The sequence below is a fragment of the Eleginops maclovinus genome, chromosome 18 (genome assembly GCF_036324505.1).
Source record: "Eleginops maclovinus isolate JMC-PN-2008 ecotype Puerto Natales chromosome 18, JC_Emac_rtc_rv5, whole genome shotgun sequence".
Lineage (NCBI taxonomy): Eukaryota > Metazoa > Chordata > Actinopteri > Perciformes > Eleginopidae > Eleginops > Eleginops maclovinus.
This window is the reverse complement of record NC_086366.1, coordinates 25,214,659-25,286,747: the sequence shown is the minus strand read 5'-3', so window position 1 is coordinate 25,286,747 and position 72,089 is coordinate 25,214,659. Positions and strand designations below refer to the sequence as shown.

General features: G+C 40.9%; 3 protein-coding genes across 4 annotated transcripts in view; 1 reads left to right on the top strand and 2 right to left on the bottom strand.

Annotated features, from left to right (window-relative positions):
• Window positions 1-19,652: 19,652 nt before the first annotated feature.
• Window positions 19,653-28,579, top strand: exosc5 (exosome component 5). The gene is made up of 6 exons (XM_063907869.1): window positions 19,653-19,848; window positions 21,504-21,617; window positions 22,841-22,962; window positions 23,055-23,195; window positions 28,144-28,233; window positions 28,383-28,579. Exons 1-6 carry the CDS (start codon window positions 19,722-19,724, stop codon window positions 28,476-28,478), a joined length of 690 nt encoding a protein of 229 aa, XP_063763939.1. The 5' UTR covers window positions 19,653-19,721; the 3' UTR covers window positions 28,479-28,579.
• A 62-nt stretch (window positions 28,580-28,641) lies between these two features.
• Window positions 28,642-46,765, bottom strand: tmem91 (transmembrane protein 91). The gene is made up of 4 exons (XM_063907868.1): window positions 46,388-46,765; window positions 37,449-39,041; window positions 33,253-33,399; window positions 28,642-31,413 (listed from the first exon to the last, which is right to left on the bottom strand). The coding sequence occupies exons 2-4, from the start codon at window positions 37,881-37,883 to the stop codon at window positions 31,258-31,260; spliced, it is 738 nt and encodes a 245-aa protein (XP_063763938.1). The 5' UTR covers window positions 37,884-39,041; window positions 46,388-46,765; the 3' UTR covers window positions 28,642-31,257.
• Window positions 46,766-66,300: 19,535 nt separating this feature from the next.
• ppp1r13l (protein phosphatase 1, regulatory subunit 13 like) overlaps window positions 66,301-72,089 on the bottom strand; it is a 19,697-nt gene continuing 13,908 nt past the window's right edge. For both annotated transcript variants that reach the window (XM_063907300.1, XM_063907301.1), the window contains exons 8-12: window positions 70,628-71,079; window positions 69,333-69,464; window positions 68,655-68,787; window positions 67,509-67,675; window positions 66,301-66,494 (exon numbers count right to left, since the gene is read on the bottom strand). In XM_063907300.1, coding sequence (XP_063763370.1) covers window positions 67,617-67,675; window positions 68,655-68,787; window positions 69,333-69,464; window positions 70,628-71,079 — 776 coding nt within the window. In that variant the 3' untranslated portion in view covers window positions 66,301-66,494; window positions 67,509-67,616. The remainder of the gene's footprint in view (window positions 66,495-67,508; window positions 67,676-68,654; window positions 68,788-69,332; window positions 69,465-70,627; window positions 71,080-72,089) is intronic.

Here is a 72,089-nt window from a genome sequence, read left to right as displayed (position 1 = left end):
GCTTGGAGCTAACATTCATGAGGAATAACCTGGTGCATGTTATGTGACTGATCTGATGTGTTTTTGTGCCTTTTTCAGGTCAGCAGATTTCTCTGCCTACACCACCGTCATGTAAGGTGGTTTTTTTTAATTGTCTGATGTGTTAGCATAGGTTCATGTTTCACAAATACCATGTATAAGAAGCCCAACTTAAATGAACTGACATTCATATCCACTTTATGTTCAGATGGGTCAACACCACTCTCACATGTCACTCGACCAGACATGTAGCCAGTCATCAGATGGATACATCTCTGAACCCAGTTCGAGGTACAGTTGCTTTGAATTTTGCATTTACAGTCTGAATACAAATTCCTGACTAAGAAGGCAAAAACTAACATTTTCTTTTCAAAAACTTGAGCAATGACTCAAGATGGAGAGAAGTAAGTACTTTATACACACTTAAGATGTTCACATAGGAAAATATATTATGTATAAAAACTAAAATGAATTCCATCACAAATGTCCCCGTAGTCAAGGAGGCACACATGGGCTGCCTGATGAGGAGGATCGATAGGAGGATCGATGCTTTGGAGGCTATGGTCGAAGCCCTCATCTCTAGAACACACTCGCCTCAGCCTCTGCTTCAGGCAGAAGATCTCTTGTTGGCACCCTGCAGAACAGTAGATGAGCTAGAGGAGTTGGACAGGAGTCTGACTCAAGAAGACAGGAGGAACCAAATGGTAATTAATTGGCCATAATCCTGTATAAAATAAATTCTCATTATAACCGTACTGATTTGGCTTATAACATTAGATTGTATAAGCTCTCCACATTCATTTTCATTGTATAATTATGTTTTTTACAGCAACATTTCCTTGGAACCATTGGAGGGGCAAGTGCAGGGGCAGCCATTCGACGTATTCTACGGCGAGTGGCAACCAACGATGTCCTGGCCCAGTACAGCCTGGGGGAGAAGGGCCAAAAAGTCCTTCCAAGACTTAGCGCTGCGCAAGATAATAAGAGGTAAGTGTTTATATTGTGTTCACATCAGTTTCATGCCAAGCTTGGCTGATGAGATGTAGATGTGTAACTTTTTGACTTCTACCTGTAGCGGCCTGTGTGAAGAACTTCCCAGGCCAGACCGAAGCCGAGGTCGAGGAGTGCATTGGGCACATGCTCAAGTTTGCTCCACACAGACGGTAAATTAAACTTCTGTCTCTATTTTCTCAGTTGGTGAATGTTCAAAATAATTAAATAAACTGGAAATCTTTGAATCACTTGTGGTTATCAGAAATGTCTGGGTTGGTAGCAGGGTGTTTTTTCTGAACTTATGTCCATTCTTCTTGTGTTTCAACTTTTGTATCTTATTCTTTTTTAGGCCAGCAAGACTGAAGATGCCGGACTGGCAGTCAACAAGATCTGCACCTTTTTTTTTAGATATTACTTTTGTTGTTTTTTATATTTATATTTATTTTATTATTGGCTTATATTGTTATATTTTTTCTATTTTGTTATCTTTATTTTATTTTGCATTTAAATGTTGTATTAAACTTGTATTTTATTATATTTTCTATTAAACTTTCAAGTCCTGCCAAATTTGCCTGTTCATTCATCACTGACAATATTCTCAGGTAAATAGTTGTCATATGCAACCAAATCCTAACCAAAAAATAACATGCTACAGACATTACAACGTTAGGGGAACGCTGAGGGAACAAACATGTATCCGACAAGGTTAAGGGAACGTTAGGGGAACGCTGAGGGAACCAACATGTACCCAACACAGCTAACGTTTAGAAAACGTAAAAAAAAGTTTGCCGCTGCAACCAAGTGGCAACCAAAACCTAAACCAAAAGTAACGTACAGGGAACCAAACTGGAACCAAAGGCTTACGTAACTAGAACGTTCTGGGAACGAAAAATGGCTAGTAGGGTACCCGGAAGTAAGATGGCGCATCGGCACGGTTGGTTGCGCTCATTGACTGTAAAAATAATGGACAAACCCTCAGTGACGTCACCCATAGGTTTCTGAAGAGCTCAAATGAAGCTCAAATGGCCGCCATCTTGTCAGCGCCATCTTGTCAGTGCCTGACTCCGCCTGCTCATGCCCGCTGTAACACTTACCAAATCAATTAATTTTCTACTCTCCGCTATTTATCTGTAAGTCAACTTTTTAATGACAAACCAGCAATGGCTTTATGCCAAGGAGCAAAACAGTAATATGCATGGGGGCCAGAAACGGCGCTCTTCAAACAATCAATGCCTGCGTTTTTACCTGCTTCTTACCTGTTTTGCAATGCTCCTCGTCCCTATCATGGTTCTCTGGCACTCAGGATCTCTTCAGCAAGGACTCAGCTGGATAGACAAATGAACTGTCTTGTCCCTTACAACCTCCATCTGAATTACTTTGGATGTGGCCACCTGACTATTTGTTCAAGTATGACATTTAAATCCGCGCGTACTGCGCACACAAAAGCAAGTGACTCAAACTGCACTAAAATGGACAATTCTCATGTGACAATTTTTTTCTCTTTTAGTCCTGCTAGCGGGTGAAATACAGCTTAATCCAGGTCCACATGCCCTTAGCCTTTAGCACAGCCAAAACGGCGCTTGCACAACACACACAGAATGCGGGCTGGAGCTTGGTGCCGGTAGGCTGACAGGTATGCTCGCTGCTAAACTGACGAGCCATCTTGAGCCAGAGTTTGCCGATCTGACTGCACTAAACTTCAGTGTGGAGATGGTCGATTCGCGTTCAAGCACTGCCGCCGGTGAGCTGATGGATCGTCTGCTGCTAAACAAACAGGCCGGGCGGACAACGGCAAATGTCAGCGAGGTTGAAGCTGCAGTTGCTGACGGAGCAACACTACAACAATATTGAACTCCATACGTGGGGACAGTAAAACATCTATACATAGGCATTCAATTGATAGATCACATAGTGAGACCTCTTTGGTTTTAAACAAATCTTTGATATATATCGCCACGCCCCCTCCTCTACCCACAGCTCTATCGTTTCTTAAACATTTATATCCAGAGACGTCAATCATACTGGTTAAAATGTTATCATGCAACCATGTTTCATTAAAACACAGAAAGTCGAGATTGGAGCCGGTTAGTAGAGTTCTTGGGCTGTTCTTACATTAGTGGTGGATTTCTTTGGTAGCGTTCGGTAAGTTCTGGAGGTTGGTTTATAGTTACGCACCAGCCCGGCCTCCGCTACTTCCTCCACACTAACATGCGGTGTAAACAAATCAGCAAACTGGTCCCAGTCGTCTTGGGGCCTGCAGGCGATCCAGTCAACACATCGGCTACCTGGATCATGCCGACGTCCGACAGTGTCTCCTCGGCAAGCTTCGGTCCTTCTCGTGGATTTCGGGGATGATCTGATAACCCCCCTTCAGGCTGTGCTGTTACGTTCTATGATAATCTAGAAGAGTTGTTTAAAAGCTTCAAATGCAATTGTGAGGTGCTAGTCTTTGGAGACTTTAATATAAATTGGCTGGACAAACACTGTAGAAAAAAACTTAAAGATCTCACATCAAAATTAGATTTCCATCAGATGATTGACAGGTCCACATGTCTATCCAGGTATACTGAAACACTAATAGTTCATTTTTGTAAGTAAACCTGATCGTGTCACAAAAACATATAATTTAGTTAGTGGCTTTTCTGATCATAATATGATACTAATAGCAAGAAAACTTACAAAGAAGCGTCTAGCTGTGTATTTCACCAACCATCACAAAGCAGTAAAACTTGAGATTCCTCGTAAGGATCTCACCGAGTTTGAGAATGAATTAATAACAGTCAGCTGGGATGAGGTTCTACAACATGGCCAAGTAAATGAATGCTTTAATGAATTGATGTCCATTATCGGTCGCATTGTTGACAAGTTCATTAAACAACGTAAAAAGCCACAGAGAAAAATACAGCTCCCGTGGCTAAGTGACACTGTACGGCAGTTAATGAAGCGAAGAGATTATGCATTTAAGACCTTTCTCAAAACTCAAAAAGACACTGACTTAAAATTATTCAAAGGGCTGAGAAATCAGGTTTTTAAGGAACTGCGTATTTCCAAGGCAAATGATTACATTAAGGTTCTATCCGAGGCTAAATGGAATGGTAATATAATCTGTAACCAACTAAATAGTCTAATAAAACTAAAGGTCAGTGTCTCCTACAATCATGAACTCAGAGCTGTACAAGTTGCTAATACATTTAATGATTTCTTCATTCAATCTGTTAAAGATCTTGCCATGAACTTCCCTCCTACTAATGCTAATAGGAATGTTGAAGCTTCTGATGAAGATCTGCTATCAGGAAAGTTAACCAATCAGTGGTCCTGAAAGCTATTAACGACTTAAACACCACTTTCTCTAAGGATATATATAACGTAGATACTGTATTCCTAAAATAAATACAGTAGCATTGTGGTTCCGCCCCTTACACATCTTATTAATCTTTCCATCAAGACTGGTCAATTCCCAGATGGATGGAAAAATGCCTTGGTAATGCCTATTTTAAAATCTGGGGATGCTGAAGAGATTAGCAACTACAGACCAATAAGTCTTCTTCCAGTCCTGTCTAAAGTGTTGGAGAAGGTTGTCTCAGAACAACTGTTACATTACTTGGAGACAAACCATTATTTGCACCCTCTACAGTTCGGTTTCAGACACAACCATTCCACAGAGTGAGCGACTTGTCTATACTATTAGAAAACATTAAACAGTCACTTGATAAAGGAAATGTAGTGGGCGCAGTGTTCCTGGATTTAAAAAAGGCATTTGACACCGTAAATCACAACATCTTAATTTCAAAACTGTCAATGTACAATTTCTCTAAACTCTCACTGGCATGGTTTGATTCTTATTTAAAGGGTCATGAACAGTGTGTTGTGATTGTGGTGTATTAAATCTGGTGATATACAAAGGTAGATACTACCTTTTGTTGGGTGGTAGGAGAGTGAAAAACAACATCTGGAATATGTTAGGGGGCCCTTATGAACTGACCTAGGTCACCTTAGTGGGGCACACATTGTTGTTGACTACCTCGTGTTAGCACACACACACTTTGGTTGCGCACACTCATTTTCTTCTATAAATGGTATGCACAAAGAAAGTTCGGGGGACTTCCACAATTGGCTCTGGGAACCTCGTATTGCCCGTGTTGGTGTATGATACTATGCTGTTGTAATAAACCTTATTATATACAAGCTGGTGTCTCCGGAGACTTCTTCATCATCTTCACAAACATCGCTGCAAGATATACAGTGGGGCAAAAAAGTATTTAGTCAGCCACCAATTGTGCAAGTTCTCCCATTTAAAAAGATGAGAGAGGCCTGTAATTTTTATCATAGGTATACCTCAACTATGAGAGACAAAATGAGAAAAAAAAATCCAGGAAATCACATTGTAGGATTTTTAATGAATTTATTTTTCCAATGATTGTGGAAAATAAGTATTTGGTCAATAACAAAAGTTCATCTCAATACTTTGTTATATACCCTTTGTTGGCAATGACAGAGGTCAAACGTTTTCTGCAAGTCTTCACAAGGTTTCCACACACTGTTGCTGGTATTTTGGCCCATTCCTCCATGCAGATCTCCTCTAAAGCAGTGATGTTTTGGGGCTGTCGCTGGGCAACACAGACTTTCAACTCCCTCCAAAGATTTTCTATGGGGTTGAGATCTGGAGACTGGCTAGGCCACTCCAGGACCTTGAAATGCTTCTTACGAAGCCACTCCTTCGTTGCCCTGGCGGTGTGTTTGGGATCATTGTCATGCTGAAAGACCCAGCCACGCTTCATCTTCAGTGCCCTTGCTGATGGAAGGAGGTTTTCACTCAAAATCTCACGATACATGGCCCCATTCATTCTTTCCTTTACACGGATCAGTCGTCCTGGTCCCTTTGCAGAAAAACAGCCCCAAAGCATGATGTTTCCACCCCCATGCTTCACAGTAGGTATGGTGTTCTTTGGATGCAACTCTGCATTCTTTCTCCTCCAAACACGACGAGTTGAGTTTTTACCAAAAAGTTATATTTTGGTTTCATCTGACCATATGACATTCTCCCAATCCTCTTCTGGATCATCCAAATGCCCTCTAGCAAAGTTCAGACGGGCCTGGACATGTACTGGCTTAAGCAGGGGGACACGTCTGGAACTGCAGGATTTAAGTCCCTGGCGGCGTAGTGTGTTACTGATGGTAGCCTCTGCTACTTTGGTCCCAGCTCTCTGCAGGTCATTCACTAGGTCCCCCCGTGTGGTTCTGGGATTTTTGCTCACCGTTCTTGTGATCCTTTTGACCCCACGGGGTGAGATCTTGCGTGGAGCCCCAGATGGAGGGAGATTAGCAGTGGTCTTGTATGTCTTCCATTTTCTAATAATTGCTCCCACAGTTGATTTCTTCACACCAAGCTGCTTACCTATTGCAGATTCAGTTTTCCCAGCCTGGTGCAGGTCTACAATTTTGTCTCTGGTCTCCTTTGACAGCTCTTTGGTCTTGGCCATAGAGGAGTTTGGAGTATGACTGTTTGAGGTTGTGGACAGGTGTCTTTTATACTGATAACGAGTTCAAAAAGGTGCCATTAATACAGGTAACGAGTGGAGGACAGAGGAGCCTCTTAAAGAAGAAGTTACAGGTCTGTGAGAGCCAGACATCTTGCTTGTTTGTAGGTGACCAAATACTTATTTTACCGAGGAATTTACCAATTAATTCTTTAAAAATCCTACAATGTGATTTCCTGGATTGTTTCCCCCATTCTGTCTCTCATAGTTGAGGTATACCTATGATAAAAATGACAGGCTCTCTCATCTTTTTAAATGGGAGAACTTGCACAATTGGTGGCTGACTACATACTTTTTTGCCCCACTGTACTTCATGATCAACAACATCAAGTCGGTTTTTAACAAAATTGTAACTGGAATCCCCCAAGGAACTATTTTGGGTCCTATCCTTTTCAGTTTGTATATTAACGACCTTCCAGTAGTATGCCCTGGTATAGGTCTTCAGATGGATGCTGACGACACAGTCGTCCATGTATCTGGCAAAACTTGTGATGCTGTTGCAGATAAGCTAACCAAAAAACTTAGAAAAGGTTTCAGCTTGGCTTGATGCCTCCTGCTTGACACTAAACACTAAGAAAACAAAGTCCATCTGTTTTTCAATCAAAAAGGTACCTGCAACAGAATCCCTGAACATCAGAATAAAAGGTGAGCCCATTGAACAAGTATCATATATGAAGTATTTAGGGATCATTTTAGATTCTCAGTTAAATTTTAAAAGTCATGCGAAAAAGATTTGCAAAATGATTAAGGCTAACCTTAGCTGTTTTAAGATAATAAGACATTGCTTGACATCTGACTGTGCCTTCTTTCTTAATTCAATGACATTTTTCACATCTGTCTTATGGTTTGGCGGCTTGGTCCAAGGCCAACCAGTTTGTAATTAAATCCATACAGAGTCTTTACAATCGGGCCTTGAAAATCTTGGACAAAAAGCAAATAAGGTATCATCATTGCCGCATTTTAAGGAAATACAAGATTTTAAGTTTTGCTAATTTTTTTGGCTTTCATTATGTAAAGCTTGTGTTTACATGTGTAAATGGACTTGCTCCTCAGTCTCTCTGCAAATAAATCCAGAGATTACAGAACTGTGGCAGATCCACCAGAGCAGCTTCTAGTGGCAACTGTAAGGTCCCATTCTCAGACAGCTTTTTCTGTGAAAGGAACAAAGTCCTGGAACTTGCTACCTGATCACTTGAAATCTGCTGCTAACTTCACCTCTTTTAAGCGAGCTACCAAATCCTGGTTAATCCAACAACAAACATGAACCCATGTCTAGTTTTTTTTTTTTTACAGGTCTTTATTATTATTATTTTTTTTTTAAAATTTAAAGCACTTTATTTATAGAACTTTTTCAATTTACAGAACACAAAACAATACACCATCCCGCCCACCCACTCCCACAAGGCTACAAAATAAAATAAAAATAACAAAAATAAATAAAATAACAAAATAAATAAATAAAGATGTGCACATGTTCTCACACCTGCACAGTCCTAGTTACATGGACGCACTTGTACTCACGCACATATAACCATACATGTGACTTATACACACAAAAGCATACACACATATACACATGTACCCATATACAAGTGCATACTTGCAAGTACATATGCATCTGATCCACCCAAAAGGAGAAAATAGATAAATAAATAAATACCTAGCATATGTAGGCTCCCATAAAGTACACTCCTGCACAGAAGACATGATGGGGAAAATCTCATCTGTTACATAAATCCAGCTGGTCACTCTACATCTGCAAAGGCTGGCATGCTAAAGGGATGTCAGGTGAAAGATATGTTCTCAATAAACTCTATAAAGGGAGTCCAGGTTTGAATAAATCTGTCTTTGTTACTGTTACGGCTATATTTTAGTTTCTCTAGTGGAATCATAGAGAGCACCTCTTTAACCCAGTGTTTGAATGAGGGAGGGCTTACCGACTTCCACTGTATGAGAATTGATCTCCTCGCCATCAGGGTTAAAAACGCTACGGCATTCATCTGTAAGTTAGTAAAATGTTTTTCTGGAAGTATTGTCCCAAAGATGGCGATTACTGGGTCAGGGTCTACATTAACACCACGTATATAAGATATAGTGTAGTGAATGTAATATACATAATTCACCTCCTTCTTAAGTGTGGTTCTACACACTGTTGTTTCATGCCTGTAAGTATGACCGTTGGTTTATGCTTGAAAGTACGACTGTAAAAAGGGATCGTGGTCCCTTTAATTAATCTGTGTTTACGATGACGTGGAGCCCCATGCTTGTCGGTTTACAGGACAGCGCCATCTTGTTTGGTTATAACTTTTACTGTGTGATTAAACGAGACACGCATTCGTGTGCTCAACTGTAATGAACGTCTCCTGCGTTTCAATACGATCTCCACAATAGCTTCAAAAATGTTGGTCCAGAAGCTGTTTAGAGACCTGCATGACCAAAACATGTGACCCACTTGTAACCCAGGTGAAAATAGACATGGTTATTAAATAGTTAATAAATAAGAATAAATATCAAACAGAATTTCATCATTTCAAATAATTTACTTTATTGATATTAAAAACATCTTAAACAGATAAATAGGATTAAAACCATTATTTCCTGGTTTTGGTAATTTATTTTATCATTGGTTGAAGTTGAAAGGTCATATCTATCAGCTAATCACAGTGCTGATAGTCATTCTCTTCCAGAAGATTCTCGGGAGAATCGAGGAAGCAAGAACAGGTGAAGTCACGCTTGAGAGTAGCTCCAGTAAGAAGATATTAGAGCTAAGAAATCTAAGTGTATTTGACGATTTATTTTCTTGCTGTGAGTGTTTTGTTTACCCTTCTGTCTATGTCGATAGACTGTGGTTTTGTTTAGCGTTTTAGTTTTTGAGTTACTGAGGAGATTCGCGGAGATACAGTTTGCTTTTGAAGATTACGCATCCAGCGCGTGGTCAACGACATTGGATGGCGAGCCACCCGAGGAAGGAGCAACGTTGAACTGTGTTTGTACGTCGAAAGAAACATCTTTTCTCCTATTCGAGGAGAGCGGACATCGTAGTGAGGGGCCGGGTGCTTCAGCCTTTCCCTTCCTTTCCCTGCCGAGAATCAATCACCAACTGCGGTAAGACTGTGCCAGTAGTAGCCGCCATACTTCTCCCCTCTGGATCACGTGAGCAGTGCGTGGACTGCTCCGCGCTGCTGTGTGAAAGGGAACTTTCTCCCTTTCTCTCGCTAAAGGACTGTTTAGCACTAAGGAATTGATTTAATGGACATTGATACAGTTAACCATTTTGTGTTGATATTTATGTGCATACTGTGAATGTGTTTAACTGTAAGGTTGATTGATACTGCATTTACTGGTGTTAACTTTCTCTTGTGGGCTTAGTAAGATGCCCTATGTTCTTGGTTGTAATAACCTACTGATAGAGGGTAATACCAAATGCTTCTGATTTAATTAACTAAAATAGGCCTAAGTTGATTAATAATTAAGATGGAAAATTAAAGAACTAGTTATACCAAATAACTGCAAACTAACTGGATAACAAACTAATACTAGAACACTTATAAGAGCTCAACTGAGATACTAACTAAATTACTGAAACTGACTGAGTTTAAGTTAACTAGATATTAAGAATTCAAAATAGTTTTCTTTACTTAAAGGGTAACTGAGTAAAACTCAGATTCTTCTTTGAATCACTTTGCATTTATGCAAATGGTTTTTCCTGTGTTGTATGTTTTGTATGTGTAATGTCTTAAAGGTACCATTTTCTAAATAATACTTCTACTACTTCTATTTTCCTTTTTTGATAAAGCCGGCAATTCTAAACTTATCTTTTGGTCTGTGGTGTTTTCTCTGTTCTCTTGCTAATTATTATTTTAACCAATTACTGCTCTTCCTACGAACCTAGTTTCTGGTAACAACAACAACTCTCTTTTAATATTTGTAGTAAGTGCTACACACTGTAGCTGGATTGTGGCTGCATCTTGGACATTCAGGATTGACGTTAGGGTATATTCTGGCCAGTTTCTCATTTGAATAGTGCAGTCTATGTACAACTTTAAATTGGATAAGACCATGCCGTATGCAAAGAGATGTGGTGTGTATACGCTTCAAACTTTTTTGCCATGTCTCCTCGGATAGTGCAATGTCTAAGTCCTTTTCCCATGCCAACCGAGTACTTTCCCATGACGGTGGGTCGATATCTTGTAACATTTGATAAATCTTGGCTACCCTCCTCCTTCCACTAGGGTCTAGCTCCAATATGGAGTCCAAGACATCCTTAGCCGGTAAGTGAGGAAATGAGAAGTGCTTCTTGGCAAAGCTGCGCACTTGCAGGTATCTGAAGAAGTGGTTTTTAGGAATATTATTGTCTTTCTGCAATAGGTCGAAGGAAGCGAAAAACACCAACCCATTTCGATGCCATGTTTCAAAAGCAGTGTCAGCTTGGGATGGGGGAAACAGGTGATTTCGTACCAGGGGAAGGAGAGTTATCGATTGACTGAGGTGGAAATGTTTTCTAAATTGCAGCCATATCTTTAGGGAATTTCGAATAACCGGCCCCAGGCGTTGAAGACTTAAATTACTGGGCAGGGGGCTGCTTACGATGGAGATCGGTGAAAGCGGCGAATTAGATTTGAGTTCCATTGTGGCCCACATTGGCCCTGCTTTGTTTTTGTGTAAAGAGATCCAGTAATTCAACTTGGAGATGTTAGCTGCCCAGTAATAAAACAGTAAGTTAGGCAGGCCCAGTCCCCCTGTGCTCTTGGGCATCTCTAGTGAAGTTCTCTTAATTCGCAGGTGGGAGGTGCCCCAAATAAAACTAGTGATGTGGCTATTCAGTTGTTTAAACCATGACTTGGTTAGCAGAATCGGGATCATCTGAAACAAATATAGGAACCATGGTAGCACTGTCATCTTGATTGTGTTAACTCGGCCCGCTAGTGTGATAGGGAGAGCTGACCATTTAAGAAAGTCCTGTTTAGTACGTTCTAACAAAACTTTAAAGTTATGGTCAAATAGGTCCTTATATGACCGTGTAACGTTTATGCCCAAATAGGTGAAAGCTTGTTGTTCTAATTTGAATGGGAAACCGCCCCATGTCTAGTTTTAACATTTTTAATGTATGCATTATTGTATCTTGCTGTATTCTGTTTAACTCTATTTAACCTCACTGTCGTAGTTCCATAAAAGCCCTTCTAGGGACGAGTGTTGCAAACTAGCATTCGCTATAAACACAACGATACTTGCATCGGATAGCTGTTTTCAGTCTGTCCATGTATATTGTATCCGTCCCTACCAATGAAACGATAAATAAAAATAAAAATATTGAGGATACAAAAACAGTTAAGTTTGCTTCCGTTGCAATTTGTCCTAGGTTTACCCCTTTTTTGGCTTACTTTTACTGGACTATTAGGCACAGCTAGCTCCAGTTTATCTGGACCCAGATTCCCCGGTAAACACCTTATCTTTACCTAGATGACAGTTTAAGTTAGACGTATTGTCCGAGCTTGTTTAGTCTGGTGCTTGAAGAATGTTGATTACCCATTTGGAACTAGTAAAAACCTCTTTTATCCCTGAGATTTTCAGAATTGGTTTGGCAAGCACTGTGGCAACTTGTGTCTGCAGTAAATGTCTTGTCAATTCTCCGGCCGTAACTCTGAATAAATCCAACAGTGTTTTGCCATCAAGTTCCTGCTCTTCAGTGTCTCTGAGTTTCGTCTCCATTGCTTCAGAAGTTTCCACCACACATATCATACATTATTGAGGTTGCAATTTAGCAAAATACTATGTTTTGAACTATGTAGGGTGTAAGTGTTTTTTAATGTAACGTATTGAAACTCCCAGATATATTACTGGCACAAACAGTAAACAGTAAGAACCCTTTCAGTGTGTTGTTTTGTTTAAAACAATTTTTAAAAGAATCACTTAATTAGGATGGCAGTGTTACGCACTCCCCCTTTTTGTTCTCCTTCTCCTCACTGCAAAGGCGCACCTGATCTGCTCCTGGCTCCGCCTCTGCTCAGGTGTTCTAGATCCCCACCAATGAAGAGTATAAAAGGAAGACTGAAGGACATGGAGCTCTCTGACACGCTGACACGCTGGCACTCTGCTGCCTGACGCTAGCTTAAGCTAGGATTTAGCTTGCTATTTTTTATATGTTTTTTTTTATTATTCTTTTTTGCCTGGAGGACATGATAGTCCAGTTTTTGCGGCTTTATTTGTTAGTTTAGCTTATTTATCTGCCTTTTAGTTTAGGGGGAGTTCTGGGTCCTACGGCCCATGGTGTGGCTGTCCCACGCTTCCTCCATCTTCTTGTTGTTTTTGCTATCATCTAAGTTAGTGTGATTTGAGAAGAACATTCAATAAAATCATGTTGTTGGTGTAAACTCCATCGGCGTATTTTTTATTTATGTTGCCGGTCATAACGTGAGTCACAAATGTTTTAATGCTGTGGCCGTAACAACCTGCCTCAATCGAAGCCCAATCTCAAACATATTTGGTCAACACTACAGCACACCAGAATGTTTCCCAAGCTAAATCGTTGTCCTGTTCATAGAGATAAAATAGCCCTATCCCTCTCTTTAAAAAAATATATATCTTCTTTAATAAGAATACTTTATACAGTATATATTCCTGTAGCCTTAATTTTTGCAAAATACCATGGTTTAAAGGTGTGTGTGTGTGTGGAATATCCACCTATAAGCTCATTGGTGAAGCACATATTTTTGTTCAAGCAAATAGAGTTCCCAGTTAGATGAAAAGAACAGATCCTCCCTTACATTCCAGGGTGCGTCTTGCTGAGCAGAGATAAGAAAACTTTCACTTTCATCACTTTTCCATTTTGTGATCCAATTAAATAAGGTTTGGGGTGACAGCAGCCTCATGAGAGAGAAGGTTTATCAGAGGCTTGTGGTTCTAAATCACCACCACATGACATATGGTGAAATGTCGTGGGGGGTCAGACTTCACAACCACCATGGCCCCTAGATCCCCACACATAACAACAAAGACTAAAACATTATTTTGTGCAATACTACTTATGTGCAAATATATATACACTATATGGACAAAGGTTTTGTGACACCTACACATTACACCTCCAGGAGCTTCTATGACATCCCATTCCAAATTCTTAGCCATTAATATGAAGTTGGTCCCCCCTATGCAGCTGTAATAGCTTCCACTCTTCTGGGAAGGCTTTCTTCAAGATTTTGGAGTCTGTGGAATTTTGCCAATTCATCCAGAAGAGCATTGTGAGGTCAGACACGGATTTTGGACGAGAGGGCCTGGCTCGCAATCTCCATTTCTAGTTCATCCCAAAGGTGTTCAGTGGGGTTGAGGTCAGGCTCTGTGCCTGCCAGTCCAGTTCTTCCACACCAAATTCATCCAGCCATACCTTTATGGACCTTGCTTTGTGCACTGGGGCACAGTCTTGCTTGAACAGAAAAGGGTCTTCCCCAAACTGTTTCCACAAAGTTGGAAGCATAGAAAAGTCCAGAATGACTTGGTAATATGAAGCATCAGTGAGCTCTTTAGAACGACCCATTCTTTCACAAATGTTTGAAAAGACAGACTGCGTGGCTGGGTGCTTGATTTTATTCACCTGTGGCAATAGGACTAAATGAAACACCTGAATTCAATGATTAAGAGCAGTGTCACAATACTTTTGTCTAATAAGTGTATATAATTCAGAAGAAAATAACAATATTGTTTCAACACCGCTGGGAGGCAGTAATGTACTACTAAACTATAGTCTTCTGGGAAATAAGAAGGAATAGGAGCAAGGAAACGTCATCAGGAGAACACACGGCAGGAGGGAAGAAATTCGGTTGTAGGAGAAGAGACTAGTAAACGCGGTAGTATTGAATGCTTTTCGGGCGGATCAGCATAAACTGTACTCTGAGTGTAACATCATGTCAACTAGTTCAGATGGATATAATGGGAATGAAATGGAGTGGATGCTATCTAGGGCTGCGAGGTGGAAAAGGGCTTTGAAAGAAAGACAGGCTAGAAAGAGCGGGAAGCTGATCAGATTATAGTGAGGCCAGGGGTAGTACCAAAAAGTCAAGAACCAGTCAGGGTGAAAGACAGACAACTAACGATCAAACACAAGAGAATGAGTGGAAAGTAATAATCGAATTCAATCAGGATGGTGGACACTATCACCCGATTAAACTTACCAGAGCGATCGAGGATGAGATCGGCAAAATCAAATAGGCTAGATTTATGAACAATAAGCGAGTGTTGATACACGCAAACAACAAACGTCAGCAAGAACAGATAATCAAAATGTCGACACTCAATGGTGAAGGGATGAAAGCGCATATCCCTGGAGCAATGGCAAAGGTGAGAGGAGTAATTTCAGGGGTACCATTGGGTATGTCTATGGAAGACGTTAAAAATGAGATTAAAGGAGGTAAAGTAATTAACGCCACAAGGCTGAAGAGTAATAGGGATGGCTCACTGAAAGAAACCCCATCAGTGGTGGTGCAGTTTGAGAAAACACTCCCTAAATCTGTGCAAATGGGCTACATGAATTACAGTGCAAGAGAACATATACCCAAACCACTTAGGTGTTATGCATGTGAAAGAATAGGGCACACAGCACAGCAGTGTAAAGGAAAATTGAGGTGTGCGAGATGTGGAGGTGAACATGAATATGGAAAATGTGAAAAGGATGCCAAGGTTAAATGTTGTTGTTCAGTGACTATCAAGCGCTAAAGTAGTCACAGAGAGGGGAACACAGAGCTCTGCCTGACACGCTGAATCCAAGGAGGAAACTTGAAGCCGTACTGCAGTTGAAGATGTTTGTATTTCCCTTGCAATAAAACATACATGCTAACATACATTTTATTGTTGAGTGACTTGCTGTACTGGACTATATGGTGGAAAGAGTTTAGCGGTTTTAGCGGTCAACAGAAATGTCAGCACCCTGCCTCCTCTCTCCCTGTCTCAAACAAAACAGATTCCCCGGTAGATGCAGGTGGTATTCATTAGGCAATCACTCAGCCCCAGTGACACACACCCACAGCCACACACACATACATAGCTCCGCCCACACACACACACCTATTACCCCAAGTGACAAGTGAGAAAACACATCCCTGCCTCTAACTGTGGAGGTGAGCACAGTGCGGCATTTGGAGGCTGCGTAGTGCAGAGAGAAGCCAGAGAGGTCCAGAGAATTAAGATAATGAACAAAGTTTCATATGCAGAGGCAATGAAGAAAGTAAGGGGGGCAGGAACAAACAGGGATTCTAGTGGAATGGCCCAAAGAAATACAGAACAAAGAGACAGTAACACACCGGAAAAGCAGGCCCAAACCCAAGCCCGTGTACCAACTTGTACTCATAAATGTAAAGTAGATAATGACACACTAGTGGTGAACAAAGTGAAATTTGTGGTCTTCATCTGCCACACCATTAATGTTGCATCACAGCAGAAAAAGAAAAGTGATAGAATCAAGACCATAGTGGAGGCAGCAGGAAGATTCCTTGACATGAGAGAATTAAAAGCAGGCCAGATACATGCATTACTAACAGCAACTGAAGTAGGAGAAAATGGACAGATGGAGGGTTAACACTTTAATAATGGTACCACACATTCTTCAGTGGAATGTGAGATGCCTTATAGCCAATGGACAGGAATTTTAAAAATACATATGAATTAGAAGTAGTTCCAGATATAGTATGTGTGCAAGAAACTTGGTTACGTCCGCATCTAGATTTTGTAATGCCAGGATTTAGTGCTATAAGACACGACAGAGCAAACAACCAAAATGGTGAAAGATGTGCTACTTTTCTCAAAGATGGGTTGGCTTATAGGAAGGTTCCCTCCCCTGATGACATGGAATGTGTAATATTGGAAATTTGCAGCCCAAAGAGAGAAGGAAATGTTAAGGTAATCAATTTTTATAACCCATGTAGAAATGTATCCACTGACGTGTTCAAGGAAATGGCAGGGACAGTGTGTAGAAAGGAAATATGGTGTGGAGATTTTAATGCACACAACAGCTTATGGGGGAGCAATCACACAGACAGTAATGGGAATATAGTAGAAGAAATGCTGGAGGAAACATCATTGGTCTGTCTTAACGATGGACAAGGTACAAGAGTGGATATAAATAGGGGCACAGTTTCTTGCTTGGATCTTACAATGGTGTCAGGTAGCTTAGTAAATGCCTGCGAATGGCATGTCAAGAGTAACTCTACTGTAGGAAGTGACCATTTCCCAGTAATCACTATAGTGAATACAAACGTAAGTATACAAGAAGAAAGAACATTTACATGATGGTGCTTTGTTAAGGCTGACTGGGAGAAATTTAGAATATGTTGTGAGGAGTCAACACACTTGGTAACACTGGAAGGGAGCATAGAAGAATGCACAAATCAAGTCACGGAACATATTCTAAATGCTGCAACTTTGAGTATACCAAAAAGAACAACACAGGGTAGGAAGAAAGTGGTACCTTGGTGGAACGAGGAATGCAGTAGAGCTGTAAAAGAACGAAACACAGCATTTAGAACCTTGAGGAAAAACATGTCACAAGAAAATCTTATAGATTTCCAAAGGAAAAGGGCAGTGGCTCGGAGGATAGTTAAATATACAAAAAAGAGGACTTGGAGAGAATTCTGCTCCACCATTGGCAGAGGAGTAAAGTTAGGGGATGTCTGGTCCATGCTTTAAAAAATGAGTGGGAAGAAGAGGTCGGTTAAAATCCCAGCTTTGGTTGATGGGGAGAGGATGGCAGTAACAGACAAGGAGAAGGCGGATGTGTTAGGTAAGGCCTTTGCTGCAGTACATAGTGGTGAGCACCTCGATGATAAACATAGGCAGCAGAAAGATCGTGCACAGAGAGAATGTGAGAGTAAAGAGAGAGAATGAAATGTCAACTATGGATATGGATTTTACAATATGGGAACTCAAAATAGCCTTGCAAGGTACTGGCTATACTGCCCCAGGACAGGACCAGTTATGCTATGCAATGTTCCGACAGTTACCAGTGGAAACAGTGAAGCTAGTGCGGAGACTTTTGTAACAACATTTGGAGGGATGGAGTTATGCCGAGTTGCTGGAAAAGGGCAGTAGTTCTACCATTTAACAAGCCAGGGAAGGATCCTGCTAATCCTAGCAACTATAGGCCCATAGCGCTGACATCCCACTTATGGAAATGGATGGAGAAGATTATAGTTTGTAGGCTTTCGCATGTAATGGAACAGAGAGGGTTAATGAGTCATTTCCAGAATGGATTTAGAAAAGGAAGATCCACAATAGATGCTCTAGTTAGAGTAAGTAACGAGGTGGAGAAGACGCTGAAAATGAAAGAGTTGATGGCAATAGTATATTTTGACATTGAAAAGGCATATGATTCTATGTGGAGGGAAGGGCTGCTAATTAAATTAAGTAAAATGGGTATTGGAGGGAGGATGTATAATTGGATAATGGAATTTTTAACAAGTAGGAAATTTAGAGTCAAGGTTGGAGCAGAAGTATCCAAGGATTTGGAAATTAAAAATGGTATCCCACAGGGGAGTGCAATTAGCCCTATATTGTTTAACATCATGATAAATGACATATTTACAAATTTAGATGGATGCATCAAATCAGCACTTTATGCAGACGACGGGGCCATATGGACGAGGGGAAGAAATGTGCCATATGTGGTAGATAGTATAAGAAAAGCAATAGAGAAAGTGGAGAAGTGGTCATATGAGTGGGGGTTCAAGCTGTCAACAAGCAAGTCATGTTACATGATGTTTTCAAATAAGAGAAAGGTTGGAGCTATTAAATCAACGCCCATTAACGCAGTACTTATAGAAGCAGGAGAAACACCGCTTGAGTTAAGAAGGGAGAAACTGGCACTCGCATATTGGGTCAGGCTAAAAGGAAGTGGAGAAGAAAACCCTGCAAAAAAGACTATACAGGAATGCTGGGAATATTCAAAGTTCCAGGGGTTAGGGTTTGGGTGGACAAGGGATGAACAAATGAAGAAATATGGAATGGAGGCGTTAGGGTTCACCAGGACCACCCCAGTGAGTAGCGTTCCACCTTGGCTATTCCCAGAAGTAAAGATCGATATGAGTATTCTGGAAAAGAAAACACAATGGCAAATGAATGAAGTAGGAGTTAAAACAAGTATTTACCTGAGGAGCAACTACTACAGTTATCTCAAAATATATACAGATGGTTCTAAGAACAAACAGGAGTGTGTGGGAATTGGTGTGTATGTCCCTGAGTTCCAAATATCTATTTCCAAAATATTATCTGATCAGTTATCGGTGTATACAGCCGAAATAGTGGCAGTCATTATTGGGTTACAGTGGGTTGAAGAGGTCAGACCAGATAGGGTGGTGGTATGCACAGATTCAATGGCTGTGTTGGAAAGCATACAGTCAACAACATCTGTCAGAGAAGATTTAATCATTGAACTGTACCATAGTTTGCTAAGACTTCACAGAGGTGGCATGGATGTACAGTTCTGTTGGGTACCAGCGCATGAGGGGCTGAAAGGGAATGAGTGTGCTGATAAACTAGCAAAAGGGGCACTACAAAAGGAAATAACAGTACCAGTTCCTCTTGGAAAAGGAGAAGGAAAAGCAGTGATTAAGAAGAAAGGAATGGAGATATGGCAGAAAAGGTGGGAGGAAGACCATAAAGGAAAGGGGTACAATAAAATACAAAAGTCAGTGATAACAAAGAACTACAAAGAAAGCAACAGAAGGGAGGAAATCATCATAACAAGACTCAGATTGGATGAAACAGGTTTAAATGGCACCATGTTTGTACTGGAGAAAAGGAATAGTGACAAATGTGGGACCTGTGGAGTGAAAGAAAACGTTGAACATATCATATTTCACTGTGCCATGTATGCAGTAGAAAGAGAAAGGTTACATGATAAAGTCCAAGAGGCGGGGAGGGACTGGGATTTAATGGGGATACTGGGGACAGAGGGAGAGGGGTAAGAGTCACCAGGAAGGCTCTCTTTACTTTTTTAAATAACACAAGGCTGGTGAGTAGAATTTAAGAAAGGCTAAATGACATAATGTTACACACTCGTGTACAGTAGGTAGCGGTATGCACCTTAAAGCTGGTTGCGATCCGCCATTAAACCCAAAGAAGAAGAACAAGAAAACGTCATCAGTAAGGGCCGCAAATGGCAAAACAGATTGCGTCACTAGCCCGCAACAAATGAGTCCTCCATCGCCGCGTAGTAGAAGCATGGAAGTGTGCGCCCGTACAAACGTTACTCTGAGAGAGTTTGGGTGTGAACAGACCTTACTGTCTCGACCTGATGGTTCAGCGTCCTTCGTACAAGGTAACGTTAAAAGTAACTGAAATATCACCCACAGGCGGCTGGCGTCGCTCTGTGTTAGCCTAATTTAGCACATGTGCACACAAGACAGTCAAGTCCCCAGTTGGTATCCGCACTGAACTCGAACCTAGATTTTCTAATTTGGTTTAAGTGGGTTTTAACCACAGCCAGATACATTAGCCTTAGATTTATTTTACCCGCCATCACTGTTAGGAGCAGTATTCAGGTATGTTCCATACTAAACATAATAGTACACCACACATGAATAAATACACACAAGTTACAGTAACATAACATGGAAATACCCAAATAAAGTACCTCGAAATTGTACATGTACTTTCCACCACTGCTTATCATACATGTTACTAAGTTATTCACAAAGTATTAAACTTATGTTTAACCTATGTCTTTAATGTATTGCCTGAATGCTGTGTTAAATTAGGACAAACAGTGAGGGCATCTCTTTTAGAGAGGTACAGTATATGGGACGATGTGTCAGTAGGTTGTACTCCACAATATTCATCAAAATAATGATCATTGTCCTAAACAGTAGTTTCCGAGCTATCAATTAAATATATTGAGAAACTTTTGCCTGCAACTAAACTCTGGGTTACCCAACAACAACCAACATTTTAGCCTTTAGAGCAGGGGAGTCCCAACTATTTTCACTGAGGGCCACATACGAAAAGCATACGAAGGCCTCGGCCCCTCACTAGGGCTGATGTATATTGCCTCATTGTAAATTATAAGTTAGCTTAATCAATGAAATATATATTATATTAAATGCTTTAAGAAACAAAAAGCCTACATCACAGCTCTCCATGGGGTATCCTTTATTTAGCTTGCAGGGCTTTCCTTAAAACAGAAGCTTCAGATTGCTTATAATAAGGGGAAATATGAATGGTATATTTCTTCTCAACTTAGATTTGATAGAACATTTTCTAAACTTTTTCTAAATTTTCTAAAATTTGCCAAGGGCCAATTAAAAATGGACCACGGGCCACAGTTGGACCTTGGGCCATAGTTTGACACCCCTGCTTTAAAGTATTTGTCACAGCTTGGCGTTTGTTAGCGTGAGAAAACTCAAACGTGAACCAAGCCATTGTTTATGTACAATTTACACTTTATTTTTTACAGTGTTTGTACAATTTTACCGGCTATTGCAATACCTTTCTATATGCTGAATCACTTGTTTTAAATACTGCTTCCTATTTTTAACCTCAGTGTACTTATTTTTCTTTACGCCTGCTTGCCTTTTTATTTAACGGTTTTCTACTTTGTTTTCTTTACCTTTTTCCCTGTAAATGTCTGTAAATTGCAACTTTCCGGATCTCTGTTATCGATGTTTACTTATAAGAGTGAGTTTCCTCAGCAAAACAGCCATTTCACCTGATGATATTGTAAAAAATGTGGTATTTCTTGCTAGTCTCGGGTCTGTTTTTCTCCCAAATGATTTAGTGTTACTCTTCTTATTTTTTCTACTTACCAACAGCTGATCTGCATTCAATACTCACACTTCAATGTTTATGTCCCTTATAGACTTTCTAATTGTAATTATCTGTCTTATTTTGTTTTTTATGATGCGTCTATTTCCTATTCTTTCTGCCATAATAATTAGTTTTCAGTTGAATAACACTGTTTTTCTTCCTCATGTGAAGGGGACACGAGTGTGATGGCCGCAGTGTACGGGCCAGCTGAGGTCAAAGTCAGTAAGGAGATCTATGACCGGGCAACCCTGGAGGTATTGATCCAGCCCAAAGTGGGATTGCCCAGTAAGTGAGGATTTTTATTCTCATTGAATCTGTTTGTGTTTCTAATGTAGTTCCTGAATCCGTGTTTTAGTGCTTTTGAGTAAAGCACCAACATTTCAGGGCTGCACAATTGGGGGAGAACATAACTTTTCATTTTTGACAGAAATGGCAATTGCGATGTATTTCATGTTATGGGAGGGATTCATCATTCAACATTTAGATCTTTATTTAAAATGATCATGTTTTTCTTTCTTTCTAAAGAGGATCAGTACCAAACAAAGACATGTATTAGGTCTGACAAAGATTTGTAGGCTGAGAAACTGTCTCTGCAGCTCCACAATTATAACGCAGAATGATTTTAACACATATTTTGCCTGCAACAAATTTAGCTACTCCCACGATTTAATCTGGAACCATCCCATAATGTGATTTTGATTAAGCTACGGTTCATTGTGCACCCCTATAATATTTAAATACATTAAATATATATACACTTTGAAATATAAATATACTTTTGTTAAAAGGAAGTGCTGAAACAAGAAGTTATTACATTTGAAAATATATTCCCGCAATATATTACCCGGCCTAGTTGAATACTCTATTGTGATTGGTCAGTTTGGAAATTCAGGTGTCTGCTCTTTCTAGATAGCAGAACACTGACAAGGATTCTCTGATCAAGGGACGATGTGCAGTCATATCAGTCCACAGAAAGAAATCCGGGCAATTTGAAATCAGCTGTGACCCAAAACAACAAACAATTTTCAATCAACGAATACTTAAAAACTGAAACAAAAGAAACGGGGGAAAATATGGGACACTACTCTGCATTTACAACCTTTCACTTTTCTATTATGTTGTCCATTTTTCTCAGCGGCGATCGCTGTGTTTTTATGTTTGTGGAGAGCAAAAAACGTTAGACTTGTGATGGCTGAGCTATCCCCAGTAAAGAAACGATTTGAAAATAAGAACAAAAAACAGCTCAACAGAAGGAAAGAGGTTCAAAGTAATTGGCACAAGAAGACAGACAGAAAGTTAATACTAAAGGGAACATGTATGGGCTCTGGCAGTGTGATCAACGGAAGATTATTAGGGTTCTTGGAGCATTAGGAGGCGAGTAACTGTTATTTTTACAGACTTTTGTTTTTCTACTGTGCAAAAGCTACACTACCACAACCTGCCACAAGGCGGGGTGGGTGAGCCACTTTGTTTCCAGTCTGATGTGTCCCAACATCTTCATTCTATAGGTGTAAGGGAGCGATCCCAGGAGCAGTGTGTGCGAGAAACCTGCGAGGCGTCTCTGCTGTTGACCCTCCACCCTCGCTCCTCCCTCACCCTCATTCTCCAGCTGATCCACGACGACGGCTCTGTATCCTTCAGTACAACTTTCTGCCGGTAGTGAGTCGTAATGGTGCCTTAAGGTTGTGTCCTGGTAACTGTTCTTCCTTAGCTGCTCTTCAGCGCCTGTCCTGCTTCCTGAACGCCGCCTGTATGGCCCTCATGGACGCAGGCCTGCCCATGAACTGCCTGTTCTGCGGGGTGACCTGTGCCATCAACGCAGACTCTGAGATCATCACGGACCCCACTGCAGCTCAGGAAAAGGTAATGGTGTGGCTACAAAAGGCTAGTTGACAGTGGAAGGTCAAATAACCACCTTTTATGTAACTATTATTGTCTTTGAGGCATATGAGTTACATTACATCCTTTCTTTAATGATGACAGAACAGTAAAACATACCTTTTGGGTTTCCTGTTCCATTTCCGCCCATCATTCATGTGTGTTTTAAGTGTATATATTACAAAGATGTACAGAGATATTGACGACATCTTGGCTTTACATTATATAATGCCTGTCTGTGGATATTTAGTCCCATTTTGATGACATTCTGATTGCAGCGACAAAACTCACTGTAATGCCCCTTTCCCACCAAACCGGATCCTGGGCCAGTTCGGAACTAGAGCCCGATAAACACCGGTTCTTCCTGTTCCCACTGTAGCGAAGCCGGCTCTTGTCATAGAAAACCGGAGTTTATCTGGCTTCAAAAAACTGTCGGTCTTAGAGCAGTGGTCGCCAACCCGTCGATCGCGATCGTAGATCTTTGAAACATTCCCTGTAGATCCCCAAAATAATAGAAAAATAATTACACAAATACATTATGGCTGATTAATGTTCAGTTTTGCAAGCGCCTTTTTTTTCTCTCTATCTTATCCGATCCAGTCGTTGTATTTTTTCAGCGCAACAGGCGGCATTAAAATGACGATTAAGATCAAAGAAGGACACTGGCACATTAACTGTCGCAAAATGACAATATACGGCACTAGCAGGTGATAGCTAGTAGACGGCAATGTTGTCAGCTGGCATGGCGGAGGCTCCGAGAAAGAAGTCGAAAACGTATCATTTCCATGAGGAATGGGAAGAGGAATTTATTTTCACCATGGTGAAAGACAAGTGTGTTTGTATGCTGTGCCACCAAACTCTGGCGCTGTCTAAAAGAGGAAATCTGGAGCGGCACCACAACACTAACCACGACAAATTCAAAGACAGTTTCCCCGCCAAGAGCGCAATCCGCGCTAGGAAAGTTGCTGAGCTGAAAGCTGGGTTGAAGGCTCAGCAGTCGCTTTTCACAAAACCTGCTGCTCAAAATAAGGCTGCGACTGAAGCTTCATTTCGTATTAGTCACCTTTTGGCGAACACTAGAAGCCTTTTACAGATGGCGATTTATTCAAGGAGGCAATGTCCATCACTGCTGAGACGGTTTTCAACGGCTTCAAAAACAAAGACGACATCAAAACCGCGCTCCGCAGTGTCCAGCGTGGCCCCAATACAGTGGCGAGGAGGGTCGAGGAAATGTCAGGGGACGTGGATCGACAAGTGTTAAAAGATTTGTCACACTGAATATTTTTCACTACAGTTTGATGAATCCCTGGATGTAATGGACACAGCTCAGCTTGTTGTATTTGTCAGGATGGCATTCCCGGACTCTACAACAAAAGAGGATCTCCTCACTCTTTTGCACTTAAAGGAGAGAACGAGAGGTGAGGATATTTACAACGCGTTTAAAAAAGATGTCTGCGATAATGACATCCCGATTCACAAACTGGTGGCAATTACCACTGATGGAGCCCCATTGATGCGCGGTGTGCGCGCTGGATTTATTGCGCTGTGCCGTAATGACCATGATTTTCCTGACTTCGTGAATTACCACTGTGTCATTCACCAGCAGGCCTTGGTGGGGAAGGTCGTGAACTTTTCTCAAGTTATGACTCTGGTGGTCAAACTGATCAACTCGATTAAGGCCAAAGCGCTTCAACACCGCTTATTCAAGGCGTTATTGGATGAGCTCGATGCCGCGTACGGAGACCTACTCCTCCACGCTGATGTCCGGTGGTTGAGTCGCGGCAAAGTGCTGCAGCGATTTGTTGATTTGCTGCCCGAGATAAAGACTTTTCTGGATACAAGAAACGAGGAGCATGAGGAGCTGTCAGATGATCAGTGGCTGCTGGATCTGGGGTTTCTGACAGACCTGACGGCAAAACTGAACGCACTGAACAACGAGCTCCAGGGAAAAGACCGACACCTGCCCCACATGATAAGCGCAGTGAATGCGTTCAAGGCCAAGCTCGGTGTTTGGAACACACAGCTGAAAAACGGGAGGCTGACACACTTTCCCAACCTGGAGAAAATGTCACAGGCCATCGGTGACAAGGACGCTTTTCACCCTGAGCAGTACTGTGTTCACCTGGACAAAGTGGCAGCAGAGTTCAGTCGGCGTTTTAGTGATTTAGACGTCATGGAAGATATTGCTGCATTCGTCTTAAACCCATTCCTGACCATTGATGTGGAACAGGTAGCAGCCAAATTTCAGCAGGTATTTGCTCTGCCTAGTGGGGTTAACATGGAGATGGTTGATTTGCAAAATGACATTGAGCTGAAAGTAAGATCACGGGACAGTAACTTTTGGGGAATTGTCAGCAGGGAGACGTTTCCCCTCCTCACCTCATGTGCACTAAGAGTGAGTGCCTACTTTGGATCCACTTACCTCTGTCAAATGGCGTTTTCACAGATGAAAATAATTAAATCAAAGTACAGGAGCCGCCTCACTGACAAACACCTCACAGACTGTCTCAGACTAGCTGTCAGTAGCTATGAGCCAAACTACAAAGCACTCACAGACAGTATTCAGTCACAGCCATCTCACTAACCTGGGTGAGTAACATGCCAGTTTTGACATCTGATGGCAATGTGAAAAGTGATGATGCATAAGATGGTACATAACTGCACTGAGCGTATTTACACTGACTGAGAATTTTATTAAAACACAATTACAGTTCTATTTTAATAATAATAATACATTTTATTGATATATATATTCTAAAATGCAGATGTTATGTAACTTGCATGAAGCTTGAGTGGATAAGCATAACACCGCATGTGATCTGCTCACTGTGTGTTTTGTGTGTGTGTGCCTTCTATGAACAAAGTAATAACCTCATACAAAAGGAAAAAGGCCACACCTTTATTTTTTGTGTTGGACATGAAGCTGTACTTGGCCTAATTGCATTGAGAATTTTGTTAGCATTACAGTTCTGTTTTCTAAAATGCTGATATTAATGTGACTTGAATGAAGCTTCAGTGGATAAGCGTAACACTTGATATGATCTGCTTGTCTACCATAAAAAAATACTGTCATATGTGGAAAATTCCACAAATTCCACATTCCTTTTCTTTTTGTGTTGAAATTAAATTGAATAATTTAGAATTGAAGTTGATGTGTAGCTATGGCCAGTTTGATAATTACAGTGTTTTTGTTGCATAAATTTGAACGTTGGACCAAAGCATTTCACGTAATTCAAATACAGTTAGCCTGAATAAAAGGCGTCAAGTTGGAAGTACAATCTGGGCTGTGTTTTTCTTTCAACGCTTAAATAGGTAGATCTTGCCTCTCACCAAGATGAAGGTCAGGGATCTTGGGCTTAAAAAGGTTGGAGACCACTGGTCTAGAGACAAGAACCACATATGTGCGTTGGAGGCGGGGGCAGGATTAACAGGACAGGACGTATATTTACCTTCTTTCTCTTACGTAATCGCCATTGAAGTTTATGATGATGAGTGGGAAGAACATTTGAACGTCACTTGTGATGAATGGAAATTTTGTGGTGAAGTCGTCCTATTATTTCCATTTGGTTTTTACAAAGCAAAATGAGCAGCTCTTCAATACAATCTCCCATTGTTGTTGTCTATGTGAGGGATTCCCGCTAGGTGTGGCTTTATGAAGCAGGCACGTTAACAGTTACGTCATGCCGCATCACCACTCGGGCTCTAGGTGGTGGAAACACAATACCTATCCGTGAAATGTTCAGGAATTTAAAGGATATGTAAAGTCTATAGTTTGTGGAAGAAAAAGGTGACATATTCCGAATCAGTTCCGTAGGTTACGAGGAAGATGTGCTGGTATAAATGTTGCATACAAACACAACGAAGGATGCGTACCTGATTATCTGTTTTGCTGGACAGAATCTGAAGGCTGTCTTTCATTTTGAAGGATTAGAACGCAGACTGCAGGCGGTCTACTGTAACGTTCTGAGTAACATACAGCACGCCTCCTCTCCTCAGCAGGAATTCTTGTTTGTGTAGCCAGTGTTTTTTAGTGTCAGTTAAATTAAATCCAACGTTTCAGAATTATTTTTTACTTCTGATCAACTTCTAAACGTTGTCTGAAGGGGTGCTGCTGGTTCATTTAAGAATTTAGACACAATAGGAGTGCTTTTAACGTCCTCTGCTGTCCAAAAAATCCAACCTGCTTCGTGTGTTAACGTGTAAAGTGAGCACACTGTCGGTTCCTCTTTATTTCCCATGCCTTTATAAATGCATGGATTGAGTTCTGTATAATAATTATTAAACAATTTATTGAATAAATAGAAAGGTAATGCCATCAAATAAGACAGGTGAGAACAGGTTTAATGGACACAGGAATCAAACCACTTGATGAATGTGTAGCAAAGAGGCTTTGTAATCTTTTTAGGAAATTGTTCTAATGCAGGGTAAGTGTGATGAAGGGCTGAACCACAGAAAGTTCATATTTTTTAATAAAGATTTATGCGTTCCCTGGTTTAATTGAAGTAGAGAAAAAGGAAACGTCGTGAATTGAATTGTACTCTTGTATTTCTTACAGGCCAGTCTAGTTCATTTCTGACTGTGCTCATATTGTTAGTAATTTAATAACACTATAGATTGACCTCCATTTTGTACAACTCAAGTCTTTTTTGCTAGACTCTTGTAAAAACGTAGAGGTGTAACAGAAAAGCAGGCTGACTCGGAATGGTAGATACACCAACATCCACAAACAGAATTTCCCTTTGATGCACAATAATAAAATAACTCGTGGAACACAATGAACCCGACAGATTGGAGATAATGTCAGTAGATTTGTCGCTTGTTAAAATGTTTTTGTTAGACCAAACATTTGCATGTCTTTTCAAAAAAGGGGCTTCTGTCACAATACATGCTGAATTTGTTCATTAGTTCTCATCTGTTTCCACTCTCTCTACAGGAAAGTCGAGCTTTGATGACTTTTGCGATTGACAGCAAGGAACAAAGAGTGATGATGTCATACACCACGGGATCATTTTCAGTTCATGAGGTCGGTACATGAATGATCAACGTTGTCAAATTTTAAGTTTGTGTGATTTCCACATCAGCCAGCAGTGTTAGTGATCTGCTTCAGGTCTGATGAAGATGAGGTGTTGGACCTGATTTAAATCATACTTTTGTTTTTATCTTTCTCTGCAGCTGCAGCAGTGTATAGCAGTCAGCCAGAAAGCATCAGAGAACATCTTCCAGTTCTACAGAGACTCCGTTAGGAGGCGGTACTCCAAAAACCTCTGATGAAGCAGCAGCTCCTTTTTTTTCCCTGATAGTTTTTTTTTCTCCATTTTTTAAATAAATACAAATACTGATGTTATTAAATAAAAATATTCTTCATTTTGTGAGTTCACCTGATTTTAGAAGTTCGAGCACATTTTGAAAGAAAGCAAAGATGAATGTCAAACAAGTGCATTTATTGGGATTCATGGAGTTTTCTTTCAGTTTAATATGTACATGTTATACAAGAACTCTTGTATTAATACATCTCATTTTTCACAACCTTTGACCTTTTTATTATCTATACATGTGATACAAATCTGACTGGAGCCCGTCCCATGACAGTCCACATTAAACTCTCATATAAATAAGTAATAGCTGTAACAACAAAGGGTCCTCCGAGACATCACTGTGGACAGGGTTAGACACTGACATCACAGGTGTGTCCACAAACAACACACACAGGACCCATAATGCATCATCAGCTCAGTCTTGATACAACACTGGGTTTGCAGGAAACACAGTGTTTGCAGTTAAGCCAGGGACTCTATAAAAACTATACATCTCAATAGAAAATGTCCACTTGTACCTTTTAGAGTCATTTTTTAAAATATTTATTTCAGGTTCACAGCTTCTTTTTAATGGCACATTTGAGCTCAAACCAATATGGCAAGAGTTCTTTCCTTTTATCAAAGCTGGGTGGTTTTTTTTTTCAAATAAAGGACGTGACGGAAGCTTGGAGCAGGTTTACAAACTGGCCGTGCATGTCTCTGTCGCAGGGCCGCCGCTCCCTATACGCAGAGTACGCAGAGCGCGTAAATTAAGATTGAAAAAAGTCATAATCATTACATTTTTACACAAAAGTATGTACCCTATCCCTCAATTCGGGCAAATTAGATGTTTTTACCTAATATGTAAAAAGAAGCCCCTTCCCCCCCACCCCTTCCCCGAAATGTAATGTAATAAAGCATAAATGTGTAAGCATAAAGCAATTATGCTTAGGGCCTCCAAAAGCTTAGCAGCGGCCCTGTTCAGTCGTGACCCAAATGGAGATCGTTCTGACTCATGGCGTGTCCTGCCAGCCAACTTTTTCATATTTCTACCCTTTTCCTGATCTGAACAGTTTGCTTACACAGGCTTAAGTAGACAGCTTAATTTTCAAGTTCAGCAAGTTCCTGAAGGATTCCAGTCGTCTTTTTTAGTGGAGAAACGATCACAGTCTATTTTTAGAGAGCGTGGAGTGGCAGCTTGCTTGCTTCTATTAATGGAACAGCTCATAGAAGGATCATCTTTAAGAGTTTCTTCTCATATTTTTGGCACTTTTTCTCGCAGGTCTGCACCCTCTGTCATCCGCTTCTCAGCACTGTATGCAAAAGCAGCTCCTTTATTTCTGTGTCGAGCCGGTGGTTCACATCACGACTTTCCATTTGCCTCATTAATATGTATCTTCTTATATAACGGCACTGTATGTTTTGTCAGTGTGTTCGACATAAGGATAACTCACTAGACTGGCATTGAACAAAGCAGTCCTTTCTGCAGGTAAACAATAACAGATAAAGAATGTGAGATCTGGAAGTGCAGCCGTTCCTGAAGGTCCCTGGAGTGGTGCAGTGAGGATGTGTTTCTGTAGGCTGACCTGGAAGTTAGCATCGCAAGGACTCCTTTGACAAAAAGCAATGGGATTTTTCCATTGGATCTCAGTATATTGCATAAATAAGCTTTGATGCAAACACACTTGATACCTCCACATTATTGTTTAGCAGGATCATCTCCATATATAAAATCCACTTAAACGTAAATCAATCGGCAGAAATAAAAAACTAATGCTAACCTATTTAAACGAGCTAAAGCAGGTCGCATGGCTGCGCATCACCACCGCTAAGCTATAGGCGGCTAAAGTTCGGAGTGATTATTTTTAGTAGTTTATTCAGACCACTTGGGTAGAAATGAGGTGGCACACTTATTTCAGATTAAAAATAACACTACTGCATTAAGCAACAAGTGAAAATCTCTCCAGCGTGTGTTAACCACAGACCTTATTTCAGGCTCCCAACCACAAATGCGTAAATAAACCCGCTGATTTCCAGAAGATGGAACTTGAAGCGGTAAATGATAATTCTTTTCCGGACTCATCACTGCACCACTGTATTGGATAGTAACTTCTGGAACCTTGTGTAAAAAGCTCCGGAGCTCTAAAAAACTGCAAACTCAATCAGGATTTAGCACCTGCCTCGTCCTTGTTGCGACCTTCTGGTAAATCAGCAGCGTCCGTCGCCGTACACCACCCTTCGCTCACAGCTGCATGTCCCCTCTCTCTCGGCCTCTCCGTTGTTGAGACAGTGATATCTACAGTGTTGTTGTTCTTTTCATGGCACTTTTTAAAGTTTTTTTATTCAGTAATGTTTGAAGACGACTACAGCACAGATTTAAGGGATGGCAGAACTTAAGTCCTCGGGCGACTGAAAGAATCAAATTTACAGACTTCTAAATGGAGTGGTGTTCAAGGGCTTTTCCTCACGTCCGAAGAATGTCCTCTGACTTGAATTATGTCCTAATCCAATTACGTGATTATAATCTAAGTCTTTTTCCCAGCGCGGTGCAGATAAAAACATGACTGCAGATATGGCCGACGGACAAACACTGATTATATTACATATACAGGTGATACACTGTGTCTGTGACATGTTTAGATGTGTGTGTGTGTGTGTGTGTGTGTGTGTGTGTGTGTGTGTGTGTGTGTGTGTGTGTGTGTGTGTGTGTGTGTGTGTGTGTGTGTGTGTGTGTTCTTCTGAATGAGTTGCTCTTAAGGTGGTTTGCCAGACAGGTAGGAAATCAACGCAGCGATGGCGCAAATGTAGGTTATGATTCCGAACACGATGGAGAGCACCGAGAGCCACAGAGCTTGGCGAGACGCAGCGTTGGCCCCCTGAAAATCACCCTGAGCCGATGCCTTGTTGGTCTGTAGGAGAGAGCAGAGTAAAATAAGGATTAGAGGAGAGACGGGGCATTCGTCATCATTTGTCAATGCCTCTTCCTGGTCTCCACTTTCGTCTTCCACTCATTCCAATCATACACTAAACCCATATTATGCACCGTTTCTGAATCTGAATCATCGGCCTCTAGTTGGCATCTTTGTCTCTGACCTCTGTTTTACGTAGCACTCAACAATATTGGAAATCTTTCCCCTTGGGGCTTCTTGTTATGACTCTAATTAAACCTTAACGAAGGCCATTGATCTGATCAAAAGGCCTCCACAGCTCGCTGCCAGTTAGCTTTGCGAAAGCGTTAATGGGACCCCCCCACCACCACCCTGCACTGCTGGAACGATGCCTATATAAAGTGGAAGCCTCTGGACACTAGAGATAGAGATGTTAGGGGCTTCTCCACACTGTCACTGCTGATACTGACTGATGGGATGATGTGAGCGGTGATTTTGTCCCCTTCTCCCTTTGGCCTGCTCCGTATTTACACCAGCTTTGCCTTAGAAGAGAATGGTAATTTTAGCTTTGAAATTAATTATGATTTTGGAAAGCTGGGTTAGTAGTTGGGATTAGTTTCTTGTATATTGCGTGAGACCAGTGGCTAAGGATTTTTTTTGCACATTTTTATTTCAAGTTTTGCACTTTTGATTCTGATATTGGTCAAATTAGGGCTCCTTCTGAGATATTGTCACTAAATCAATTATTGAATATGAAAAACATTACATTTCATGTCCTTAAGCTGATGAGACATACAGTCTCATCAGCTTCAGGACATACTGGAGCTATTTTGGAGTCTTGCCCCAGGCACTTGGACATATTGACTGCAAAGGCTGAGGATTGAAGCACTGACGCTCTGATTGGTAAATGCCAATTTACCCAGTGTGCCACAACCAGCCCTCACATCTGCTTCACTTTTGTGTTTCTTTTTTGTGTTGCTATGATACCCGTGGATTGGACAACTCCAACAGCTCTTAAACTACATTCACATAATATGTGATTAGTTGGCTCGACATAAGGTTGGGCACAGAGCCTTGCCATGAAAACAGTTAGTTAAATTAGTTTCTATGATGACTTCACCTACTAGCTTGTGTCGCTTCAAACAGCTGTTATCTGATTGGTTGAACGACAAAAGTTCAGCAGCAATCGAAGTCAACAATTAATTAAATCAAACTTTGAGGGTGGTACTCTGCGACAATCTTGCCGCCAAGGGTTGCGCTTCTGCCTAGTGTCTCCATAGAAACACAACGGCAATGCAGAGTTGTTTTACCACTGATCATGAGAAGGCGGCTATAGGGTTCCTGTGATGCAACATCCAATCCAACACCTTTGTGCCATTTAAAAACATCTATTGGCATAATCCTGCACATCTACACCTAATCTAATTTAAGGTCTCCTATTGTGCTGTATTTGAACAATATATTGTAGGGCAATATCTAAACAAAACATGTCTGTGAAGTGTTTTGCTCAAAACCGAAGCAAATCTGGATCAGCTCGTTTGTATCCCCGTTTTTAAAGATGTGGGTAAGGAGGAAAAGAGAGAGGGTTGTATTTTCTGACACTTTGTGAGTCTCCTTACACACCAGGGACACATATTTATGTATTATTGTATGCAAAAAGTGCATTTTGCATAACAGCGGACCTTTGAAGTCTGAACCAATTCCATAATGTTCATAGACTTGGAACACTCTAAAAACACTGGACCTGTAGATAGTCTACACACTGCAGAGGGTAGGAAATCACCCGTGGCTGTGAACTCCAATGCCAGGTTATATCTCGTCAGCTAAGGTACAAATTTGTGTGTGAGTGTGTGTGTGTACCTTCTGTGAGAGGTAGAAGGCAGCGATGCCCAGGGGCCAGAAGCAGCAGAGCATGGAGAAGAAGGCCAGGCCCAGGTAGTCCTGAGGGATCATCAGGGGGAAGTTGCTCTCACTGTCTGTATCACTGAAGTCTTCAATGGATGAGTCCTGGGATTCAAACAGAGTGCTCTTAGGTTGAGTTCAGGCCAAATCCCCCCCCAACACAAACTCTAACGTTGTCTGTTTACAGAGAAGATTTGGCATTTTCTGATTTATTTGATTAAGCAGAAATGAACAGCAACATCCTTTCATAGAATCTCTATTACTCCGAACTGTTTTTCTTTGGGACTAGGGTTTGACAAAAAATGTAGATTTACAATTTGTAACGTGTGACATAGCCACCAATATAGGGAAAATATACATCTGTTTATAGCATGCAGTGTGTCCCTTTCTCCCCTGATTTAACCTGTCAACTCCCAAACTAATCAGGTGTTCAATTAATTCACGTGAGGAAAGGGGGCCGGGCGGGGCTGGGGGAACAAGGAGACGAGGAAGTGTTTGTTTAAGGAGGTTTTTCGGTAGGAGAGAGAAAAGGAGGAAGCCTGGCAGCTTGCTGGACGGTTTTGTAGAATGAATTTTGCAGATGTGGATTGATTTTAATGTGTTTAGCTCCAAGTGTTGGCATGACCTGATGCCGCTAACGGACAAAAGGAACAAAAGGAGTCTGAGGACCTGGGAGGACGGAGCAACAAAATCCCAGCTTGAGTATACATCTTATTCCCTTTTCGGTGGCCAGTGAGTCACGTCCTTCTTTAAATATTGTTCTTCTTTTTGGAAAAGTTTTGTTTCCCTTTCTTTGCTTTCTTTTGTGGAGTGACCCTGGACTTGTGTTTTGCTTTCGACTCAATTATACATCTGTTTTACAAAGACTGGATTTTGAGTGGGACATTGCCTTAGAACCTTACAGAGACATGACTCCAGTTATATTTTGGGTTTGTGCTTTTGTTGGAGTTGTTTGAATGCTTTTTTTTGCAAAAGCTTTCTGAGAAGCACGTCCGAGTCTGTCTAGCCTCTTAGTTTGGATGGGAAATGTATCATTTAGAGGACACACTAATATTATCAGTCCCTCTCTTTGCCTGCTAAAGAGCCACAGTAGCTCCGGTATCCTTTTAGTGGTAACTAAGCTTAAAATATAAGCTGATTGTAATTTCCCTTTTATTTTCAAAGGTTGGTATTTCTGTGTTTTTTGGATTTGTTAATTCTATCGAGGGAAAACACAACCAAGTACATAACACAAGTACAGTTCTAGAAGAGACCACTCCAAATGTTTCTCAAATCTTTATCTCTACAGTGTCTGTTGAATTTCATCACAGAGAAAAATTGTAAGTAGTTTATAGAATACAATTAATTTTTTAAATAATAATTCAACTCATTTCTATAAATAATAAAACAAAAGAAAATGATAATGCTGAAGTGGTCTCTTATTTTTTTCCGGGGCTGTATATTTGGGTGAATTATCCCTTTAATTCCAGCCCCTTTTCATCTATTTAAGTGAGTGCATATTATTTTAGCTTCAAACATACAAAGATAATAAGCTCTGACGCTAAGTTACCACATTAAAAATGTACTTTTTTGTAATGTTGAGTTCACGTCGTCCACAGCGTTCGTTTAAACCTGCCGGTGCCTGTAAGATAGTGTGACTGAATGGGGTTAGCCTGCATGTGCACTAGCACTGCTGACCGCAGGGGATTCATGACTCGCGCATGTACATGAAACAGCTGCACATTCAATCTGACTTCCCCCTCTCCCTCCGACTCCTTCATAATACTCTGCAGGTTTTACTTTGTACTTTCTTCTTCCAAAGATTTTGTATTTTGAGATTCATACTTCAGCACCCTTCTTTCTCTGCCTTTTAACCGTTAAAGATCAGACGGGGTAAAGCAGAGTGAATTATTACATAGGGTACTTTAAAGATTAGATCACAAGGTTATTTTAGTTTATCTGATGTCCTTCACTCCACATGCCCGTGCTCTCTGGAATTATTCTCATGTATCAGGGGTGACTTTTAGGGATCATCAAAAAATGCAGGACCTTGTACATAGTTTAGCTACTAATGGTTTTTCTCTAGCACTTTTACATTTATTTTTTTGCCTATTTAGTTGAGTGTGGGACTTGAGATCTTTATTGACAACAACAACAACAACAACAACAACAACAACGGTGTAAAGATTGTGCATATAACAATAAAACCTATAAATCATAAGCATATAAAGTGACTCAGGGCGGGACATCTCTTCTGGGGTTAGGGTTGGGGTTGGGTAAGTAGGGTTATTATCGTTTAGTATTGACCATGAAGTTTTGAGAGTTAGTTTGACTCCTCTAACTAACCTTTAAGGTGAAACAAAGAAGGAGATGTTGTGTTGGGCCTCTCTGAGTTCACTGAAAAGGTTGTATTCCCACAGGCCTTTGCATCACTTCACTCCGAATGAGCTTGAAAAGAAGAACAGTTTTTTCCTGTGCCGTTGTTTTGTCCTTGTGGAGCTAACATGAACTTTAAAGCTGATTGGTCTTCAGACTTTTCAGAGTAATATAATCAACACACCATTACTTACTTTACAGCATATGCATTCTTAACATGGACTGACCCCTGTAAGAGTTTAAAAGCTCCTTTACATTTCCCTCCAGGGTGGGTTATGCTCAGTGATCTATAAAATTGAACTGGCATCCTCCCTTGCTACTGTAGTGTCATTACCTGCAGAGCAGCAGGAGAGGAGCTTTATGTAATCTGGCTTTCTGACAGTAAGCATCCAATTGCTGCCTACCCCTGAAATGCATGGCTCATATGTCTATTTTTAAATTCCTTTTTGAATCCGTACTAAGAATATGAGAGCTTCTCTTGCTTTTCATGCATTTGCTCCTCCAACAAAACAAAACAAAGACGTATTAAAAAGCCAGATATGATGATTAATAATTGCAAAGAGGAAAACATTTGCCAATTTGAAATCAGTTCTAATATTTCTTTGTTTCAGTCATTTATTTATAGATGATGCCATGCTCTTCACCTGAGTCAGCTCTTCTGTGGGAAGATTTGCTGCCTTCTGTTTTAAGTCTCTCTAGATTGGATATTTTGGATTTGGAATGTTGGTTAAACAAACTCAAGACATTGGACAACCTCCTCTAGAACTCTTTCTTTTTAAAGGTATTTTTGTGACTTTATTGGAGAACATAGAGTGAAAGGGAGAGACAGAAGGGAGAACATTGCCTGAATTGTTCAGGCCGGCTCAGGATTCGAACTGGTCGACTAGGCAGTAGTGACCACATATGGCCTCTTTATTTTTAGACTTTTTAATGTTGTTTATGATGCTGAATACACCAGAAAATAATATATTTTAGCCTTTCAGCGTCTTAAGCATTTTGACATCCCATGAAATGTTGTGTTAAATGGGACATATTACACAAAACTCACTATTACAGTTGTTGTGCTCATACATTTTGGTATATGAGTGCTTACCAACCCACAAACAGTGAAACACGACAACCAAGTCTGATTTTGGTTGGCTGTTTTGATCAGAATACATAGGATTCAAAATTCCAGATACTGTATTACTCCTCTTGATATGTCACATGCAGGCTGTTCAGAGTATTACCCCTACCATCTGAGTATCTCCACCCACAGCTTGAGAATTATCTCTTGCCATACTGTTCTCGCAAGCCTTTTTATATATTTTTGGGGACAAATTGTCATGGTGCTGTACTAAGAAGTATGTTTAAAAGATAAAAAAGAAAGCTGCATACACATTACCTATTGAAAATGGTACTGATTAGAAGAATATTTATTTCTGAGAACAGCTATTCTGGGCTATTAAATCGATCCGATCAGTTGCTTCTACTAGTTGGACTTTTAACTTCTGCCCTAGCAAAAAAAATACTTTTAATGGCACTATCCTAGGAGATATTTGGACTCACTAATCTCCAGACTTTGTGATTTATGTACGTAATTAAACTACAGAAAAAGCAGTATGTTGTATGTGTGTATTTTTTCTTGAGAACAATGAACAAAGGAGTGATGTCTGGACATTAAGCGTGTTCTACTAGATCCCTTATGCATGTATGAACCTGTAAATGAGCATTCAATGCCACCTTTAACTAAACACTGTAATTTACAGTTCGGATTCACTAAATGCTGTTCTCAACATGGTGTTGGTGGGATGTCTTACGTCAGAGTCCGGGAGCAGATCGTCCTCATCATCAATGCTGTAGGACTCACTGTGGTAGTCCTGCCTCTCGGCCAGCAGCTTCCTCTCCAGTGTGGAGCCGGGCCGAATGTCCACAAAGGTGGTCTCCAGGTAGTCCTTGTTAAGCAGGGAGTCTGAATGTCCCCAAATAGGTGCCGATGGGTAAAAGGACTCCAGAGTGCGAGGCAAGGCGCAGGGGTCCAGCAACTGCTGCTGCTGATGCTCAGAAGGATGTCCACAATAGCCCCTCCATGCTAAGGGAGGGTAGGCCCTGTCCTCTTCACACTTAACCAAGATGCCCTTGAACATCCCGCCAGGGTTCTGTCCTGTCCCGGGCCCCAATCCTGGCCCAGATGCCCGGCTGTTATTGGGGATTTCTCCCAGAAGAGGGTGCTCCAGCTCATCTAGATTCTCCATCCCTCTGTTTGAATACCAACGGCACAAGAGGCCACCACATCAACAGCCAAACAATCTACTAATCAGTCTGCGGAGCGTCTCCCTGGAGAGAGTCCGAGGGGTTTATGCAGAGGCAGCTGCTTTGGTGGCTTTCAGCGATAATCCATCTTTAATCCTATTCTTTAATTTTTCTATTGTTGTAGGGCTTGGTCCAGAGGCCAACAACCCATGCCAGGTTTATAAAAATGATCCTCAGTGTGCCACAGTTAGCCTTCTCCTGTGCTATGGGATGTGCTGAAGTTGTGATGAGGGATTCAGGATCCTCTTTTCCTCACATGTCATAAACTATTTGTTCTGGGGCTTGATGGCTCAGGGTTTGCCCCACGTCTTCCATTTCACATGATTGAGTGCCCCAGTGTTCATGAATATGCTAATGTCGGCTACTCTCTATCTCATGCAATATGGAAATGTCAATTCAGATGATGGAGGACCTTGATTAGCCCCAGACAGGCTAATGAAAACACTCGGCAATGGGATTTCAGTGTGATTTTTCCTTCAGGAACTCATGGAAAATGTCTCATGCAATAAAACATGAAGTCTTAATCTAGGCACAATGTCACGTCATTAGCATCAATGTCAATCATCTCCTGAAATGTTTGGATGGAAATAGGTAATGCCTCGTGAGCTGTGAAATGATTGTAAGGAGAATAACGAAAATGACTTTCAGTCTGTTGTGACATACAGTCACGGTGTTTGTTTGCACTGCTTTTCAAAGGCAGCGATCTTTCAGACGACTGGACTGACGCACAATAGGGTGATCTGAATCTTGAATATATTCACAACCTCCGTCAGCACTCAAACTAGTGGCGCAATGATCGGATTGGGGCCATATTGAGGGCATTTAATCTGTAAAAGCAATGAGGCTCCAGAAATAGAATCCTACGGTGCACATCGGCATGTCAGCACGCCTGTTCCTCTGTTGTCGCTACAGGAAGCGATAATGGAGAAATCAAAGTCCTCCGGTGTTGATTTATGGCTGTTGGTCTGCTGCTTGCCACTGCAGCGCTCCTTTGGGACATGTATATTTAATCTACAACGTCCACCTTAAGAGGGTTCCATTCGTGACAGACGAAGATTCAGACAGCTCTGTATCCAGTTCTCTGATGAGGGACAGGAGGTCTATGAAGAGAGGGACAGGGTCACATAAAATATTAGACTTTACAGCTCATCTGTATGAGGTGGTGCATTAAGGACGTATTTGTGCAGGCCAACCCGGAAGTTAGCATCGCAACGGCTCCCTCGACAAAAGCAACGGGATTATTCCATTGGATTTTGGGAATATTAATGATAATAAGTCTACATGATACCATAAGTCTTTATGATACTTATCATGTTTTATTCAGCAGGACACGTCGTGATTTTTGCAGGATAAACTCAAAAGGCAGAAATAAAAATCTTTAAAGTTAGGCTTTAAAGGTCCCCAATCATGCTATATTTGAACAATATAGTGTAGGGTAATATCTATACAAAACATGTCTCTAAGATGTTTCGCTCAAAATACCAAACAGATCAGCCATTGTAGCATGCCTCATCCCCCTCTATTTCAGCCCTGTTCCCGGAATGCTGACTCTGGACTGTGGCTTTAAATGAACTAGCTGCTTCTGGCCACGCCCCTTTGGAGCTGCTGCTGGCCACGCCCTTCGGAGCTGGTCCTGGAGAAACTTAGCTAAACGCTGGTGATTAACACGATATTATGTTCAAAACCACATCCAGCATTATTTCTGAAACAGTATGGAGCTCAAACGTTTCTCTCTCGCGGGTTTACCACAAGGACAGGACCTTTTTATATTACACACACTGTTAGCATGCTTGCTAATGTAAACACAGACCATATTACTTCCAAACACGTGGCTCGTTGTTTCTGAAACAGCACATAGCTTGACATGTTCTTTCTTCAGTGTTTACCGCTAGAACAGTGCCATTATATGTATTATATATACATAACAACTCTTAAGTCCCTCCTGCTGAACAGACACACACACACACACACACACACACACACACACACACACACACACACACACACACACACACACACACACACACACACACACACACACACGCTGCGGAGGGGATTCAGCTGCCGACTGTATGGGGACGATAGGTTGGGACGTGTCACGTGGGTGGGACGTTGCCGTGAGTTCAGCCAGCCCACATTTTCATTATTACGTCATAAGGGCGGCAAATCTCAATCAGCTCGTTTGTACCCCGTTTTTAGAGATGTAGGTAAGGAGGAAAACAGAGAGGGTTGTATTTTCTGACACTTTGTGAGTCAACTTACACAAATAAAATACATCAAAAGGTGGACTTGTCAGCATGATGACATTTAATTGTTTAATCAACTTTACCTAGAAGCTTCGGAGAGTCACAAGTGTGGTTTGTACTGACGTATTTTATGTGGTAGAACAAAACCTGAATTGTGTTAACCAATTATGTTATTTCAGGCTTCTGACCAAAAACAAAGACTTTGAGACATGAGAACTGAAAGTGGTAAAATGCTATGTAAGTCCGGATTTTAGGACTCATTCTTGAACCACTGTACAGTTTTAACCAATAGGTTATTATTCCTCACACAAACGTACGCACACTGTGGCTACTTCCTAACCCCTATCCCAAATTCACTACAGATAAAATAGGTCAGTGCAGCATCAGCACTACTACTTTTTTTCTTTAAGCATATTCAAGTATCAAGTATAATTTACCTACATTTGATTGATTTTGCTGGCTAATCATTTAACTTATGAGGCAATATACCTCTCCTCGAGGGAGTGGCCCAGGCCTTCGTATGTTTTTGTGTCCTCGGTGAAAAAAGTTTGGACACTCCTGGTCCAAGATATTCCAAAACAGTATTTGCTGTTCAGGCAGCAGGCAAGAGGAAGAAGCAGAAGCGGAAGAACAAGCAGAAGAAGAAGAAGAAGAAGAAGAAGAAGAAGAAGAAGAAGAAGAAGAAGAAGAAGAAGAAGAAGAACTCTAGTTGCTTAGAAACCCTCCTCCTTAAGTGGTCTGCACTTTGTCTGAGGGAAAGAAGTACAGATTAAGTAACGAACATTTGCAAATGTACCCTTTTCCTTCACTATAATTTGCATTTTCTTACTTTAAAAAAGCTTATTCAGCTAAATGATGAGTTCTGCTGTAATGAAATAGAGAACAGTTTACAGAGAGATTTAATAAACAATTACCTGCTAGAGCAAATACATGTCATTCTTATGTTTAAATCCTGCTTTTAAATGTTGTTAGTCTACAGGCTATGAGTAAGCAAGGTTGACCTATCTAGTGTGTACCTTGCCTCTCACCTAATGCATGCTGGGATTGGCCCCAGCCCCCAACAACCGTGCGCAGCATAAGCCGCTTATAAAATAGATGGATGGTTGGACATATGCGCCTGATTGCCCTGTAACACGGAAGTGATTTAAAACATTACCTAGAGTGTTAAACTCACATAGGAATGACTACATAGGGAGTGTCTAAAATTAGTGCCAAACTGAGAGGTGGAGGAGTCAGAAGATTTATTTATTTTTGTATTGAGTGTGAAGGAGTCTTTTCAACAAACCGTATAATATCTCATCAGCGCGTATTCATTCTGCATGGCGGAGTTCTTCACGGGCTCCTGATCAATTCAATGACTCGTTGTTGCACGCTCCACTGCATGGCGTGGAGAAAACTGCAATAATGGGGTGTCTTTGGGCTGGCGTGGTGCTGCATTCCACTCTGATGCTGCCTCACTGTGCAACCCCCCCCCCCCCCCCCCCCCAACCCTTTCCTTCCCTCAACCCTTAATGCAGGGCTAGTACCTCTGATTCTGAACGAGCTGAGTGACCGTTCAACATTCTGACGTCAGCAACGGCTACCCCCCTTGCTACAAACGCACACATATGGTGCTAACACGCACTTGTGCTTGGTAATATTTGTAGCACCCCCCCCCCCCCCCCCCAATCACTTCCGCTTCATTCCAGGAGAGATGCACTCAGCTTTATTACACACTCACCCTCCCTCCTGCACCGCTGCCCAGCCACCGTAAAAAGACTTCTGTCAGCTGTATTATAAGCCTGCCTTCTTTTTTTCTTTTTTCTCAGATTCTGCAACGCTCATAAAACATCCAGTCAGGTAGAGGGAAGGTTGCAAGGACGCCGCTGCAAATCACCACCGACACTTCTACAAGAGCTCCTCTTCCCTCCTGCCCTATCTCTCTCTCAGCTTTTTTGTCTAGTGCTTCGTCATACACAACCACTCATTTTGCTTTTGATCCGACCCTCTCCCCTTCTTCATAATCCAGCCGATACTTCTGGAAAGGCCTCTAAGGAACCTGCCTTTCTCTGCACAATTTCTACAATTTGACCCCGCTGCATGAAGAGAAAGCTTATTCTTAAGAAGTGGAAATTTGCAACCAAAAGCATAAAAATGTTGCTGCTGACTCTTGTACAGATTTTCAGCAACTCTGCAATCTTTTTGACACACACTGACGTGCACACACTCTTGCACAGAGCTGGAAGTAATTGCTGTAATATTTCAGCCTGTAGAGATTGAGGGGATGCAGATACAGGAAATGTCAAAGTGGCTACAGGAAATTGGAGCTGTAAGCGCCTGTAGCCTCTAACAAAAAAAACGCGCAGAGGAACAGAGATGTCAGACGGATAAGACGGGAGCGGGGTTCAAGATAAACAAAAACAAATCTGTAAACTAAATAGTCATTTTGGTTGCATTTCCAAACTCTTCCTTTATCTGAGTGGAGTGCCTGACGACGTACTGTAGAGCGCGTTGCACAGCTCCTGAAGTAACATCATGTTCCTATGGAAACAAATGCACCCTGTAGTGGAGAGCTCACTGCAGGATAAATGAAGCAGAGGCTAATTTGCCATTTCGGTACTGTTCCTCTGCTCGATGATCATTGTATGGAATAATTCCAGCGTTGCCGTGCCTTCCAGTGAGGATGGGATTCTGTCACAATACACTGCAAAGGATGCATAATTTCCACGGAATTACTCTATCATAACAAACGAGCGTAGTCACGCCTGGCACTGGGTTTAGCTGAACCCCCATGTGCAGAATGTGTGTGTGACAGTGCTAGCTCATCAATCAGTCCACGGTGTACCCAGCTCACACACACAAATTCATAATATTATCTCCACATAACTACACAAACAGCCCTTTGCATCATCTTTCCCTTTCAGACGCACACTCAGTAAACAAGCACTCCGTGCCCTGCCTCCTACACGCTCACACACATAACTACCCACTTCACACACACAGCTGGTGCTTGTGTGCAATGAGGCCTGGGGAATGAGAAGTTACCCATCTGCAATATGTAGCAAACGGCCCCAGCGTCTCTGCAGAGTGGGCTGTGTGTTGTACTCAGTGTCCTGTTACGTGTTTCTGTGAGCATCGTGGGACACACTGTGCAGAGATATCACTATGGTGTGTGTGTGTGTGTGTGTGTATGTGTGTGTGTGTGTGTGTGTGTGTGTGTGTGTGTGTGTGTGTGTGTGTGTGTAGTCATGTGTGCACGTTTTCTACAGCTGCCATTTGCTAAATTTTCCTAGGTTTGTATGGATGTGTACTGGCCGTATTGGGATGTTACTGCGTAGAAAGCATTTAATATAGGGTTACTTAAATGCATGTTGTGCATATGTACGTACAACACAGACGCCATTTGCTAATATTTCAAATAGACAGTCAAATTGTGTTATGGCTCAGGTTTTTTAATACCTTTGTTTTTTTAGACCTATGTTTTGCGCACAAACCTATTTTACAACAAAGTGCACAAAATAAAAGACAGGGTGCTGCAGTGATGGCGTAATATTGTATGGCTTCCGAAAATTAGCATCGCAAGGGCTCCCTCGACAAAAAGCAATAGGAATTTTGAATAGGTTTTCAGAATATCCATGACTGCCTCAGAGCCCACAGAAGTAAGTGAAGTTGGCGAAACTGTGAGAGATGAACCAAGGAGGCTATTGGCATCCAACCTTACATGTTAGCCTTTATCGGAGGAGGAAACCGATGAATTTGAAGAACAGCCAGTTGGTCGGAGATTGGAGAGCAACATTACGGAGTGGTAAGTGTTAGCATTAGTGTTTCCAGTAGCTGGTGTATGTAAATGCTGGGGCTGGACTACCGTGTGTGACGTCACACACAGGGATTGTTGTAATTCACCCGTTTTACCGCTGTGCTGCATATTCATGATTTGCACGTGAAGGAGGAAACGATGGTGTTTGAGGTTCACGGTATGTCAGTTCAATGTACCGAACTGTTCTTATTCAACTATGCCAAGGTTAATACAGTTTTACATTCTATGGCACCTTTAAGTGTAACAACAAATGCATCAAAAAAAAACCTTGACTTAGAGACGAGGGATTTGAAGGTTGTACATCGCTAACTCATTTCCAGGTTTCTGAAATTATTCCTGCACCACTCTATTTCAAGATTTCAAATATTTTATCATCTTATCTAAACAACAAAACAAAAGCCTCAAAAATAATCAATTTTGGGCAAGTTACTTCCAAAATGTAATACAGTACATATTACTTATTGCTGTCTTTTTAAAGTAATAAGTTACATTACATTATTACTGTCTCTGAACTGTAATGCGTTACACTGCTTTTGCGTTATTTTGAGTTACTTTCACCAAAATAACCGCTAAAGTAGGGCTTTAAATGCTAAAATGTAGTTTATTGCAGCTCATTAATTAAAACTATCCATCTATCTGGCAGTACATGCTGAACATTAGGAAAAGAGCTAGAAATGAAACGTATGCTCCGTTTAAGTGGGCTGAATAATATGTGATACCGGTAACATGACGTCTCTGTGTGTTATTAATAACATGTTAGTGGAGCCTCTGCACGGCCCTGTAATCTGCTGTATATGAACGAGTCTCTATTGAACGTTAGCTCACCTTGTCATTGGTGTGTTAACGGGGATTTGCTGACAAGCTTTCTAACCGGCAAATTTTTATTTATGACCAAAAACTCAATGAAAATAGCAACTGTTTTTGTAATAAATCAGTTGATTTGTTATAATGGGTTTAACCCAATAACCAAACCTCACAATGGTGAACAGAAGCTTAAATGCAAAAGCTGTAAATGTGATTTAGACTTTGTTTACATTAATGTAAGTGCATATGTGTTTGTGTGTGTGAGAAAGAGATTGAAAAAGAGAGGGGTGGGGGGGTGGTTATGGTGACGTGGTGGGTTTAGGACTAGTAATAATCTTGATGTGGTGACATAAATCTGTTCAAACACATTGTAGGGATTCACCTTCAAGCTGGGGACAAAGCGTCTGTACACACAACGTACGTAAACCATTGACCTATTAGGATGACTGGGGTTTGGTTAAGCTTGGAATTAAACTTGGGTTAAGTTCAGGGGCAGGAGAACATTAAGATAATAGAGCAGTTATGGTAAACAACTAAAACAGTCCTCGGGTAACTAGAAGAAGTGTGTGTGTGCAGCAAGGAGCCGAAAGAGGTAATTAGCCTCTCAGTTCGTTACATGAGCAATGATGTATTACATGATTTCATCATCATCACAGAGGGAGGGCATATTTGTTGGCATCTAATTAACAATGACCTACACACACACACACACACACACACACACACACACACACACACACACACACACACACACACACACACACACACACACACACACAGTCAGCAGAGAAAAAACAAGCTCTGAACCAGTGTCCATTTTTCATGTTTTCGCCTAGTAAACATTTAACATTTCACAATAAGATTCTTGCTGAAAGACTTTCATATTTTCTACCTGGACAAAAGATGAAAATGTGCTGAGGGAGGTGGATAAGTCAGGTTATCTGAGGTATCAGGAATGGTGCATGAGCGTGTTTTACATTACTGCACACCAGGCAGGTCCAACAGCAGTAAATACATACAAACATGAACAATGGAGTGTGTGATGGTAAGGATGTGAGGAACACCACAGCAGCATCCACTCTATTGTTTACGGTCATGAATACAAGAAAAAAGCAGTGAGAACATTACATTTTAGTTTAATTAATGAAGAGCTCACATACTGTATGCATGCGCTGTGTGCTATATCATACCATTTGTATAATATTAGCCAATATGTGTCTCACTTGCAAAGAAAGAGATTTATATTCTCAAACAATTATCAATCATTAAATAATAAGACCTACTGTACACTGCAGATATGAACATCTACATTTAATATCTACATTTGATTTTCATTTAATTTCGAAACATTCACTATCCTGAAAGACAAAGCATGTTGTCATCTATATAAACCATTTGGTTGTAAAACAACGTGTATTGTTATTGTCCTAGCAGTTTTAGCATTGATTTCAAATGTGTATGTAGCCTATTTCGTTTCATCATAAAGATGCAAAAATGCGGTTTAACATAGGAGAAAAAACTATAAGAGTTAAGTAAATCAATACATGTTGTGATGTGAAGAAACACCCATCTCAAGCTTTCGAATAGAATGATTCCTCACCTTTACGGCGTACCTCGGGATGCGTCCTCTCCTTGGGATGAGTCCTCGAGCGTCTCACTGCTAACATCCACGCGCCGTTACACCGCTTTGCGTTTAGCGTGGGCGCGTGCAGAAAGCGCGTGCGTCTATTGTTTGTGTGAGAGAGGGAATGCGAGACTCAGCCTCCTCGGTGTCTCTCCGTGCAGCGGTGCTGATGCGGCTGTGAATGCATGCGGATGTGCCTATTACACCTGCATCGGTGTGCATGCTTCGTCAAAGTCCCCCATTACCCCTGCACGACATCCTCCCTCGCCTCGTGCTCAGCTTTCCTCTGCGTGGACCAGAGAAGCTATTTCATGAATCCTTGTTGCGGTCGCACTGCATCTTACACGGTGTCAACTTTCTTCTGCCGCTCTCAGCTTTTCTTTGACTTTACAAGCACCTCTCTCTCTCTCTCTCTCTCTCTCTCTCTCTCTCTCTCTCTCTCTCTCTCTCTCTCTCTCTCTCTCTCTCTCTCTCTCTCTCTCTGTCACACACACACTCTCCTTTTTGCCTTTCCTCAGCTCTAGTACCTTATTACGGCGAAAATACATGGTCCTAAAGCCTGTCGGAGCATATGACTTAAAGATAAAGTGGTGCAGGAATGAGTTAGTCAGGCTAGTCATACCCAGGGCCGGTCCTGCGCTATTCTGGGCATCCTGGTCATACCGTTGCAAATGCTGGTGAATTACATTTCATTGCCAAGGTACAATCGACTCAGGTGAGTTTTCTGTTGGCAACGCAAGATATGCAGAGTTTCTGCTGTCCTGATGTCAGGATTTCATTCCATTAGTTAGGAGCCAGGATAGCAAACAGGTGTGTATGTGTACCTGAGTCTCACTTGCATTGTTTTTGGTTGAATGCCTGAAATAAGGCCCACTTACCCCCTGAGCGACCGCTTTCAAATATAGTTTATGTTTTCTACATGTGCGTGTACGGGGGTGTAAGGGGTGGAGGCACAAACAAGCTAGGAAAACATCTCCATCAGCTGCCCTAGTCTGAGCACGCCAAATCCAGTGAATCCTGCTTTCCAAGATAATATATACAATGATAACATTTAACAAAGATTTTAGATAAAATAAAACATTGATGCCTACTGACTAGTAGTAGCACTGATGCTGCATTAGTAACTGGTGTGAATCTGGGGGTTAGGCGGTAACCACAGTAGTGTGTGCCTATGTTTGTGTGAGGAATAATACCCCAACTTATTGGTTAAAACAATAGAGTGGTGCAGTAATGAGTCCTGAATCCCAAAAATGATGTAGCATTTTACCCTCATCTGAAGTCAATGTTTTTTGAACACGTTTGTGGTTTGAAGCCTGAAATAAGGTCTCTGGTCAACGCAAGCTTAATAATCTAGCAGCAAGTCCTCAAAAAAGGCTTTAGTTTTCGAGATACCCCTACCCGAGGTAGAACAAAACACAACAATGATTTTTTTTAGAAAAATACATCATCCTTGCACCACTTGATTTCAATTTCTCTGAGGTCCCCGGAAGGGTAGAATGAACAACACACCGTGTATGTGAGGACATTTAGCCTTTTCTTACTCATTTAAGAGGATTAGTAAGGTCAGGGCTTGATTTTGGGTTGGAATCAGGATTTGAGTTAAGACTGTAGCAGCGGGGGTCATATAAAGTTAACGTCAACTCAAGGCAGTGATTCCCAACCGGGGGTATAGGGACCACTTGGGGTACTTGAGGGGATTGCCGGGGGTACGTAGAAAGATCAGCAATTCCAATATATTTTCACACAAAAAGTATTTTTAAATCAATTTGCATAAGCCTGGTGTCCTGTGCCCAGAACTATCAAAGCTTATGAAAGACAAGCATGCTCAAGTGTCTCATTAAAAGCTCTAGTCTTAACAAACTGCTAGAAGTGAGTCTTAATATTATTATTTTTCACTGACGATAAGTAAAGGTCATGTTTAAATGCATTTGTATTAAGGGTTAGTTATACAAGTGATTTTCATCGAATGGGTTAAATACAATCACCAATAGTTTAATAAAAGAGAAAATGTAGGCGAATAACAACAGATTAGTGAGGGGGTACTTATATAGCATGGGAAACATGAGACAAAAAAGGTTTGGAACCAATGCTTTAAGGGATGCCTGTGGGTCCTATAAAGAGTTCTGGACAATAAGCTGCAAATGAAATATCTGCAGTGTGCAGACAGGTGAAGTATGAGATGAAAATGTGTTGGTGCTGCTTCTACATGAAGCTAAACTGAGGGACGTTGAAAAAATAAAAGATATTATGCAGTGGCTTTGTGTGCTGTACACCCGTGTTGAGGTAGTGCCCCCCAGTGAGGATGCCTCCACTTGTGTCAGCCCTTTCATGTCTGCTTCACCCTATGACCCAGTTTTAGCTGCCAACATTAAGATATCCTGTCAGAAATAGAGTCAAGATGTGAAAATAGTCATCCCTTCCTCAGCCATATGCTCATTTCGGCTCTTTCTGGGTAGGCCTCGTGGGATAAAGCTCCTGCATTGCTGGACACCAGCAATCAATGAAATCCACAGGGCTTACGCTGAGTATTTAATGAGGTGCACTGTTTTAGAATCCCCCTGCCCCAGAAAAAAAAAGGTTTAACCTTTCGGCTGTTTTTTGTTGTTGTTGTTGTTGTTTTTTGGTTCTTTCCAGCTGGTCAGCACAGCAGCAAAGCTGCCTATCTGATTCTCCATTTGTCTTTGGCTGTCAGAGTGACACTCGGCCTCTCAGTCCATCATGAAGCACAGATCAATACACCCTCCTTAGTCTGAGCACATCCTCCCCCATCTCTCTATTTTCCATGTCTTCTTTTGCATCCATTTGCTCTTCTTCTCTTGTCCCTCAACCTGTCCCCCCCCACTTCAGTGAAGGCAAGAGGAGGATTGATTTGCTGAGGGAAGTGCGATGAAGTCCCGAATGATATTTCATAAGGTGATACCGATGTATGGCTTTCTTAATGTTAGACCGGTATCGATTTCAAAAAACACAAGCAATGTTACGATGGAGGTTTGGACACAAATACCTAGAACAGCTCGTAAAAACCTAGAGCACAATTTCACTTCCATGTCTACAGTTACATTACATTACATTTATTGAGCTTATATCCAATACAAATTACGTACAATGCAATACCGTAGATATGACTACAGAAGCCATTTCGGGTGTCTTTCCCAAGGATACTGTTGACTGCAGGGACTGGGGATCGAACCGCTGACTCTCCAATTCGTAGACACCCATTTACCAGCCAGTTACTCCAAGAGCAACAGCCACTTAGTGCTGTAAGTGTTGTCTTTGACATCCAAATGTAGTATTACATTACAAAACATTGAATTTAGCTGACGATTTTATGCAAAGCAACTGACAATAAGTGCAATAAACCATGACGACTTTTAAATGGAGTGCAATTAATTTTTGCTATCATTTTATGGCCAAAGTAAAAAACGGGTGGGGTTTCAGTTTGCAGAGAACAGCATAAATATTTCCTGCTGTCCTGATGTCAATGTGGAGGTTGTTCCACCATTTTGGAGCCAGGATTGCAAAGGAGGCTCCATTTGTTAAGGGCTACCTGGGTCCAACCTGCAGTGAATAGCAAGCAGATTGGTAATATTTTGGAATACATAATTTGTCGGCATAGTATTTGTTTGTGAATTCATGCCAAAGGGATCTGAATCGGCCTCTCTCACATGCTGTCATTTGACGTAGCAGAATCCTTTACATGAAGATAATTTTGCTTAAATCAAAATCAATTAAATGTAATTGCCAAACAAAAGTAGGAAAATGGCAAAACACAGAACAGAAAATTAAAATGTTAAGCACAAAAAACCATAGCATGTTCCTGCAATAGCGAAGGCTGCAGTTTCAGGACCCCAGTCGTAGGACCGCATCGCCAGGACCCCTAGTTTTTTGCAACAATGCCACCTAGGGAATTGGATGTGCGCAAAAGTACAACCAGCGAGTATTGAGTGTACTACTCAACGAGTCTGTTTAGACATTGCAATGCTTGTTATTAACGATCTAAAAATGAGTGAAAATATTTGTTTGCATTACGGGTAGGGTTAGGGTTAGGGTTAGCTATAGCTAACAAATAATTATTTGTAGTGCATTTAATACGGTTGTAAGATCTCATAAGCTAACAGATGATTGTTTGTATTGCCTTAAGACTATCATAGTTAACGTTAGCTACTCACACTTCATTTCAAGACACCGGAATTGTTTTTAATGTTAAACAAATAAAACTTTAAAAGAACTTCACATTACTAACGCTCTGATTGTCGTCCATCTTCAAGTCTCCAATTTGGTATGTGGCAGTGTCACGAAAAGCTAGGGTCCTATGAATGCGGTCCCACGACTGCAGTCCTAAAACTGCAGCCTCCGCTATTTCACTACTACTCCAAACAACTGCAAAAATACATAGACATAAAATTAAAAATGCCACAAAAAACACATTTGATCTGCTCATTCAGGAGGGGGCCCATTCATAACCCATAGTTGTAGGCCCCCTTCTTAAATGGATGATATCTAGATCTACATTTAGCAATTATGAAAATACAGCTCAGGAAAATCTTTATCTCTGCATGTATGTCAGCCATTCCAGTTTTGTTGAATTTCAACACAAAGAAAAATTGTCGGCAGTTTATAGAATACAATAAAATAAAATTTAAATAATTTAACTCAAAGACATTTCTATAAATAATAAAACACGAGAAAATGATAATGCTGAAGTGTTCTCTTAATTTTTTCCGGGGCTGTAGATTGACAGATCCTTTCAATAAACATGTTTTTGTTACTTTATGCATGTTTTCCATGTCTAACAGATACTACCAAAGTTCTTTTTCATTTCATATCACGTTGAGAAACGTGGAACTAGGTTAGAATAATACTCTTGTGTCTTTACGCATCCATCATTTTCTATAAACTGATTTGAGAATAATGAGATAACTGGGGATTCGAGACACGGTCACATGCTGTAACAAATGTGCCAACACAGCACCGTAAGATATAAGGTTCAATTTCAACATTCTCGATGACAAAAAAAAAAAATGCAAGCAAATAAAACAAGGCAGCTTATGTTCTTACTTGAAGAGTGCTGCGGCTGCAACACACATGAATGGCCACCTCAGCAAACCCTGTCAGGAAGAATGGAGACCAGGGGTTTGGGGGGGTGTAGTATTAGCAGAAGCCTGAGGTGGTAAGTAGGGGAAACACCGCTAATCCAATCCTCACTTGGGAGAGGAAACACAATCACTTTGGAGCCCTAAAACATAATTATTCCCGGAAAGCGTTGAAGCTGTGTGGCTGTCTTATGATAATACATTTTATTTATTATATTCAGATATGATGTGCTGAAGTGTCCACGATGCTCTTCTCTCAGGCCTGCTGTTGTTTTTGTTGTAGTGAAACAGCCCTGGGAGACATATCGATATATTAGCAAGACGTAATCTATTATCTCTGCTACAGACAACGGCTAACAAGAGATCCTGTTTGTGTGCCAAGCACTTTGGGGCAAAATGCAAATACAGCAGCTCAATCTCCCGTCCGGGCTGCACACAACTGATTGTGTGTGTGTCTGTGTGTGTGTGTGCGTGTGTGTGTATGTGTGTGTGTGTGTGTGTGTGTGTGTGTGTGTGTGTGTGTGTGTGTGTGTGTGTGTGTGTGTGTGTGTGTGTGTGTGCGTGTGTGTGTGTGTGTGTGTGTGTGTGTGTGTGTGTGTGTGTGTGTGTGTGTGTGTGTGTGTGTGTGTGTGTGTGTGTGTGTGTGTGTGCTGCAGTAAAGCAGGGGTTTACACTACAGTAAAGAGGAAAGGCAGCCTTTGTACTTTGTCCTTCCCTGAAACACAATGCATGGAGAAAGTCGGAGGCTCATGACTCTTTAATTTGTTTCCCCCATGAATGTTCTCTCTGTCTCTGGAGGCCTGGACAATTTATCTTACATAAGAAAAGAAAATGCACAGGCATACAAGGACGATGAAAAAGGAGAGAGCTCAGCGTGAGGTACACATACACACACACACACACACACACACACACACACACACACACACACACACACACACACACACACACACACACACACACACACACACACACACATTCACGTGTCAGGCATCACCAACAAACCCACACACATGCAGACAAGTTTACATAAACACACACACACACAGTTTCAATGTGTATGCATGGCTCAGTGATCATGAATGCCTGAAAAAGTGTCATCATTCCATGCTCCGAGATAGCTTTGGTTTGCTATATTTGGAGTGCTGGTCTTTTTGAATTAACAGGGCAAGACAGCGAGAGAGACAGAGGGAGAAAGAGGGAGAGAAAGGGAGGAGGGTTGAGGAGTTCTCAGGAGGAGAGAAATTAATGTACCAGTAAATTCATTACACGGCGAGCTGTGTGGGGGACAAAAAGTGATGCACCGTTAAAGAGGAGAGTTTGGGGACCAACAAGTCAAAGCAGCTGCTTGTTGGGATACACTTCCAGCGGGATCGCCATTTCCTCACCATGACACCCGAGAGATGCCTGTGATCCAACAACAACATTCATAGCAGATAATGTAACGTCCATCAAATCTGTTTCTGAAGTAAATGTGAGGAAAATAATATAATGGCTTTTTTGTTAACACTTGTGGAGCAGGGCGATGCCTCCAACACCTTACCACCTGCTAAGCTACTTATTCCTGGTCAACAAATCCCGCCAACTGTAGTTGGTATAAAATGTTCCCATAAAGTTGCTCCTGAGAAAACCTGGACCACTATTTTACAAAATACAACTATAAAATGCACATTTGCAATGAGCAATAAAACGTGAAGCCAAAGCATTATTGATTGACTGCTATCAATCAAATCGTTGTTTACAAAAGACCTTCAGAATGATTGACATTCACACCTGTTGCTCTTTTTGCCCGGAGCTAATACACATTAGCACGCTAACACACAATGGTGAACATAGTTAATAAATCTTGTGCTTATCATTAGCATGTTAGCATTGTCACTGTTGGTATGTTAGCCTGTTGGACCAGCACCAAGACTAAGTAGTCTATAGGCTCACAGAGTGTTTGACTCTACTCTTATGCTGTGTTTCCAATTGCATACTTTTGTACTTACACCAGACGGTGCACTCTGAAGGGTCAAAATAGTTGAGTGTGGTACGCTCAAGAACGCTGGACACTTCTCATACTCAACGATAGAAAGCTTGGTTTCAGGTGGAAGTTGCCAGCTGCGTTTGATCAGGCAGACATAGCACAACAAAAAAAAAGTATACCTGTTATTTTTTTTAATATTTAAGCAGGGTAGTCATGTCAAAAAGTAGCCACGTTAATTTTTATAGGGTTATTTAAACAGACTGCATTTATTTAATAACACGAACAATCGCTGCTAGTTAGCCAGCTAGCTAACATTGGCAATGAGTTGTGACTTGAGACAACACTACATGGTCGAAATTTGCAAGTGCACAACATAGCAGAGTACTAAGGGAAGCATCTAAATTGAGACTCAGTATTAGTGTTGTTCAAATATGTATAATCCTTTTCCACCAAGAACCTGCTGAAATTGTTCTCTACATTAAAATCTGTTGCTTCACAGCAACAAGGCATATTGCAATATTTAACTGAGGTCAGCACACATAATGGTGACATTACACAACTCTTCTCTGCACTCCACACTCCATTGTCCTCTCACTCTTTCTCCCTTATGTCTTTTGTTTGATTCCTAGTTATACGTTTCCCCAGCTGCAGCAAATGTATCCACATACACATCCTCTTATTCATTAACCTCACAGTGAACTGAAACAGTGCCTTGTTAAGAATATTGGAAGGGGCGGTGGAACGGCCACTAATCGGATCAGACAGCAAGAAAATACCAAGGCATACACACAAACCAGGCAGTGTTTGTCACACACACACACACACACACACACACACACACACACACACACACACACACACACACACACACACACACACACACACACACACACACACACACACACACACACACACACATACCCACACACACAAACACATACATATTTGCACATACACTATGCTGGTTTTTATGTAATGAAATTGTGGCAAATAATGAAACAAGTGTTTGAGTGGCCATTTAAAGGGATGAGCTGTTCAAAGTGAGAGGGGAGCTTTGATGAAGAAGAAGCTCGAGATGAGTCACTCGGGCACTGCTGTAGTGAGAGAGAGTAAGACCTGATGAGAGCAAAAAAAGAGATGATGAGAGATGAAGCACGGGATGGGGGTCTCATGCTTTTTGGCAATTAGAGAGACAAATACCATCCCGCCAAGGAGTTGGGGGTGATTGGTTAATAGAGCCAGATTAGGAATAATTGCTGCTCGGTCATTCGGTTTATAAAGGACTCAAAGACGCTGAGAACACCCAGAAGAGGGAGGAGATGAGACAGTTAGATGCGGAGGTTCTTTGCACAAATGATACCCTGAGAGGTCGTAAATAGAAGTGCTGCGCAGACTAACACTGGTCCCTGTTTTTTGCCAGCTTAAGACATGTGAGTTTTATTAGCACAAAGACCTAAAGCAAGGGGGAACATTGAGGTTTAGCATTGCTGTCTGTAATGTTGCCATGAAGGAGCGCTATCAGAAACTTTGATCCAACAACATGTGAGACATTTTTTAAACGAGCATAACATCATTAAAGACTGATTGTTATCTCTGTAACATGTTGTATACTGCAATTGTATTGTATATTCTTAATTAGTTTTCAAGTAAATGCTAAACACCATGTGTGTATTCAATTATGGATGTGTTTATGCACCATAGATTAAAAAATTCTATAAAGTGTAAAGCTATGTTATTTTATTTGCATGTGTCCCTTTTTATTGTTTTATTTTTATTCACCACTTTTTTATTTTATTTTTCAAAGCAGCTGTAACCTATTCACCTTATTTTTCATCGGCTCCTAAGCGCTATTACATTGCTAGCGTCGCCAGCTATAAACCGTTACTTTCCTAAAAAAATCTAATTTAATATTTTGAATAGTCTGTTGATAATTTAAAGGCCAGACACTAACTAATTAAATTGCCAATTTTTGATTACTTTATCCAAAAAAACGTACAGTGGGGCAAAAAAGTATTTAGTCAGCCACCAATTGTGCAAGTTCTCCCATTTAAAAAGATGAGAGAGGCCTGTAATTTTTATCATAGGTATACCTCAACTATGAGAGACAAAATGAGAAAAGAAAATCCAGGAAATCACATTGTAGGATTTTTAATGAATTTATTTTCAAATTATTGTGGAAAATAAGTATTTGGTCAATAACAAAAGTTCATCTCAATACTTTGTTATATACCCTTTGTTGGCAATGACAGAGGTCAAACGTTTTCTGTAAGTCTTCACAAGGTTTTCACACACTGTTGCTGGTATTTTGGCCCATTCCTCCATGCAGATCTCCTCTAAAGCAGTGATGTTTTGGGGCTGTCGCTGGGCAACACAGACTTTCAACTCCCTCCAAAGATTTTCTATGGGGTTGAGATCTGGAGACTGGCTAGGCCACTCCAGGACCTTGAACTGCTTCTTACGAAGCCACTCCTTCGTTGCCCTGGCGGTGTGTTTGGGGTCATTGTCATGCTGAAAGACCCAGCCACGCTTCATCTTCAGTGCCCTTGCTGATGGAAGGAGGTTTTCACTCAAAATCTCACGATACATGGCCCCATTCATTCTTTCCTTTACACGGATCAGTCGTCCTGGTCCCTTTGCAGAAAAACAGCCCCAAAGCATGATGTTTCCACCCCCATGCTTCACAGTAGGTATGGTGTTCTTTGGATGCAACTCTGCATTCTTTCTCCTCCAAACACGGCGAGTTGAGTTTTTACCAAAAAGTTCTATGTTGGTTTCATCTGACCGTATGACATTCTCCCAATCCTCTTCTGGATCATCCAAATGCCCTCTAGCAAACTTCAGACGGGCCTGGACATGTACTGGTTTAAGCAGGGGGACACGTCTGGACCTGCAGGATTTAAGTCCCTGGTGGCGTAGTGTGTTACTGATGGTAGCCTCTGTTACTTTGGTCCCAGCTCTCTGCAGGTCATTCACTAGGTCCCCCCGTGTGGTTCTGGGATTTTTGCTCACCGTTCTTGTGATCATTTTGACCCCACGGGGTGAGATCTTGCATGGAGCCCCAGATGGAGGGAGATTAGCAGTGGTCTTGTATGTCTTCCATTTTCTAATAATTGCTCCCACAGTTGATTTCTTCACACCAAGCTGCTTACCTATTGCAGATTCAGTTTTCCCAGCCTGGTGCAGGTCTACAATTTAGTCTCTGGTCTCCTTTGACAGCTCTTTGGTCTTGGCCATAGTGGAGTTTGGAGTATGACTGTTTGAGGTTGTGGACAGGTGTCTTTTATACTGATAACGAGTTCAAAAAGGTGCCATTAATACAGGTAACGAGTGGAGGACAGAGGAGCCTCTTAAAGAAGAAGTTACAGGTCTGTGAGAGCCAGAAATCTTGCTTGTTTGTAGGTGACCAAATACTTATTTTACCGAGGAATTTACCAATTAATTCATTAAAAATCCTACAATGTGATTTCCTGGATTTTTTTTCTCATTTTGTCTCTCATAGTTGAGGTATACCTATGATAAAAATAACAGGCCTCTCTCATCTTTTTAAATGGGAGAACTTGCACAATTGGTGGCTGACTAAATACATTTTTGCCCCACTGTATATCTGAGAATTTACAGCCATGTTTGGAGCTGTTAGCTGCTGGCTGTATGAATGCGTCGATCTGCTTAAAAAGAAACACGTCAACGATGTTTTTATAATAACTGTCACTGCCTGAGCGGTTAACACAGGTCCGTACTGCAAGTATAAGCTTAGGGTGTTAAATAATAACTCCAATTTAAATTTCGACACCAGCCACGCATTTGTCAATAGCTAGCTAACCAGGTAGCGAATGTAAGCTAGATAGCTAGATAGATAGCAGTGGCGGCTGGTGAAAAAAAATCTTGGTGGGGCTAGTGTGCCAACAGATTTCCCTGCCTAATCTAGCATAAGCATTCAAATGAACAGTCGGAAAATGACTACAGTTCCACAATAATAATTTAATTTCACAGTTTCCAGCTTCACAGAAAAAGTAACAATTTACAGCTATATTAGACTTTATGCTATCAAATACTATACAATACAATCAAGGGATAAATTAACAACAAGGGTATGATTTCAGCTGAATCTATACAAATCAACAGTGAGTGAGTGAATGAGTGAGTGTGGGTTGAGAAGAGAGAATGAAACAGAACTTTCCTATTAAAATGTAACATATACAAAGAATTTAGAACCAAGTTATTTTCAAAAAATGTTACATAAACAGATTATTTTAATACCCTCTCTCAAGGAAAAATGCATTTACTTGGAGAAAACAGCATCAGTGCCATACAGTTGTCATTGCATGTCACAGCCTGAGAGAAACAACAAAGCGTCGTCGCGCGTATTTTTTCCCCACGTAGCGTAGGACAGAGTCTGGGAGTCGCACTACGAAAAAAAACTATCGCTGGCTCCTTATGTAGCTACAGCAATCCTAAACCTTCACGCATTTTACGTAGCAGTTGGGGCTAAATTTCCAGCGCCCCACCGGCGTTAAATTTGGCGACGTTGATAGGCCAATTATTCATAATTTCCCCCTAGCAACCATAACCGGATTGGCTGTTTAGCTGCCGGTCAGGGGCACTTTGCCGATCGCCCCATGAGAGAATGATACACTGTCTGTCAGTGGAAATTCACTGTTTAATGAGTGTTAGTTGGTGGAAATGTTGTTTAAATGATTTAAATTGCATGTAGGCACACACACTATTAAGTAAAACTGACATTGATTTAAAAAAAAATATGCAAAAAATATTTTTTCCCCTCAACAGCTGGTGGGGCAGAGCCCCAGCGCCCCCTATGGGCCAGCCGCCTCTGATAGATAGATAGATAGATAGATAGATAGATAGATAGATAGATAGATAGATAGATAGACAGACAGACAGACAGACAGACAGACAGACAGACAGACAGACAGACAGACAGACAGACAGACAGACAGACAGACAGACAGACAGACAGACAGACAGACAGACAGACAGACAGATAGATAGATAGATAGATAGATAGATAGATAGATAGATAGATAGATAGATAGCCTATTTCACCATTGTGACATCTGTCTACATTTGTTGTTTGATCTTATCGTATCTTTTTTTTGTCATATCTTATGTCTTAGCTTTGAACCAATATTGGATGTATTGTCTGTTGACGGGGGAATTTCAAAGACTAAACTTCCTGTATTTATTCACAAGCTGGTAGTGTTTTCCTGACTCATTCTGGTCTCACCATGTTTGCATTGCTGCTCTTCAATCATACATAATAACCAATACCCTTTGTAGAGGAGAATACAATTCTTTAAAAAACAGTTTGAGTCACAGGTGAGACCATTGGTCTTCCTGTGTTATCAGATTGCTCTAATAACTTACATGCTTAAGTGAAGCTATATCAAAAGATTAAAGAAGAGATTGGGCAGGGAAATGTCTCTCTACGGACACACCGCAATTCATTTTGTATTCATCCTGTTTGCCACCATCCATTTGGGACACATGTGACATCATCCCCGCCAGGAATTTCTGACCGAGCATGGAGGACAAAGATGAGGAACATTACCCATTGGGTCGGACTCCGGCAGCATGAGAGCCTAAGTGAAATGGTTGCCCATGGGAGCGAGACAGAGGCAGGGGTGTGAAGGTGGAATGGAATGGGCCTCATTGCCAGTTTCATTTGTCTCCCAAATAGAAAAAAGAAAGTGAGAGTAAAACAACAACAAGGTGAAAGGAATGAAGAAGGAGGTGATAGTGAGGTGGGGCCGATTCTGATTTTGGAGCTAGGTAGGAGGAGGTGGAGGTTGTAGTGAGGAAAGAAGGTTTTTAGCCATTCTTAGCCCGTGCTGACGGACTTGTTGTCCTGAAGGCCTGAATGATTTATTAAAGTGAGGAGTGGCAGAGAGGAGGGCAGCCAGGCGAGCTGTGATTAACTATGGGAGCGTCGGAGGACAAGCACTCCTCTATTATTCATTACTCCACGAAGCACGGAGAGGGAGCACGGCTAGTTGAAGTCGGGAAAGAAAGAGACAGCAGTGGAGTGGACATTTTCGCAGGCTATACCCCTGAATCCCACCTTTTTTCTTTGTATATCTTTTGGTTCGTTTTACCCCCTTTTTAACCTTGAAACAAGGCTCGGTAAAGTTTCTGCAGGGCTGCACATCTGTCTTCCCACCTCAGCATCTGAGCAAGAGTGGAGCAATCATGCAAAATGTAGGCACACGTGCAGACATGCAAACACCCCTCCCACACACACATACACAAACAGGGTCTCCCTCCAAGCACTTTCTCGCTGTCACATGCAATGCTTTCAAATACATGGAGACTTCAGTCCACTTCCTGTTAGGACTGCTGGAAATCAGAGATGGCATGCGGTATGATCCGTCACCCAACCATGTAGAGCCACACAAAACACACGCAAATACACACACTTGTTTGTTGCCCCTGAATAATGAAGAATACTCTCCGGCCGCCGTTGTGACAGAAGCAATCTCTTGAAAAGCATGGCTGAGAGGGGCATGCTAAATACTTTAAAGGCAAAACGACATTGATGATACATCCATCTGGTTGCCATATTAACACAGAGTCATCTTATATCATGTCTGCAACAATGTCTGTGCACAGATATGAGTGGTTCCGGCTTTTTTTTTCCCTCCAAGATGCAAAGGCTTTACCCAGGTTTATTGTATGCATCAAGCTACAGTAGGTATTGGTTTTATGTTTGTATTTTGTGCCTCTGCTTTTTCTCATACTGCCTGTGCTGCAGCACCTCTTTTCACCCTCTGTTTGAAACCAGAGCCCATTCTGTTGTGACTGGTCAACCGCCAAGGGATGTCCCGCCCCTTAGGCTGTCACATACAATGTCTTTGAGCGCTAGCCAGTAGAAGCGTGAGTTTTCCGTAGTGGTGTCACTATGTTATCGAAGTAAACAAAGAGTCCAAATCCCAATTTCACCACTGCTTATTAAGGCATAAAGAAATAAAAAGGAGCTAAAATCCTTAATAAGTAAGCTTTGTACAAGTACAGTGAGATTGGACAGAATGTAATGCCATTAAATACTGTACAGTAAAAAATAAATACCGTATCTGGTTGTAAAGCAAGGCAAGGCAAGTTTATTTATATAGCATCTTTCAACACAAGGCGATTCAAAGTGCTTTTCAAAAATGAAAGACACTAAGAGCATTAAGAAACACATTATAAAATGGCATTTAAAAACTGTCATTAAAAAGCAAAGATAATGAAATAAACACAACAGGTATAAAATACATGAATAAAAGTCACAGTGCAATGTTAGACAAGAACAGTTCAATTAAAAGCAGCAGCAAAAAGAAATGTCTTCAGCCTGGATTTAAAAGTAGTAAGAGTTGCAGCGGACCTGCAGGGTTCTGGGAGTTTGTTCCAGATATCTGGAGCATAATAACTGAACGCTACTTCTCCTTGTTTAGTTCCAACTCTAGGGACAGAAAGCAGGACCGCTCCAGAAGGCCTGAGGATGGTTCATAATGTAGCAGGAGATCTGAAACGTATTTTGACCCTAAACCATTCAATGCTTTATAAACCAGCAGCAGAACTTTGAATTCTTTGACAGACAGGAAGCCAGAGTAAAGACCTCAGAACTGGAGTGATGTGATTGTACTGTAAAGTAATATCAATATATGGATATTTGGAATAACAGATTGTATATAGCCATATGTAAGTGATGAGTTCATCAGTCTTATTGCCTGTGAGATATGTTTAAAGACAAAAATGATACCTCCATTTTAACATTCCTCCACTTTTTTGTAAGCTTCAGAAGCGATTTCAGGTTGTAACAGCTGTACTGGCTGTCAGTCAGGCAGGTGTAATGGAGCACATTTCACACACTTGAGTGCTTTATAGATTATCCTTGCATTCCTCTGGCACGTATCCCATCAAACAGAAAATTGCGTGGTGCGCTCAGAAACGTATTACACTCCCTCTATCACACTCTTTATTTCTCTTCATTCAATTTTCCCATCTTGGAATGTCATTGTCTCAGCCCCCTCGTTTCAGTGCAGAGCCTCCAAAGCTCCTTCTTTACTTCTTGCCTGTAAAGCCTTTCTGCTCTCGGGGCTCTTATGTGTTTATCTGCTGCAGTTGATGGCCGGCCTGTCGTGTCAAGTAGGGTTATCAGACCCTGATGGGCCCAAAGAGACTGGCTGCGATGATGGCCAGCAATGCTGAAATCCCACTGTGTGTGTGTAGGTGGAGGGTGATGGGTGCAGCATAGCAGAATTGAACTTGGTGAAGAGAATAAGAATAAGATCGGGGGGAAAAAAGTGCAACCGCGTCACAGGCCAGGTATGTGACCACGCTCCTCTGAAGCCAGCTGGCTGCGGGGCGCGTCGATAGAAGCTCATTTTGCTCCATCGTGGTCATAATAGGGTTTCAATGAAGCATCAAATGAGTTCCGCTTGAGCAGAATCACTGTTCAGCACAAAAATGCCCACCATTGCAGATATAATTGTGTCTCCAGTGCAGTGCTTTTAAAAAGAAACATGGAGACAGGGCCCAAGGAAAATGTTGCATTGAGGTTGTAGGAAGGAAAGATAAAAACCTCTTCATAGAAAATGAAGCAATCTAACTGAACAACCATAATTACATAGATCTCAGAGAAAGGGAATGTTCCATTTTTTATTTCAACAAGTAGCATTTACATGTGTTGTTGGTTCTGATGATCGCCCCGCAGTTGTTGGATCAGTTTGCAGTCGACTGTGAAGCAGCTGGGATTAGGATCAGCACCTCTATATCTAAATGGTTCTCAGCAGGAACTTGATTGACTGTTTACTTCGAATAGAGAATGTGTCCTTACCCCAAGTGAAGGAGTTCAAGTATCTCGGGTTGTTGTTCTCGAGTAAGGGAACGATAGAGTGTGACATGCGCTGGAGACTCGGAGCAGCAGGACCTTTACCGCATCTTTGCCAGAAGGCAACGCTCTCTACCGGTCCATCTCAATCCTACTCTCCTATGGTCATGAAGGATGGGGTCATAGCGAAAAATGAGATTGTGGATATATGCCGTTGAAATGGGTTTTCTCCAGACTAGCATCTTTCTTAGGGATTAGGGAGGGATTCGGAGTAGAGTAGAGGTGGTTTGGGCACCTGGTAGGGATGCCATCTGGGCGCCTCCCTAGGGAGATATTCCAGGCACGTCCAGCTGGGAAGAGGCTGAGGGGCAGACGTAGGACCAGGTGGAGGGATTATATCTCCATGGTGGCCTGGGAGCGCCTTGGAATCCCCCAGTCAGAGCTGGTTGATGAGGCCGGGGAAAGGGACGATTGGGATCCTATGCTGGAACTGCACAACCAGACTCTGGATACGTGGATGAAGATGTATGGATGGACTGATTGTAATGGATTGCATTAACTGGAGCAAATAATCAAATATTTAGGATAGCGTTCCTTTAATTGCGTGTTCTTGTGCCAAAGCCAACTCACCACCTCCTGACATGGGTTGCAGGTCAATGATTAGCAAAGACTTTTAGGATTTCACAATAGAAGGTAACAAAAGTACCGTTTGTAAAGCTGAAACATGTTTGTCTGAGGAATCCTTTAAATCATGTGATGAACCCCTGATAATAATCTTGTGATGTTTGGAACAACTGATTTAAATGACAAAATATGTGTATTATCTTAACTACCGAAACGAGGAGTAACTTTGCAAGAAAATGTAAAATAAATGCAAAAAGAAAAATAAATAAATGTAATTTACTCTTATGAAAGGCTATTTGTATTCATCCTCACTTTGCGATTGTATTTTCTCACTAGAAACCCTCTTAGTGAAATGGTAGTGGTATAAGTCACTTTATAAGTACCTCCTAGGTCGAGTTGTGGAAGAAATATGTTTTTATGAATAAAGACGAGACATCACGTGGGCATTTTTGCAGCGTATGCTCCTTTTATTCACCAGGGCCTTTCATTTGAGGCGATCTGTTTCAGCTCAGCGTTATGATTTGTGCCACGGGCCAGTGGACAGCTCAGCCCACTTAACTCATCTGAATTATTCACATGGAAATCTGAAGCACTGCATTAGCTCACCATAGAGTGAATGTGAGTATGTGTCTCTGTAAGTCATCATGTTTTTATAATCTACATTAATTTATTTTAAATAGAAAGAAAAAGTCGGCTTCAAACAATGTTGACACTAATCTTCCTCGGGGATTGTGGTGAAGCATACACACGTTGGTGTTCTCCTAATACCAGTGGGGTAGAGATAGTCAGCAGATCAAAAGGCTTGAGTCAGACTTAATTAAAAAAATTGTAATCTTGTGTGGAGGTTTTTTTTCCTCATGCATAATAGTGCAACTAATTGATTCATTAGGAATCACAGCAGTCGCTTGGGTGCTCATGGTGTAAAGAAGGGGGGGGACATGAGAATAAATATAACATCAAAGAGGAATAAAACAAAATACTAAGAAGGTTTAATATACCACAGCATGTAAGACTGATGCTGCACCCAACAGCCTGATAAATGGTGTTTTATTGCATTTTGTTTATATTTGCTGGTGACTTAATGTCAATGTAAATAATGCTGAGTGTTTACTTGTTGTGTAGTGTCACCTGCTGGTAGTAAAGGTACTTTCACTTGATTTATTTATTTATTATTCATTTATTTGCTTGCAAAGCATCCTTACGCTGTATTTTATTGATATTACTATTGTTATTAAGCCACAAAAGTTCTAATAGATTGTTTTAATAAATATATTATATTTATTCTGATGTTATTCTTTATTTTTTTGAAAAGCATCTTTAAACATTATTAGAGAAACAATAATAAACATCATTAGAAACAAGAATAGTTATAATAGAAACATATCTAATATAAGATAATTCACGTGTATTTATTATTTCATTGATTTTTTGTATTGAATTTGTATTGATTTTGTTATCTTGTATTTGCTTGCAAAGTATCTTTAAATACTATGTATTTTATTTTATTATTTAAATTAATATTATAAGCAAAAATGTTAAGGTAATATAAAAAAATATGCAATATGCTTGAATTCACATTTCTTTTTATTAATGTAAGCCATAAACACCAAGCTGTAACAAACAACATCAAAGGAAACCAATGACATGTGAAATAACTATTTATTTGTATTTTTGTTCTGCTTTTGTGTCCCGTGAGAGGGGTTACAGGTTAAGTGCACATCGGTCCCTAAAAGTGTTGAAAACTGATCACCAAACATTCATTATAATTCTACCCCTGTGAATGGGAAAACACACATCCACCGAAAAAAACACTTTTAACGTCATAGAAAACATCTCTCTCTTCAAAAGAAATAAACTTATTTAAGGCAGCATAAAGGATCATGCACACGAAGAGCACTAAGTAAATTAAAAAGGCGGTTACGTTACTGCTGTGGCTGAAAAGTGTGAAACTAAACACCGCCCTTTACACTCTTCACAAGTTTCTTTTTCTGCATCCACCATAAAACATCGATATGTACACAGAAAACGTTTTAGTAATATTATAAAATAACCCAAAAGCTTTTTCACTTTGCAGTTTGACACTTCTTTCACACCTCCCCTCCGGTAATGAGGAGGTTAATGTGTTAGAAGCAGCCCTTTTCTAAACTGAGCCATCATGGCTTGTTACAGCGTGCATTGACCTCTCTGAAGGACTTCCTGTTGCCTTCTTATTCCTAACCAGGCAATGAGCCAGAAATGTCAATGCAGAACAGAAGGGAATCCGGCTTCATCTCTAACATTTGGAAAGACAGGCGAAGAGGTTCAGCACAGTTTTACTAGAACTATTTTTCCTAGAGCCGGTACAAACGATGTCTTGTAACAGCTTGGATTTATTTTGGTCAGTGATGCCCGAATAAATACTTATCCTTCAACTCTTCTCGACTGACAGATCTAAACAATCCCTTTTCACCTTTTCATAACCACACACACACACACACACACACACACACACACACACACACACACACACACACACTCACACTCACACTCACACTCACACTCACACTCACACACACACACACACACACACACAGTCACACATACACACACACACACACACACACACACACACACACACACACACACACACACACACACACACACACACTCACACACACACACACACACACACACACACACACACACACACACACACACACACACACACACACACACATCTTGAAGCTGTTAGCTTCATTTTTTTTAACAAGACAGTCCTCAGCACCAGTTTGACCATCATCAGCTTAGCAGAGAGATTTAGGACGGACCTTCGGGAAGAGCTGAAAAGAAGAAAGAACTATTAAAGCCAAACATCCCAACAGAAATTACCCTCCACTACAATTTCCCAATTTGGGATCAATACAGTTTATCTAATCTAAATCTAATTTAATCTAATCTTTGCACAAAAAAATGCTTTTGTTTATTTAAACTAATGCAGTAATCATACAATGGTTTGGCTTATTGAAAGCTTATTTATTATTTTAGGTTTGTATCTTCATGGTTGAATGCACTTATTGTAAGTCACTTTCGATAAATGCAACAGCTAAATTGTATTTATTATTCTTTTATTTCTGCATTATGGTGAGCAGAGGTAAAGTCTTAATATTCTTTAGAAGTTGGTGTCTCGCCTAAGGCAGTGTAAGGTGCTTCAGAGCCCATTTCACTGATGCTAAATTGGCCAAAAATATTTCCACTACAGTGATGCCTGTAATAGTGGGGGGAAGAGTGGATAGTTTTCTTTCCTTGTTTTCTATAATACAGACACATTTACTTTTACTGTAAATGCTATGTTCAAATTGACATGTCTGCATAAATCCCAATAAAATAATTGGCGTTTTACCCCAAAGTAGTTGTTTGGAACGAAGCCCTCCCTGCCACAGAGGGAGGCCCACCACCAGTCGGACCCCTCGGGTTTCTGCAGGATGGTGACCATGTCTGCCTCTTTGAAGCTCAGCTCATCAGCTAACTGAGCCGGGTAGCTCCACAGAGCGTACAGCACCCCACTGTTCTCCGTCCCCATGGCCTCCTCCACCCCTGGATTAAAGAGAAACAGGCATTTTCTGTTTAGGATAATTAAGAAAATTGTGGTACTTAACTTGGGTATTTAAACATTACTCTAATATACAGTTTGACTGTACTACATTTTGTAGTCAAATGCCAAATTTATTTTCCATATTTTCCCTATTTTTTTACATTTCATATTTAGGTTAATAAAAAAATCTAATTATTAAATATGTAATCCCATATATATATATATTTATATATATATATATATATATATATATATATATATATATATATATATAAATACAGTATATTTTCATGTAATATTAATAATAATAATAATACATAAATAAATTAATATTTTGTGATTAAATATGACATTCTGCATTTAACGTTTACTGTTGGGACTTTAAGTTTGTTTTGATGCTGAACTTTTTTTACTGGACTTTTACTTTGGCTTAGTATTATTTTACACTGTAGTTTTGCTATTTTTACTTAAGCAAATAATCTATCAGTATAAGTATCAGTTTTTAACACTTAATTTACCAGAAAGAGAAAGTCTGTACTAATAAAGAAGGAGAATAGTGATGTTTTTTGACCAAAGCAAGAAAACTGCATTTTGAAAAAAACTTTAATTGGTGTCGCTATTTCATTTTCTTACATAAAAAGCCTGCCAGTGAATACAAGCAGTATTTATGTTTTTTAGAGGTTTTATATATATATATATATAACAGGATGCAAATACTAGTACACCACAGATTAGCCAAAAATCACATATTGTGCACATTGTTCACACGGTGTCCTGTTGAGAGTCATCAATATAAACCTGAGTGTATGATGGGTATTTCAGCATCAGCTATAATTGTTATATTTGAGTCTAAAATCAAAAGTCATATTTACCAAACAGTTGGAAAGGTCAGAGCACAGTACCTGTCAGATTTAATCTTTTTATGATTCATTCTGTTTTGTTTGACGGTGAGCATTTAATAATGCTGTGTCATAGGGTGTGTGTGTCTGTGTGTGTGTGTAGGTGTTATTGCTCACCTCTGAGGAAGTTTTCACACTCCTCATAGCCAACAGCGTAAGGATCACACTTCTGGGAGGAGGTGGCGCCGTCGCTCTCCGTCATGGCCATGACCGCAGCTCCGTGCCTCACCAGGAACTCGCACAGGGGCCGGTCATTACACGAGGCGGCGCAGTGCAGCGGGGTCCTGGAGGACAAAGAAATGGCAGTCAGTACATGCAGGACTACGAGACACATTTTGTCATCTTGGACATGTCTCCCACCTACTCCATGACACGCTGGTCAGGAACAAGAGTCGCCATAGAGGAAGACTAATTTCAATATATCCAGTATGTTATATATTTGCAGTATGATGTGCAGGTTTTAACTTCAACTTCTTATGTTTATATAAATCTCTTTTATATATATATATATATATATATAAATATATATATATAAATGTTATCAATTTTTGGGAGATTTTACTCAAACTTTTATGTTTATATACATTTATTTGATCTTTTTAGAGCACATTAAAAAAAACGTTTTTCCATTTTTTAATTCTAATCTAAAATAAAGCAAAACCCAATTTCCCCTCACGATAAATATTCTAGTATTCTGGTTTTGACTTTAATATTGCATATATAAGGAAGAAAAAGGTTGTTAAAAGGAGAAAACATGGAACTATGATCATAACTTTTTAAAGATAAAATAAACAAAAAGCAAACACAACAATAATATGAAAAATGTAAATAGAAATTGAATAGAACTGTAAGGTGAACATTACTTTGTTAGAGGAACAGTCCTAGTTGTAGAAGTAGCTTAACATCTCTTAAAATTCAATTATGTACAATGTTTACATAACTACACTACTACACACTACACACTACCACACACACACACACACACACACACACACACACCACACACACACACACACACACACACACACACACACACACACAGTAACAGACAAATAGCAACTGTAGTTTCTAACGGCATAAATATATATATTTTTAATTTCTCTTTGATATGTGCAGGACAGCCTTTTTAATTGTGTTGTTACTGGTGCAATGACATAAAGGAATTAAATTATATTCTACTCTATTCTACCAGAGTTAATGTACTATGTTACATTCCACCACTGGAGAGAAGAAATACATGTAAAATAATTTCCAGATAATTACCAGCCGTGACTGTCTGGAGCGCTGACATTGGCTCCAATTCGAACCAGGAAGTCCACCACGTTGTAATGGCCACCGCAGATGGCATTGTGAAGGGCGGTGATGCCTTCATCGTTGGGCTGGCTGGGTCACTCATCTATGGAAGACATTTCACACAGGGCGGATTCATGAGCCTCTCGCTATTGTTACTGACTTTATCCTTGTTTCAAAACTACTCCCAACTGTCTAAAATAGAAGTATAGCTGATGTACAGCGAGTGACTCTCAGTCAAATGTATTTCTGTATGAATAAGAAGCAGCAGAGAGGTGTCAAAAGAAAAGGAATGCAGACTCAGCAAACCTTGCCGAAAGATAAATATCACATATTCTTAAGGGCTTCCTAGAGTCTAAATCCAGAACTGGAGCACCAACTTTTACACTAGACTCTACTTGTCTTAGTTCATACTTGCTTGAAGAAGTTTGTTCGAGGAAAGTATTCGGCAAATGAAAAATAAGCGCCAATATTTTCCTTGCAATTGCGTTTACATTAAAGTCAGCCATGTCTAATTGTTTTTTCATCCAGAATTAGCTTTATGTTTTTTTCAAAAGGGTTAATATTTTAGTTGGAACTGTGAGTAATATTATCAGCAGAGTAGTTCAAGTTGCAGTATTTACAGTGAGGCATATTAGTTTGCACACACACCTCCTGCACTGCCTTCTGCACCGTCTCCAGTTCTCCGACAAGAGATCCGTCCAGCAGCAGGACCAGCGGACTGAGGCGGGCCCGCTTCCCAGAACTCTTGTGCTTGGGCCGCCGCAGGATGGATTGGTAGAGCTGAAGAAAGAAACAGGAAGAAGAGATCATCAACCACATGGGTTTCAGAACCTAATGTTAAATATGCTGGGGTTTTTTCTGAGAATTATTGCAATTTAAGTCCAGTACCATGTTTAAATTACATTACAGTGTGTACAATACACATTATTAGTTAAGAACTCGATTCTGATTGGGCCTTTGGACATTCAGCGGTCTGATCTGTTTTTATTGCAGACCGTTGCTAAGGACGCGCTGATCAAGGTACTTTGTGCAGTCATATCAATCCACAAAAAGTATTGTACATTTAACGTCAACGCCATGGTTTTTTGTTACTCCATCAGAAAACGTTATATTTGTAAGAGCTTGAAATAAAATAACAACAAAACCAGAGAAAAAGAGAGAACGAGGTTAAAGACTCAGAAAGCTGGGGGACAGAGAAACCAGCACAATACTACAGATGAGAAGTAACCACTAAAGGGAACAGCAGAAGAAGACAGAGAGACAGGAAGTAAACAGTAAAGGGAACCGAGAAAAAGACAGACAGGCAAGAAGTAAACACTAAAGGGAACAGAAGAAGAAGACAGACTGGAAGTAAACACTAAAGGGAACAGCTAAAGAAGACATACGTTTCCTAAGCTAAAGGAGGATATAAAGGAAGTTTCAGAGCTCCACTCCTATCATCTACAGAATTCGAACAGCTCTTATCATGGCGGCCACTGAGGTACTTCCGGGTCATTTCGCTCCGTTAGGAACCTTCCTAAGCTAAACTGACTATTCGACCGCAACCCAGAACAAGACAGACAGGAAGTCAACACTAAAGGGAACAGCAGCACAAGACAGACAGACAGACAGACAGGAAGTGAACAATAAAGGGAACACGGTATGGGCTCTGGCAGTGTTTAAAGACTGGTTCTTGGATACGAAAATGTGTAAAGACAGTCACAAGAACCTTGATCAGTGCTGCCAACCATTTAAGTTACGTTGCTATCATCTCAGTTCAGCCGTTATTACAAAGTAGCATGGACTATGTTCTTTGCGGAAGACGAAAATACATTCTGCTCATAGTAATGACCAGCGTGCTGCATGTTGTCCCTTACATGATTAATGAGGCAATTCTTTAGACAATTGACACGGTTGTACTCCAGAGATTATGAACCCTCAAACATCTAAAACCCTTTTCTTACTCTGAAATCTTGCTGCATCGTGGCTGAAGGCAGGTGTGCTGGAGGTGTAGCGAAGTCCTCTTCTTCTGAGGAGCTGCTGGTCTCACTCCCCTTCTCCCCCTTCTGACGGCGAGCCTTCTTGCGGAAAAGCTTGTCGATGAGGTTTTTGTACTGGTTGGGCTGGTAGTGGGACGCACTCTTCAGCGGCTTCGATTGATCCACGGAGCCCCTCCGCTTCAGGGCCCGGGGGATCTCTGACCGGATGCGGAGCAGCTCCTCGAGGTTGGGAATCTCCACGCTCTGGGCCTCAGGGGCCACTACTGGCTGCAGCCTGGTGGGGCTGAGGGGCCGGGGTGCTAGGGCTGCACCCTCGCTTCTGCCCTCTGGTGTGCCTGGAGTCTCCTGAACTGTAGTCATGTGATGAACTGAGTCCAGCCGCTCTAACTCTGCATCTATATCCCCGGAGTTCAGTACTGCAAAGATGGACACATTTGAAATGTTGGTTGAACAAAGATCATGTGACATGTTAAACCCACAGTAATGTTGGCCATTTAACAAAGAATAAAATGTTAACATACATGGGTACAGTAATATTTAGTATAGGTACTTTTATATTGTGTTATATTTGAGTAACCTATAATTACCTGATATATGTTCATGTGTCAGAGCCAATGCAATATATGTTAGGTCAACTTATGGTTAAGGTGAGTGAAGCTCACACAGAAACTGAGGACAGCTTAGAGAATAATAAGGTGAGACGCTTCGTATATTAGACCTAGCCGATAGAATTCAGCTAAATTGCAGGGATGTGCTAGTGTTTCATATGTAAAAGGAACAAACATTGCTATTGCATTTAGTGTTACTGGTTAAATTATGAAGCTTGGCGCCACCTGTTAGCTGGTAAGGACTAATTCCAGTAGTGTTAGCACCTATAGCTAAACAATACATTTCAGTTTGTTTTGCTGGCTAATTGTTTTTCTGGTTAATTGCAGTACACTTATGTTTTGTTCTATGCAAGTTTAAAAATGTACAGGAATGTTCATACAGATGCGTAACTCCTAGAACTAGCCGACAATATTTAGCTACCTTGCAGTGATGTGCTTGTGTTTCTGTATTTTCAGGAGAGCATAAGTTGTAAAAGAAAGTAGTGACAAAGATGTACAATGCACATGTAGGTGTAACAAACTAGCAATAATGCAGATATGAGATTTATATCGCATTTTTATTGCAGTTTTACGGTTAAATAATGACAACAGTGCGTCCCCTGCTAGCTAATACAGACTAATTCCAGTTGTGCAACTAACTGTAGCTAAGTTATAAGTTGTGTATTTGTGCTCTGACAGTGTGTTTTGCCTGTTAATTGCAAGCACACTTTGGGATTTTCTTGATTTATGCAAGTTTTAGAATGTACATGAATACCCATACAGATGCATTACTCGTTAGCCCTTTCCGTAAGTATTAAGCTATCTTGCAGTGATCTGCT

What these genes read in the sequence shown, in the direction of transcription:
- exosc5 (XM_063907869.1), top strand. Translation starts at nt 19,722, where the DNA reads ATGAGTCCTCCATCGCCGCGTAGTAGAAGCATGGAAGTGTGCGCCCGT. An exon ending in TGATCCACGACGACGGCTCT is followed by an intron (nt 22,963 to 23,054) that starts GTATCCTTCAGT and finishes GCTGCTCTTCAG; the next exon opens with CGCCTGTCCTGCTTCCTGAA. An exon ending in GATCATTTTCAGTTCATGAG is followed by an intron (nt 28,234 to 28,382) that starts GTCGGTACATGA and finishes CTTTCTCTGCAG; the next exon opens with CTGCAGCAGTGTATAGCAGT.
- tmem91 (XM_063907868.1), bottom strand. Translation starts at nt 37,883, where the DNA reads ATGGAGAATCTAGATGAGCTGGAGCACCCTCTTCTGGGAGAAATCCCC. An exon ending in ATCTGCTCCCGGACTCTGAC is followed by an intron (nt 33,400 to 37,448) that starts GTAAGACATCCC and finishes TTTGAATCCCAG; the next exon opens with GACTCATCCATTGAAGACTT. An exon ending in CCTTCTACCTCTCACAGAAG is followed by an intron (nt 31,414 to 33,252) that starts GTACACACACAC and finishes TCTCTCCTACAG; the next exon opens with ACCAACAAGGCATCGGCTCA.